The sequence below is a fragment of the Aplidium turbinatum genome, chromosome 6 (genome assembly GCF_918807975.1).
Source record: "Aplidium turbinatum chromosome 6, kaAplTurb1.1, whole genome shotgun sequence".
Taxonomy (NCBI): Eukaryota; Metazoa; Chordata; class Ascidiacea; order Aplousobranchia; family Polyclinidae; genus Aplidium; species Aplidium turbinatum.
The window spans coordinates 14,709,808-14,770,755 of record NC_137477.1 but is presented as its reverse complement, the minus strand read 5'-3'; the positions used below and the strand labels follow the sequence as shown (position 1 = coordinate 14,770,755).

Genomic DNA, 60,948 nt, shown 5'->3' with positions numbered 1-60,948 from the left:
TCTATCAGCTCACTATGTATTGAGTAATGATAGCCTACAAGTGTCCAGTATACAAAGAAGGGCATCATGCTATGTCATAATGATGTAACCTACTGTCAAGCCTTAAAGCAGCCTGCGGCCATGGCCGCTAAGTAGTGCTTGAATGACCGCCGGTGCTACCTCCTCAATCGGCCAAGCTTGGCCGCCGGTCTCTTCTAACCAATTATTTAATTTTGCAATAGAATGATCGTGGATTAACTGTCGAAAATATGTAGTATAAAAGAGTGACGCAAAATTAGGTCAGCGAGTCATAATCGCCACTGTTGCATTGTGCGGGGATATTTGTTATTGATTGAATATATCCATCTGCGATCACCAGCGCTGTAAGTCTTGTTTGTAATTTACGACGTTTATTTTAACAAAGTCTTAATCCAAAGTGCTAATTTACATCGGCTGGCAATATTGTCGTTTTTATGTCGATTCGATGTTGTCGGACATTGAATCGTTGTTAAAAAGGAGAACTAGGTTAGTTGACGTCCAAGGGGAAAACATTTTTTGATCATATTTTACAAAAATTATGCTTCTTTTAGTAATGTCCTTCACATCATTGAAATACTTATTTTATTACCTTGCCGTCATCGTCAACACAATCATGTCGAGCGTTGTTTTTCGTTGCTAAAAAGAATTCTAGGGGAGTGGCGAACTTCTTCAAAATCAGCCACAATGGAGACACTCGTGCGAGTGTCGTTAGATGGTCCCGCAGTACTGGATTACAATCCCGATAAAGCAGTTATTACGTGGTGCAACGATTCTATTGTAGGACGTCGCCCAGACTTCAACAACGCTAAGTGATCATTTTAGCATTGTTGCAAGTTTAATTCTATTTACTTGTGCTATCGTTATTTTTATTTTGTATTTTGGCCTCAAAGCACACAGATTTGGCCGCCGAGAAGGAGCTCCCGAAAAAAAACGAGTTTTAAGGCATGTAGGCTACTGTGTTGCAAAATTTTCTGCCGTAAATATTATTTTGAGGCAAAAATGAAAGATTATTATTAGGCTAAAAGCGAATAGCAGAAATTGTTATATTGCAAAATGTGCAGTTGCTTACATGACTTTAAAAGGGCACCATTGCCCTCTCTGCCCCTCCATCTGCAGAAAAATTGAGGGCAGGGGGGGCATCCGCCCCCCCGCTTCCAGCGCCCCTGGGCAGGGGAGTAGCCAGCACAAAATTTCGGTGTTGAAGAAGAGGTAGTTTCAGTTTGTTTTTATTTCTGACTCTCACAACGAAAAGCAGTATATGCCAAACATAGCAGAGATCTAGAAGAAGGTAAAAGTAAATATATAGTAGCCTACATGTCAGTGCGCCTGGCAGCAATGTTGATGAAGTTCTCAACGCATATCAAGGTACTATTTGGTTGCTTTTTAAGTTGCCACCTGTTTCCATATGAGATGAAATGTGGCCGCCGTCTTACAAAAGTTTGTACATCCCCTGAGCAACAGAAATAACTCAATATTGGCTATTAGTCTGAGCGTAAAACGTATTGACCTGGAATAAATTGCGACCTTAACAAATTAGGTATCGTTGGAAAGCTTAACTCCTCTAGATTAAAATTTTCACTCTCCTCCAATCAGAGGGTAGCCACTTTAACCAGTCGAAATTCTGCCACTGAAATTGACTAGAATGAAACCGCCAACCAATCATAAGCTACGGTTTATGTGACGTAAAAAATGGCGAAAGGAAGATGATAGAAAGCAAATTAAGTGATGGATTTTTTGTCAGCTGGTTGGCTTAGGGGTTAGGGCTAGAAAGTAGTCATTTCATTGACGCGTGTTCGATTCTCACCACTGCTATTGCTCTTTTTCTTCTGTAATTACCAAATAAAGTTCAAAACAAGCATTAACTCTCTGGATGAGTGCTAGAAGGGTCACAATTGGACGGTAGCCTCTTATAACATGTTCTGATTGGTTGGCGGTTGCATTGTAGTCAATTTCAGTGGCAGAATTTCGACTTGTTAAAGTGGCTACCCAATCAGAGACCCTTGGCAAAAAAAGTTATGGCCGTTTTTGAAGCAGCACCTTGCGCCGCTAGTGGCGAAACTGTATTTTTTTTTTGCACAAGTTTTTAGGCTCATTTTTAACTTTTTTCCATATGTGTATAAGAAAGAGACAACTCACATTTGATAAAATATTATTTACATTTAAATGACGTCACTCTGACGTCATCAAATTAAAATTGCTTACCTATTACTCTCAGCCCATTGATAATTGCAGATCCAATACATTTGTTCTAAAAAATCGTTTTTAGACATAACGGAGCTTCATATAATGATTCAAGGGGGCATTTTGACCCCAGGTCCGGTTTAATGACGAAACTAAACGCTACAAGTGGCGAGAGTATATTATGGGCATTATACAAAAAATGCGAAAATTTTTAAAACTTTACTTCAATAATTATGCCGTGGAGTGTTTTTGTTTTATTATCTTTATCCTGCATTGCGGGAAAGCGGACTTGAGCGCTTTGCATCGGTGTACGCCTTCCGACGTACACTTGACCCACGCTGCAGCCGACTGCAAGGTCTGTTTCCGGTTGTCTACTCTACTCATGACTTAAATTTGGTACTACTCGAAATCGATCACTGGGTAGAGGCAATTATCGTAAAGTTTCTTGCCCAGAGAAACAACAGCAAGTGCGGGTGGCTGGAGTCGAACATGCAGGCTCTCGACTGCGAGCCCAACGCGCTAACCACTCGGCCACTGCTGCCAGTGCCCAAGGCGTGTAACTATTGTTCTTGTCGACGGTGGAGTACAATATTGGAGTACAATATGAACGGAATAGAATATTTTTAATATCACTGGAGCACTTGTAAAATTTTGATTTTAATTTGTTGGCAGAACAGATCATTTATTGAAACATAATCAAAATGTCACAATCCTCAGGGCAGTCTTCTTGTACACAATTCTGAGATTGCAACAAGTTTCCCCACGACACTCTCCACATGCTGTTACGCACTTTAAGCCATGTTTTCTGCAGCTGCAAGACATTGTACCACATTGATTTTTTGTTCCTTCTTTGCATTTGCATCGTACAACGTTCAATAGCCATTCTGGTGGCGGATCTAAATTGGCCTTTATTGGCATAACTGCACCTGCTGCGTCAGCTTTCCATCCCCATTGTGCGAGATCCAAGATTTCAGTATCAAGATGCTTCCACTGACATACCTGAAGCAACAGTTTTATAAACTTAGATAAATCAAGTCTTGCTGCCATAAAATTTTTGATTTGTAGTACCGTACACCACATGTTTATGCTAGTCATATTATAACGCAAGTTGTTTTGCTATAACTTGCATCTTTTCCTTACAGCAGTTTAATAGCGCAATTTGCTGTAATATTTTGAAGTTACCGACAATAAACAATTCTTGAAAAATATCTTCAAGTGGTATAATCTATAGAGCAAAGACGCTTTTATACTAAATGATTACCGGTATTGTGTTACAATACCATTAGGCTACGCACTATTATTTCACCTGCAAATGAAGGAATGAAAACGAATTGCAGCTTCGGTGGGTGGCAATCTATCAGGATGAACAGTGGAAGCTGTTGCAACCATCTGCATGTACTAATTGTACTTGACGTACCGTAGTTGGCCAAGTGAATCGACAGGTTTTGCACTAAAGCTTAATGGATCAACAAAATATAGTATTACTATCTGTGAATCTCATTCAGACTGGTAGGCTACTCAGCAACATTTTCATTTCTTCTTATTTAATTAACTGTGCACCAATACAGTCCCAGTAACTAACCTTTTCAATAACAAATCTCTTCCAGCATCAGCTATTTGCTCACGTGTAGAATCTAATCTCCCAAATACATCAGCAGATTGTTGAAATTCTTCCTTCTTCAGGTAATTGAACATCTTTAGCTTTCCTAAGCAACAAGACAGATGACATAATTAATCATTGTCACCAAATAATGTGTGCATACACTCCATACATTGGCATTCCAAATAAAAGTATTACAATATTAAAATAATATTGAGTGGATTTGGTAATGACTGCCATCTGAATTCTTGCATATCTTTTAAAAGCTTATCAGAAAATGGTAAAAATGTACTTTCAGACAAGCATGGTAAGCAGTTCAGGAATATATAAAACACTGTAACAAACACTATATATAAAACACTGAAAGCAAGATTAAAATTTACTGCTACCAAAGCTGATTAATTATGTTGGTACCGGTACCTTATTGATATATTGCAGAAGTTGTATCACATCCACTCCAAGCATGAGCAAACAGCAAGTAATTTTTGACACACCTCATGCACCTTACAACTACTTTCGCTCTCTTCTTTTTCTTTTAGATATTGATAAAGATGACTGTCACCAATGTTTTGTGCATAGCTGATTAATGTTAATGTCTGATTAAATCCAAGATGTTAAATGAAAGAGAACTCAACTAAAAGAACAACAGAAAACTCAAAAATTTAACATAAGCTAGAGATGATAAGACATGCTGCATGTAAAGAACATTTAGACCTGTTTCCTTTAACTTTCATCATAGCCCAGCATACCGTACTGTACACAATTATAGGCCTAGTGCACCTGTGTATCGCCTGCTGCCCGGTACCGTATCTAACGTTTTGACTTCTGTTGCAAACCAAATTAAATGAATAACCTGACACAACTTACGGTACCGATAATGATGTTCTTGCAAATAGTTCCCAAAACAAATTAAACTACGGTAGGCTTGCCTGGTACGGTACTCAGTTCTGTGATATTTAGGCTAGTACTGCAGCCAGTGCAGAGTGGTAGATCAAGAATCTCTGCTGTCCCAAACCTACTCAGTACTGCCTAGTTACTTACAAACCTCATGGCTATTTTTTTTTTCTTTTTGCGCAACGCTCAGAGTTCGAGATGGATACCACTACATGGCTAATAAGCTGGCGAGTGCAGTGGTCACCGGAGCAACTTCGACTGCTAGAATTTTACTCGGCTTGCTGTTTCTGCTGAAAACATAGCTAGATTAGCTGCGCCACTAGAGGCGCAAGGTGTTGCTTAAAAAACGGCCACAACTTTTTCTGCCAAGAGTCCCTGGTTAGAGGAGAGTGATAATCCTAAACTAGAGGAATTAAGCTTTTCAACGATACCAAATTTGTTAAGGTCCCAATTTATTCCAGGCGGCCCTATATTTTCGCATTTTACGCTCAGACTATATTTCCTGTTTGCAGTTTCGCTTGGGCGATCAATGACGTCACCAATCATATGACTGATCTAATACAGTATATAAACACGTTTTCCAGAAATCAGAATCCAGACAACAAATTCAGTTTTCAGTTAATTCGCTTCAATAGTGAGTACTGAGTACTAGAAGTCCACTTGATCAGTTTGTTTGTATTTCTTAGTTCTTACCATCTCAACGAAAAACAATATAATAGGTCTTGAAAAAGATAGAAGCAACTATGTTTACATGGATTCAAGTTCTGCAAGTGCAACTGCTGAAGTCAGGCAGCAGGCCTTGTTGTTTAATATGAATGCAAACAAAAATATTTAGTTTCCGATGCTGAGTTCCTAATGTTGGTTTCATTTCAAATTACCCTAAGTTTCTTGGTGAATAATTTTGTTTACGATAAATTATTTAAAAAAAAAACATAAATACTCTTTCATTCTTTGCTAATAATGCACAAGTTCTACTTGGTTTGCTAGCAGCATGATACAGTTTTAGATAAAATATGATAATTGATTGGAAGAAACAGTTATATATGTTTGGGAGCTTCCTTTTAATGTTTGCATCTTCCACAAAATGTTGTTAGCCTACTATATCAGCATTAAAGTAGCACGCTACTTTTGTATCACCACTTACATTTTAGTATTGGCTGCAGTAGTGGCGCTACTTTTTTAAATATATATAACAGTAGTGGAGAGACACTAGATATCTTTTTGTCGCACTTCTACTACTTTCCTAAATAATGGGAGAAAAATTACTCATTTTTGGAGATTTTTTATGGAAACAATACATGAAAAAATTAACACAGAAAATCAACTATTGGGGGAAATATCAAGCCACAATGATATCAACAAGAGTGGCACCAACACCAGTCAGGATTTTGAGAATGATTTTTTTGGTGTGTTGGTGCCATCGCATGAAACTTTGACACAGAAAAAGTCAATGGTAAACACCTTTTTGTCAGACAAAAGCAAGTCCTTAAGCTTTCCTAGTCGTGCCATTAGTACTTTTATTGAAAGCACTTGTGATTATAGCAGCAGTCATGTCTAAAGTTAAGTCTAATAGCTGTATTGTTTTTTAATTAGATAGTATTTTTCTTTTAGTTGATGTAGTTAATTTTACTGGCCATTTTGTAACCACAATGAAGCTACAAATTGTTTTCTTCCTTGCTTGTTTTGCATTTGGAGCTGCAAGTGATGACTTCATCGGTCTTTTCAAAACATGGAAACAGTATTATGACAAAGAGTACAATGATTTGGTTAGTACGCTGGCAACTATCAGCGTTTGATTATATTGCTGTAATGGTGTGACTTTGTTTTATATACTAAAATTATTACTGATATTGGTACAAACTGTAAACATGTTTTTATCAGTTGTCATAAGCATACTATTGCTTATCATTGTGTGACTTTAGTATAACTTTGATTTTATAGAAAGAAGAGGAACATCGTTTTCAAACATGGATCCACAACTGGAAGACTGTCGAACAACATAATCTTGAATATTCAATGAAAATGCACTCTTATAATCTTGAAATGAATCACTATGCTGATCTGGTGAGTGCCTCGGCTGCACTTCATGAGAAAAAAAATGATGTTGGTCTTTTTTGAGATGTAATACTATCTTTAATTTATCGCATCTATTTTCTTTAAAGTTTTTTTTTGTTAGTTGCAAAGTAACTGATTAAATTTGATCAATATTTTCACAATTATTGTGTAGTAACAAAGGTTGCTTTGGATTTTTTCAAAATTGTTTGATTTGGTGAAAGTATTTATGTTGATGATTTTATCAGTGGCAACACCAAACAGTGGCTTATGCCTGACTAACTTTTATATGTTAAAGAACACCTCTGAATTTACGAGCGTGATGAATGGTTACCGTAATGACATGCGTGCACACAGGAGACCAGGTAACACATTTCAAAATGATCTTAACATGGAAGACCCAAACACGGTGGACTGGAGGAAGAGTGGTTTTGTAACTGGTGTCAAAAACCAGGTATTGTTGTTGTTGCCCCATTCTGCAAAGTTGTGAATGCTGTGTGTGGAATATATTTCTATTTGAATAAAAATACTGGCAAAGTTGCCTTTTGTGGATGTAAAAGCTTTGTTGTCAAGTTTCACTAATTTCCAAACCTAAGGCTGTTTTTATTTAGTGAAAGTTATAGTTGCTATGTTGCTTTTTAATTGCCAAAATAACAAGACAGTTACGACTCAATAAGTTTCACTAATTTGCTGCTTTTTGTTTAATTGAATCCAAAGTCAGTGTGGTTATATTAGTATTTCAAAGTAAATGTTTTCCACAGTCATTGAAACAAAGAAAAAAAGAGAGATAGGTTACTTGCAGTGTTTTAGCTGTTAGTTGCTTCTGACTGCTAATACCACGATTATTCATGACTCAGCAAAGATGGATTTGTTGCAACAACTTTGAAATGTTGCCTTTGCTGCATTCTGGCATTTTCTCAACTTATGTTTTGCCAACCTGTCTTGTGACTTGTTTTGCGAAAAGTTTGGGCTGAACTTTGAATATGTTGAAACAGTAACACACTTTTGTTTTTGTGGAACTGCTGGCACATTGGCGTCATCATGTTCCAGTACCTAGATGTATGGATCAAAACATTAAAACTTACGAAAAAATGTGTCGTGTGCAAGTTGGTAATTGCAGCTGTTAATCGGCAATTTCCGGTTTTCAAAATGTCATCGACCAATTTAACCAGGATTGTTGTTTCAGGGGCAGTGTGGTTCTTGTTGGGCATTCAGCGCCACTGGTTCATTAGAAGGACAACACAAAAAGAAAACAGGTATCTGTAAAACATAAACATTCTTGTTGCGATGAAAGTGAATTGCTTGCTGGTCGAATAGCCTGTTCTTTTTAAGAAAAGCAAATATTTGGAAACTCAATGGTGTCTTCCATTTTCGTTCAATCGTTCATTTTCTCTACACTTATGTAAAATAAAATTCCCATTGTAATATACAGCAGAGAACGTTTGTGACAAACGTATCGGTTTCGTCGCATCAAATAGTTCTCAGACGATTTGCAGTTGTTGATCAAACTTTACAGAACCGAGTAACAACACAATGTTTGATATTAATACAAAAACAAGAAATTAAATTTAACGTTATCGGCCTTCACGAAGCTGTAATTTAGAAAATATCGATTTTGGACAAGCTGAAAACAAGTTGGCTATCCTTCTGAGCCAGTGCCAGGCGTTGTTGGTTGACCCAGCATCGCCTGATCGGTGGCAAAGTTTGATTGTAACTTCTTTCAGGCAAGCTCGTGAGTTTGAGCGAGCAGAACCTGGTTGACTGCAGCACTCCGGAAGGTAACGAGGGATGTGATGGGGGTCTCATGGATCAAGCATTCAGATATATCAAACTTCAAGGAGGCATCGACACCGAACAATCCTACCCATATGAGGCAATGGTGAGTGGACATTGTTGTGATAGTAAATCTCATGCTTGTTCCAAGCACCAACGCCTCCAGCAATGGTAGACTGTAAATTCAGGCAATGTCTAGAAATGCTTCGTGAAAAGGTGTTTGCAAAGAAATGACTACATGCTTTTATTTTGTTTTTACCAGAATTTTTCAGTTAGTAAACACCGAACAATCCACAGAGCAAGGAACTTTAGCTTTTCAGACAATATTATTTACGCAATCATTTCAATTTTGTGTCATTATGACACTAATGACAGCATACAATACAATGGAATTACAGATAAAAAAGTAAAAAATACAACAATTTAAAGTTTTTCAACAATTTAAATTTAAAGTAACAACTTAAAGTTTTTTTCATGTGCACGGAGCGTCTACTAACGACACTATCGCTTAATAGGATGACAATTGTCGCTTTTCTCGAGCCAAAGTTGGTGCCGAAGACATCGGCTATACCGACATCCCACACGGGGATGAGAAAGCCCTGAAGAAGGCGGTCGCCACTGTTGGGCCGATCTCTGTCGCTATTGACGCCAGTCACGAATCTTTTCAGTTGTATTCTTCAGGTATAATGACATTTTTATGCACAGACACCATACAGTTTATTGATTACGTTATATCGCTGAGATCTAACTTCCGCCTCGCTTTATTGAGAAAATGCTTGTATAATGTTCTTTGAGAAAACTTTTGAATCTTGATCCTTGGCAGTTGTGTGGGCTATTTTTGTGGTGACTTTGACCACTAACGTAGACCGGACCCGGTCACAAAAGTAAGAAGCCTCAGTTTAATAAATTAAAACGATATTACATTAACTAAGTTTTGCTAAGTCATTCTTGCAGCGCGCTTGCCAGAAATTGAGCCATCGTCATCTGATCTATGTTTATCGATTATGCTATCATGCAACAGCACATGATTACCATTGTGCCAAATTATTATCAGCTCTGTATCACATGATTATCCTTGTGTCCAACACCTCACCATGTGACATTGCAGGTATTTATGATGAACCTAATTGCAGCCAGACCATGTTGGACCACGGCGTGCTTGTAGTTGGTTATGGCACGAAGGGCGGCCGGGATTACTGGCTGGTGAAAAACAGGTGACGTTCGTTTTGTAAGCATAAACATATTTCTAAGCTTTTAAATGATGTTATAATTTTGGTGGCGTTTATGCGTCGCTTTGACTGACATAACATCGTGCGTCTTTCTTCAGTTGGGGTGAACAGTGGGGAGAGAAGGGATACCTCAAGATGAGCAGGAACCGTGACAACCAATGCGGCATCGCCAGTCAGGCCAGCTTCCCAAACGTCTAACTCCTCGCCCATGTACAGCGATGCCCCACTTCATAGAAGAACGAATCTGCACAGTACATTTTTGTATAACTTTCACCATCGTTGACTAGCAGCATCGCATCCAGCTTGCTACTCCGCTTTTTACGCTTCCCTTCCGCCATCGTGCACCACATTGCGGTTTATTTTCTGCCTTTGTGCCGTTAGTGCGCTCGTGCTTATCCGATGAGTCACACGGTTTACCGGACGTGACGTGGATTTTAACGTGATGTTGACCTGCAGTTTTAGACTTCTATAAATTTTCTTTTATAGTGCACACAACATTTTTGATGTACTGAACTGTCTTCTGCTGCGACTCCCCAGCACATGAATGTATATAGATGTGATCACGTGTCTCTTTGTGGTGCGTAACTTCTACGTAACTTCCATCTTTGCAATAAAATAATCATTTATGTCTGACCTATGAAATGATGTGAAGTCTCGACATATTTGTACCAATGCCTTCATGGAACACTTAGCCTATCAAAATGATCTACAGTTTCAGCTGTAATAAACTTTGACACTGTCATCCAATAACGTCGGGTAACGTGATCAAACCTTAAAGGATTCTCACACGAGATCTGGTGTTTGCGACCGACTGAGCAAAGACTGTGTTTCAAAAAACATTGAAAACTTCGTTGTGATGAGCAAATTTCATTTGAGAAGCAACAAATATAAAAACGACAGTTCGTTAAAGCCGTAAAATTAGATCAAATTAATAAAAACACAAAAAATATGATGCGGAATTGAACCATTGCGAGTACCACAGCATGGTGTTAATACTAAATTTAAAGAGAATTATTAAACGAAGGTGGCAATATGTTTGCACGTTAAAACTACAATAATTGCGTTGCATGGTGAGAACCAAGGAAGATAGATGGAAACCTGATTTTTCATTCAAGGAACAAATAGCGATCAACAGAAACGATCCAAGAAGACTAATGGAAGACCGTCAAATGAGAAATACTTAATAAGGTGAAATTAAATGGTCAAAACTTGATGCATTCACTTTTAGGCTGATTGCAAGAATAAAGTTGAACAAGCAACATTTGTGTAAAAAAAGCGAGCGGTCGGCAGCGAAGAAAGTAATCAAACAGGTTGGCACGATATGATACGAAAGACAACACGATGAAGTGACACAATTTCATTCAACTGATCATCAAAGGGCAACATGCATTTGGCAGCCTTACTTATGGAATAGCCGTTAAAGCAACATAAGGTTAAAATAGAGCAAGGACGTCTATAAGTCGCTCATCGAACCACTTTTCATTATACTAAGTTGGAGATCAGCAGCTTGTGTTGGTTGGCAGCGACGTCTTTTTCTATCAAGCGATGAACGCTATTCCGCGACCTTGTGTGGTCACGCGCGAAATGATATTTTTAAGTCCCATGTGGTTTAGTTCCATCCCTTACTGTTTAAAGCACTCCACTAAGACTTGGAACTTGGCAACCCTGGTAATTGCACCCTGCCGAGATGATACGTATTAAACAGGGAAGTCATTTCTGGAAGTTCCAAACCTGGATTTTCAAATCTGGCCATACCTTAAAGCAAACGCCGCCGCCTTGGTTCGATCCCGGTCAAGCGCAGGTCATCAACACGAAAAAGGCACAGAAGTTGAATTTAAGAGAAGTGGACGACACAACCGCCTTAAGGACGTCAAAGAATCGAAACCTAAAAGCGATGGAATGCAACAGGTGGGTGCATTCCCAGCAAAGAAGAATTCAGTAACTGCCTATCCAGACTCAGTTCCAACGTCCAGTGGTTTCAATGAACAAAAGCTGACTTGCGATACTGAAATCCTAGCAAGCAACCTAGCTAGTACAAGAATACTACCGAGAAGGGCTCAGGATGTGCTGATATTACCCCACAAGAAAACGTGGTAGTGCTGATAGGTTAAAGGTGTTAAACATAAACAGACGTGTCAGTGCCCCCAAGATATAACTGATATAAAACTGGTCAATAAAATTAGAGTAATTTCCCTTTTGGCTAGTTTAAAACGTTTTGTTCTTCTTCGCACAGTTTCTGTTGTTGGTCTTTATCCTGCTCTGTGGGAGGAGTTCTCCTTTTGAAGAATCCACATTTCCACAAGATGAGAATGATGATGATGAGGAAGACCAGCCCGCCAGCGATGGCGACAGCGATGATCCACCAGTCCACAGAAGTAGAAGGTTGAACTGGGCGGTAGACGGCATACGTGCTCACCTGAGAATGGCACAAAGACAAGTCAGTCAGATTGCAATGCGGCAATGAAAGCGATTTGCAGCAAAAGAGTTTCCACGACAAACTGCACACTGTGCGTAGGTGATTACGAACAAGGATGAAAAATCCAAAAGTAAGTGGAGCGACGTTTACTAAAGCAGCGTATTATTGTGCAACATGTGCTTGTGTCATCAGTTTGCAAAAGTATACAGTGAGTAGATCGGTGGCATTAAACAGATATCTATTTTATTGCACCTTTTAAGGTAAACTACTCGGAAGACACCTACCTCAGAAACTTGCATAGGACCAGGTCCAGGGAAGATGCGATAAGGATATTCTTTTATTTGGAAGACCATGCTGGAAGTTATGATGGAGTCGTGGCTGCTGGAAAGGATTGGCTGGAGCTTGAGTTGTCCCTTTAACGTGATGAGAATGTCAGACTTTGGTTTCATCTCCAGAACAACGCAAGTCATCTCGTAGCAATATTCCGACTCAGTCATGCAACTCTGTAAAAGTATATGTAGTGAAAGGGAGCTTTCTATGTTTCAACGAAATTATGATGCAGCGATATTAAAAAGCAAAGCTACATCATGAGGTAACTATGTGATAGTACAGCTCCGACGTTGAACAGAAGTGAAAACCGAATCAAGGCGCACACGAGGCATCAACAACACATGCGTAGTGGAACAGAAAGCTCCTATTTCTAATCTTTTGGAGTCAAAACTCAGGCGAAAAGTGTAAAAGTCTGATCCCAGAGGTCTCCCCATCACTTTAAATAAAACCTGCATTGCACCGTTACGATTGCACCCCTGCTTTTAACTACTGCTTTCAAACCAAAAATCCAAAGGAAATAATCTATCTTCCAAAGCATATGACTCACTATCTACACCGAAATCAAACAAAGTCGCAGCTAACGCCACAACTCTTCCAGCACAAATGCTACAAGAACACCTCACCAAACAAAAAAAATTAGAAACACCCTTGAAACATGCGCTATCCCTTCTGCCCCAATCACTTCACTCCGTTTTATTGCAAAATTTGGAAAATAGTTTCATGACAGTTTCAAGCGGTAATCCACCTTGACCTCTGCTCTGACACCAGCTCTCTTCTTGCTACTTTACGTTGTGTGATAATGCCAACAGTCGTTCCACAAACGAATAGCCTGCGTGTTACAGGTTGAATTACGAATATAAATGGAAAATAAGACTTAAAATAGTTTAACTTCCTATAGTATTAAGACGTAAAAAGAGAGAGCTCACGTATGAATTTGGTGGCCCGACGGAATCTGTGGTACCAGCGCTAGCGTTTGATGGGGCCAGCTCGGTGATGGTTTTGACCAGACTGGCGTTGACAATGTGCGCGTAGTGGCAGGAAACAGGTCCACTGGTGACCACCTCGTCAAGCAGCAACAGAAATTCACCGTTTGGAAGCTTGAGCGGCCACAGCAGAGACACGGTGGCAGAAGACACAGTTGATGGACCGAGATTTGTTATCTGCAGAAATAAGATGTCATTATCATCGTTCAACCGAGGTTTTGACCTGTTAAAAGATTCCACCGAACTTCGCTAATCAAAGAGCTCTCTTGAGATTTATATAAAATGTTGGGATTCCATCGCCTTCACGTAAGTAAGTCACTGATAAAGCACTCACCTCATAAGTATGTGTCACTTTCTTGGAAGCCGTGCTGTTATGAGTTTGCTCAGACAACGTGTTCAATGGGAAGAATTCCGGCCTGGAATAGAACGTAGCACGTTAAACAGGTCAACCTACACTGACGGTCGACAACAGAACTTGATCTACTCACTGAGACACGTTGTAGGTCTGGATCTTTGCTTCCACAGCGACGTCGATGTTAATCGGCACCATCTGGGTGGAGAAAGAACGTTCGTTCTTGCACGTCGCTTGCGTCCTGTAAAATGTTTAATCTGATCAACACCGAAAATATGGGGGTGGAGATTATGTTAAAATTCTTCAAATTGCTGTCACCCGCATATAAAACTTTTTGCTCGGTAAAGAGATTTAGTAATGGTATGCCGCAGTGCCGCACTGCACCCGTTGCCTACATTCATACACCATACGCCCGTAAGTTTGACGCCCCGGTTCACCTGCTAGAGTTGTCCACCTCTGCGTGGGTTCCATATTTGAACTGAACCATCATAAGCACCACAGTGTGGCTTAGTTCTATCAACACCGCGTCTAGTTTTATCATCACAATTTGTAATATACGGCTCTAAACGTCACTCCCGGCAAGCACATAAAACCAGAGATGCTGCTTACTGGTAACATTGCACTGGTTGGGCCCAAAGTGTCTGCACTTTGTGACCCTGATGAGCAAAGAATCATCTTAACTCGATACCACACTGTTTCTCTTCACTGATATCAGTGAGTTTCGTGTAAAATTGTCCCGTAGAACTTACTCGAAGGTCAGCTGCTCCACGTCACCGAGCAAATCGTGGATGCCGAACTTGAGATCAATCTCGATGTGCTGGTCGTTCTTTAGGGGATTCCCCACCTCACAGCTCACTGTCCGATTCACGTCGATGCAGTTGGTGCTCTGTTGTAATAGAAGCGGCATGTTTGACCACTGCAGAGCATCGCAACTTACAGAGGATGTCCATCCGGTTAGCATAGTTGGATAAGCGCCCGAGTTTTGTAGACAAAAAAAACAACAGGAAAACGAAGCAACGCACTTCAAGCACGGCTTTCAATACTGCAGTGCCTAGTGGGTAGAATTATTAACTGACAACATTTTAACAAGCGCCAAAAGTTTCACTCTGACAGTCTCGGTAACCGGGCCTGCGTGGGTGGTTCAACCCTTCACTGGATGTAAAACTGCCAAGATGAAGCGTTCAAAGAGGTTTTTTCAATCCCAGGATAAAGATTCAAACAACCGAGGTTTCACATTAAAGAGCTGCACAAATGACCTAGGCAACAGTTGCACGCAAAAATGGTACTGAAAAGCTGGTATTATGGTGATGAACGAAACTGAAGATGTCAGCTGTTGTGATGCTTGACATTGTGAAAAGCAACCTTTGAATCAACTTACGCTTGCATCCAGAGGTCCGTTGAAGGACGCGTGTTCAGGGTAGGTGACCACGAGGAGGGTCTGGTAGGCGTTGTCCTTGCTGTTGGTGATCGATGATGAAATCACAATCTCGGTGTAAGCGCCGATCAGCGCCTTCTTCGGAGCTCTGTGTTGAAACAAGTATAGAGATTTTTGCAAATTGTCCCATCCTAGGTAGCGGCCATTTAAACTTTTGTCTTTCTACTATGACCTGGAAAGCCGAAATGATAGATATGCTGCTATCCAAAAATAGCAAATTTATATGATCGTCTAAAAATTTTGAGGAGATGATGTTGAAAGTTTTAGCCCAATGGTCTCATTCGCGTGCGTCACTGTGATTAACATGGCTGTCTCTTTGGAATCAGAATCACTGATTCATGTACATTTTAGTCAAGATCTTAAACGCAGCTCTGCCTCCATTACTCACTCTTTATCTAGAATTAGAAAGTTAGGCAAGTTTGTTAAATTGCAGGAAAGGGTAAGCAACCGGCACTTGATAGCTCGAGAAAAATCGACAGCAAATAGTTTCTCAATAAACGATCTCTTGGTGCTTTCAGACGGGTAAAGTCCGGTTCTAGGAAGATGTCCCAGATAGCACATCTGGCGTTTTTTTACATTGATTAAACGCCTGTAAAAGTCTTGTAGTTTCTAAGCTTTGTAGTTTAAACCTTTTTTTTTCGATGACACTTTGCAACTTACGCTGCTGAGGTAATACCAAGTCCCGGGATACAAACGTCATCAGCCCCGCAGTCCTTGTACATCTCCGCTTGTGTAGTAGAGGAGGTGCCAGCCAGCATATCTAGGATAGGCTCTACAGGCACGTGGCTCTCATAAAGCCGGTAAGATATAGTCACCGACACGGGGGAGAGCTTGTCTTTCATGTCTTTCTGTAATTATCAAATAGTAGTGATACTTGTGGTTGCTTGCCACTAAACACAAAGCAAGCATGTCTAGGTCCATGCGCATAGCTGACCGGCTCTGCTGTTATGTATGCAGAACTCGATTTACATTTCTAAATCGAGTATACTATGGCATGCACAATTGCACATACGCAATCGCCGCCACGCTCAAGCGCATATCGCTTCAGATTTCATGCACGGCAAACTGAGCTTCAGGGTCCAACCATATTCCATGTAATTAGTATTACCAGCAATGGTGAAATCATCACACAGACGATGTATCTACAAAATTTCGCTTTTACAATGCGTTACCTACAATCCAAGTTTCATGATTGCCAAGGGGGCTATCTGCAACATACAGTACATGGAGACGTCTAACAAGGCTTATCTGGAAAAGCTTCACGACCACTCATAGGTACGTTATAAAATAGAAATAAGGAAAATCAGAATTGAAGCGTGAAATGACAGAACAGCACCTCCTTGTGATTACCAAAATATTGGCAACAAAATAGCAGGCAGCGCACCTTCATATACACCGTCTCGTTGACACATTGCGTCACTGAAGCCATCAACGTCATGTTCCTAGCGGAGGAATCCAGCAGAGTTGATCGTTTTTCGCCTTCCGGTTTGCTCGAATCGACATCGTATGAGTAAGAGATTTCTGAAATTCAACCACTCGATCAGCAATTCCCTTTTCAAACTGCCACTTGAGATTTGTTTGCACAAATGAGCATGCATCTAGACTAAAGCGACCGTGGTCTTGGGTTCAATGGAGCATCATTGACACACAACCAGAACCAGTAGCTACCTTCCAACATAAGAAACGAAACGGCTTCGGAACTTTCATGCGATAGTTGGACTTTAGATTGATGCTATGTTTGTAACAGGATGCGTTAGGTTTAAATAAAATGTCATGTTCATCAAAAACACGACACAAACTTCAATAACCCTCTTGTTTTTACTTTGGTGACAATCTATCGGTGCTACAAAATTGTACTAGTACCAGGTTTTCTGATACGCTGTCATCGTTTTTGTGTTGCTCTGCCACTGTGGATTCTCATTTAAAGTACTGTACATCCAATATTAAGGTGTCCCACTTTTAGGCGACTTTTCAGGAAAATTAGGTTCGGATCAAATTCTAACTGGATTTTCGTCACTGATTTCAAAAATGACGTTATTTTTTCGTTATGGCGTCATCTTGATGCGCCAGCTAGCGGATTTTTGTTTTTTTGGCCTTATCACGAATATGGTAAGAGCTAGAGAGTTGGAACTTGCGCCAAAATGACCGGAAGAGACGATTTCCTATTTGTTGTCAATACAATATGAAACGCTAACTGCAACAGAAAAGAAGTTATTTTGAAAAAAACACGTTTTTGCTCATTTTTGGACAAAAAAAAATGGGAAACACGACAATTTTGCTTGGGTTTTGCTCAGGGATATCTATAACTATAGTAGTTATAGATATCCCTGGTTTTGCTACAGTGATGCTTTTATTTCGATTTTAAGCTGCGCCACCTTGTTTAAAAATTAAGTACAGTGGTAGTAGCTTAACAATAGAATATAGTGACGCGTTTATTTCGATTGTTATGTCATAAACTGTAGATCCTAAAATAAAAATGATGCATTGTTGCATCATTTTTGTTTGGGATATTTTGCACACAAGATTCATAAATTTTGTCTGGCAAGCATTACGAAATACAGTTTTAGCAGTAAATCTAAGAGCGATGGTAACCCTTAAACTTAAGTAATCTGAAAATCCGACAAGATTGCGACAAAAGGCGTGTCCCATGCGCGTTGGATAACAACAGCGAGTGGTTACTTAAGAATGATTGGATATTGTGTTGAGCCTCATGGTATCTCTAAACGTCAACGTATGGTTTCTTTCATTGTGTTTATTTGCCAGCATTTTTAGTCATCCATCTAAAACCTTCTGCTGCTGAAGGGCCCTCAATTGTACTGTTTACAAGAGATTAATTACTTGCATACAAATATGTCGATGAACCAGTATTTAACGCTGTTCTGAAACATTTCGTTAAACATGCATCCCAATGGTTGAGCTCTAAAAACGTTGCTTTAAGTTCCCACGCTGAAGCTCCGTCTTTTGCTGCTGATGCGGTAAGACAGAAAAGTTTTCCAAGAAACGTTGATATCGAGCAGACGCTTTTGAAGCGTGGCAACTTAAGTGATTTTTTCTCCGAAGAAAGTAAGAAGGCTCCATGCATAGCATGTTTTTTATCTCCATCGTGTTTCGGCATACAAAGCGCTTCATTGGCAGACTGAAAGGCGTTGTGAACGGCTTGATTCGAGATGACCAAGATGATTTGGCCAAAACAGACTTGCGCATTTGTGCTGCTTTGCACAGTATGGTGTGATAAATAATCCCATTGAACTGTGTTGTGTTGTTGAATGGTGGTTTTGTTTGATAGATCTTAGAACTAAATGATCAAATGATCACCTAGTATTAGTAATTGCAACATGCATGTAAAAATCAGTCCTGAGGTAATCAATTGTAAATACAATATGCTAGACAACTACCACTGTACTTAATTGTTAAACAATGTGGCGCAGCACAGCAACTTAACGATCGAAATAAAAGCGTCACTGTAGCAAAATTGCCGTGTTTCTCATTTTTTTGTCCAAAAATGAGCAAAAACATGTTTTTTTCAAAATAACTCTTTTTCTGTTGCAGTTATATAATATATATGCAGTTATTTGTTAGCGTTTCATATTGTATTGACAACAAATAAGAAATCGTCTCTTCCGGTCATTTTGGCGCATGTCTCAATTCTCTAGCTCTTATAACAAAAATCCGCTAGCTGGCACATCAAGATGACGTCATAATGAAAAAATAACGTCATTTTTGAAATCAGTGACGAAAATCCAGTCAGGATTTGACCCAAACCTAATTTTCCTGAAAATTCGCCTAAGAGTGGGACACCCTAATACCAATGTTTTAAACTTCAGTAAAACTCAAGAGAAGTTCATACTAATAGAGGGAGGGAGGTTTTTGCCGGTGTATGAGAAGCAGGAATCGACACGGAAGCAGGCGGACGCAGAAGGAGAGGTGCAAGTCAATGCCTCCGGATCAACCTTGTTCGGTTTGATTTTGCTTGAAACAACAAGTTCCACCACTGGTCGCGATCTGTAATGTTAAAAGTGGTGAAAAATCGGCCAGTACAGTGAGTTGATGACAATAAAAAGCCAATAATTTCATTTCAAAGAAAGGCTAATTCAACAAAAAACCATATTATGGTGATATGGTAATCTGCACGCAAGACATAATATTTTTAAACAAAAACATCTCTCTAAGCTAGCTCCGACTCCACCAGGAGTATCAAAAACATGAAGCCACAAATAACCCACCTGATAAGCACAACTTGGTCTGAAAGATAAGCCCCCAGCACTGCGTCAGGATAACCGTTGTTGTCTACATCCTTTCCCCCTCTCATGGAGTAACCAAGCCCCCTGATGTTTTCCAGGTTTTCAAAGTTAGGGGACTTCTGTAAGTTGTACCCATGTATAACTTGCGAAGGTTTCTCGTGCAGGCCTTCCTTCCCCCCGTTGAAGACGTATACTGCTCCAGTCATGGTGCCGGAGTCGCTCTCATCGTTGTTTGTTTCGTATGGAGCCGACACAAGAATATCTGGAAAGATATTTTGCAGTCACTACTTTTGCATAGATTGGGACCAAACAGGTTGTCTTAAAATAAAACTTTTAACTTGTATATCACACGCCTACAAAACCAGGCGAAGTTGAGTCGCCTCTATTGTAAGTATTTTGATGCTTTCCAAAACTATTCGGAGGATTCTCATCAAAGTAGAGAGGCATACTGTAAATCATGGTAATTATCGGTAAAGATTGATCACCGATGCTGCAAAACAAAACCTCAAACTCCAGCCACTGGCCAGAATTACCTTGGAAGCCGTCCCCATTCACGTCACCAAGGGGCGCTATAGTGTTCCCGAATCGACCCATGGATGAAAAGCCCTCAAGTATTGTTGGCTGAGAAAACACTAGGTGGCGCTTTGGATTCTTGCTTTCCAAGCCTAAAAATAGATAATGACATTACAAATTTTTGCGCAGAATCGCTTTTATCTGAATTTTTATTACGTTTGCTTTGGTTGCCTCTTGCACTTGACTCATCCCGTGGTAGGAAATGTCATGCACAGATTGAACCAGAGCCTTAATGACTAACTTTTGTTGCACTATGGGTAAACACAGAAGAATTGCCTTCAGTTATAGTGAGGAGCACATGGTTAAAAATCTATACCTCACATTTTGGTTATGCAGAAAATGTTATCAATTTAATGGTATTGATTAAGTTGTAAATATAACATTAAATTACAGTTCAATGACATTTCAGAGATGCTGCCTAACGTTACCACTGCGTTGGTAGTAGACGTAGACTCTTCCGATCTCAGCTTGCTTGTACACTACGTCAGAGTAAAGAGGTGATCCCACAATGACGTCATCCAGGTTGTCCCCATTGAGGTCGACCACGGCCAAGCCTTGCCCGAACGACTCCCCGATCTGTGATAAAACAACATTAAATCGACGTAAATTTTCGACAACTCGGAATGAGTGGTGTGGGCGAACAACTAAACACAGACCGACTGAAGTTATTCATCTATTGTGGCAAGTGTGACGCAAGAATCGATTGTTGCGTTGCGATTAAGGCGTAAATTTTTACATTGTTACGTAACGTTCGTGACAAAAGCAACAACAATGTTGTTTTCTTACACTTTCCTTTTAACAAAGATTATTCACGCTGTTTCGAAGGAATTTTTATTTTCTTTCTATAAAGTACTTTTACGTATACCCGACAATAACAGACGATTTAGATGGCGAATTCAGTGATGTTTCATCGCACGGCTCATGCTTCCTGCGGAATGACTTTTAAGTAACATTGCCCAGTGACTAGGGTTAATACTGCTCTTTTAATTGTACAGAACGAATATTATTATTATTAAATGAGCCTGGTTACAGGATAAAAGTGAAAAGAAAACCGGTATTACCTTTCCTCAGAGATCTATACCCTACTGGGCCTACTCAACAACAAACGAATTTCAATTCAAATATTTCTCTTTGCTAATTCTCTCATTATTCGTACGAACCTCTGTTTTAGCTAGGGGTCGTGAAGTTCTGCTTTTTATCACCCTTGAGATAGCGACAGTGATGACCTGAACTAGTTATCAGGACATGCATCGAGCATAAGATAAAATTATGCTACGGTGGCTCAACTGTTTGATTTTTACATTGTTAGCATTAAGTACAACACTCAAAACTCTACGTAACGACAACGATAGTGCGCAGGACAGGAAGTAATTGACCAATCAGGAAATCATAGAACGACAATGCGGATGACGCAATCCTGCATTAATCCCAGTCAATGGCATGTTCTCAATGAGACAACTGGCAGGGAAGAAACGAACGGAGCGATGAGCTTCAAGCTCAATTTAACTTGACAATCATTCAACAGAATACCATGTCCTATTTAATCATTATGTCAGTCTTCATGCTGTCGCTTACAACACGCAACCAAAAATGCTTTACCAAACGTAGCAATCAGACAGACAATCAGACATGCATTGTATAGGTTAATAACCTGCTCTCCTGTGAAGTTAGCAAGTGGAGCTTCCAGATCTTCGTCGTACACAACGACGGCTCCAAGTAGATCGAAGCCCATCCTACGAGGAGCACTGGTCACCAGTAGTGCGAGGTTACTAGCTGTCCTCCCTGTTGCTACTGAGTAACCTACAAATACAAAAACCAGTCAATAACTCAAGTCAATGAAAGTGCTACTGCTATCCTACAAGCACAACCCCGTCCTCCAAACACAAAATAATAATATTTTATGTATTAATCTGATTAATTTACATGTATATTAAACATGAAAAGAACTTTGTTTTATTTTGTGTTTCGAGGAAAAACAAAGTTTTTAAAACGAACTGCAAAAAACCACACCCTAAACAAGCAATAGCAATTTTCAATACCTTAACTGAACAGTCAAACCAACGTCAAAATACACAAATGTGACTGCCATACATATATTTCCACATGGATTGCAGTCAAGAATCAATAAATTATACTTTATTTTTTCCTTGGAGTTCTTATTTTTCGGATCTGTGTTTCTCGCAAATAATTGGATTATGGCGACCTATGGATTGGATTGTAAAATCGGTCTTTTGAAAACAAATATCAAAACAGTTACAACATGAGTTCTGTCTCACCCATGTAATTGGAGTCATAGGTTTGTCGCAGATAGTCAACAAGCTGCCAACCGTCGGGCAGAACCGGGTGAAACTCGCCCGTATGGATAGGAAGGTCGCTGATGTTCTGGTCGAAGTTTTGCCCGATCACCATGATAGAACCTTGGCTGTAGTATGAGCCAACGGCACCAAGCAAGATCTTGTTGTTGTCCTAGATATATCAGTAAGTGCATCAGCAGATCACCCGAGATGACACAAAAGATTGGGCATTTGGGTATATAATTCTTATGATGATAAATCAAATCGCGTCAAGTGTTTAAGGAGTTATGACTTCATCCAGTACAGTACGATGTACATCAAGTTTTCCGCAAAAATCGTTGTTTGTCGAAATTGTCTCCGTTAACTATAATTAGAGCTTGGTCGGCCGATATCAGGACTAGCCGATATATTGTATCGGCTGTTTTTTGCCGATAAACATTGGCCGGCAAAAGCACACTCAAAACCAGTCATACATGCCTTTAGAAGAAACACAAGTTGCTCAAACCGTGGGTATGCTTTTGAATGTCTTGTTTTGTGCACGTGGAAGGGCGCTCTTCTAGCTGCCTATTTAATTGGTGCTGCTTGGTTGTGCTTCTGTTTATCAGGCCAGTGGCGGTGACACAGGTCTTTGTGCGAATCCTAGCAGAAACTCCTGTCGTGTTGGACTGATTTACGATGACAAAAGATGTTCTCTTTGGCATGAATGCTGAGAAACTGGGTTTTTTGAACTACAATTTGAAACTATTGAACTTTGATTATTGAATTGAACACAAAACAGTATTGCATTTGGTTGTTTCTTTTTTGTTTTTTTTGTGATTAGTGTTAAGAATGATTTTTCCATTACAGCAACCAATGCATAAACCTTCTTGGACTGGTTTGTTGCTTAATAACTTTGTTGGTAACAAATTTTTCGTAGTTGATATATATCGGTATCGGCCTAAAAATTTCATAAGTATCGGTATCGGCATCAGCCTAAAAAAGTGATATCGGTCGAGCTCTATAATAATTACGTATCACAAAGAATCTACAATAATTTAATAATACCGATTTAATTGGTGACAATGCCTCAATTTATCTAAACTCAATGAAAAAATGACAAACATGACAAAATCAACACGTGCCTCACGCTAGTAAGCTACTAGGCTAATGCAGAGGAGAACAAACAATGCTCACCTTGGTAAAGGCCGCGCTGAAACCAGCCTGACAAAAAGTATGCTTGTCTCCATAATGGTCCTGGCCGATACTGCTTTTACAGGGGAGATAACGATAAATGGTCGGTTCGTTCACAGTGAAGTCTTCAGTGAAATAACAAATCCCGATCAGGTCATAGATGACTGCCGTAGGCGTGGTGGTAGTGTGGGAAAACTGGGGGGCACACGACTGGAAAACACATGCTTGTCAGAGGTAACCAGTAACAGCTTTACAAGATGTTAAGGAATACTGTAAAAGCTTGTTTCTACTCTCAAATGCAAAAATGGTTTAATCCTAAGTTTAAATATTATATACAAGTTATTTCTTCAGACAGGCAAGGCACAACAATATATATATACATTATACAACAGGGTTGAGCATTATAAGAATATATTTGCATATTCACAAATAATTTAAGTCGAACCTTTCGGCTTAACTTCAGGCAACTAATCCTGTGACTGCCATTATGCACACTGCCATCAAAAAATACCAGCAGTCGACATCCCACAATATCAATTCGCAATGCTGATATGATGCAAAGAACATCCAACAACAAGAATGTGAAAGCATATCACCAATCAAAGGAACGAAACTGGTGCATAGATAACAAATTCTTAAACTACCTGCTCTGGCAGCTCAATGAGAGACACAAACTCGTGAAAATGAACAATATTGAGAGTTGGCAACACAGATTGTTAAGTATATATACGACATTAATGGACAAGGTTCTATTCATCAGACCTAAAGTAATGTACTATTGTTGTACTTTTAAAATCACTGTAGCCAGAGGGAGAGGGCTTTTGCTTGTTGAACCGTTGTTGCCTGTTAACCAGTGATTTTCAACCCCTGGGATGCTACACACTTGTGAGGATGAAAAAATTGTAATGCGGTTGATAAACATGGTGCAGATGAGGCGTATGAAAATTGTCCATGATTTTTATTATCTGTTTTGTGCAATAATTCAAATAATAATCCGTATGGAAAGCAACAGTCATGTGTCTGATTCCAGCATGCCAATTCAAGTTTTACTCTTCCAAGAATATGATTGGCTTCATTATACCCCAGGAGTTGAACCAATGCTGTATAAGTGTTTTTATAGCGGTTCTAATGTGTTTGTCAGTTGGCCTATCTTGACAATGCATTGGACACTACTGTAATACCAAGTGAAACAAAACATGAACACTTTGAACACTGTTGAAACGAAATGTTGCAAATCATTCATTTCCTGGAAAGCTCATGGAAAATCATGTCTTCTCAATGGTATTGGCAGTTAGCAACTGTTTCTTCATGTGTTTGAATGGACTCATCTTCAAATCCTTCTTGAGAACTGTGAACATGGTTTAATAGGCCATGTTCGCCTCTTTTGCCAGTTTTTGAATTGGATCTCTTGTAACGTTAATTATTGATGACACTATATGCATTAGCATATTGTCCTGTTCCTTGTATGCATAAATACTCAAGTCTTAGTGTCAACCCACAAGCAGCCATTACAACTTACCAGTGCTTGTTTACCCTCTCCAATAGTGACAGTTGAACCCAGCATCCCGTTCCGTGTATCACTTGTTGCTGAAATAAACAAGTGATTTTATGGACTATATAGATACATAATATATAATATATGCTGTAAATATAGTCAAAGTGTAAGGTTAATAGATTAGTTTCATAGTCCATGCACCAATACACATGAAACCTTCGTATGGTATCCCGTTCAAGCCAATCAATCTCTCTCTATGAGCAAAACCTATACAAACTGATACCTTTCAAATGCAGCTAGCTAAAAATTTTAAAACCATCCTAAATTGGCAACCTTTGTTGGAACCAGGGTTGGAAAAAATCATGATTTTTTTAAAAAAATCAAAAAAATCGGATTTTTTTGATTTAAATCGGATTTTTTTGATTTAAATCAGATTTTTTTGATTTTTTTTAGATAAAAAAGCGTCGAGTCTACTTGGGGGAAGAGATCATTTTAGTAAGATAGCAGAATCATTTTTAACCCCTTGATTGATTGAAAGGCTTTGCTTTGCAAGTGTTTAATCATTTTTATTATCATATTGTAGGCTAGCCTGTCTATTGCACATATTTTTAAGTAGGTGTGATATGTTGCTTTATACACATCACAATTGTGCATATCGAGATTGAGGTGAGTCTCAGACTGTCATCTCACTACACTAAGATCTTTCCTTACGTTTGAGCGCAAAACTCCCATCGTGACGTCACATTGCATGACAACATCTGTGTTGAATAAAAAGGAAAAATTCGCGCTAAAGTTTATGGCTCTACAAAATATCAATAGCTGTGGAATGGTAACATGTTTTTGAAAAAAGAAAGAAACACATTTTGCAAAATACTTCTATGATCTAAAAAGTACCAATCTTTTAAAACGGTTTTTAACCTGGACAGGCATTTTAAAAAAGGTCTAATAAAAATTAATCTGTGCCGTGTCTTTTAGCTCAAACTCTCACATTTGAAAACCCTGAGCCTCAATGCAGAATAGTGCAGCTTACCCTCTTTTGTATTAAAATGCTGAAACAATTTTTTGTCTGAGTTGAAATGCACAACTGAAACTCCGTATTATACTTAATTATCAGTATCTTAAATCACAGCTATACTTTGAGCTATTACATTGCTGCAACTTCAGACCAAGGCTCATCCTTTCTCATAAATGACAAGAGCAGTCACCCTGGCCATGTGCAATTATTCCCACCTACTAACGTTATTGTCCTTAACATCACAGATATATTATGATAGTACCATCCTTACTAAGTCACAGATCATTTTTCTGAATCGTTGATTGTATTTTTTTTTACCTAAAAAGCTCTAGCCTAATATACTATGTTGGAGCTGGTATACAAGTCCCAAGTGTGAACTGCCAAGTAAACTAAGTTGCCTTTCAAAACATGCATAGCCTATAGCCTTATGTATTTAAATATAACTTTTTACAAAGAAGCAGTAAAACGTTTGTTGATGTATTTATTTTTATTTTAGCAAATAAAAAATCATTTGATTTTTTCAATTGATTTTTTTGATTTTTATTGTTTGATTTAAATTACGATTTAAATCAATGATTTAAATCATTTGATTTAAATCAGCCAACCCTGGTTGGAACAGCAATTAGTTCCAAGTTAGCATTATTTCCAGAGAACAGTGATTTAGGTACAAACAACAAAGGAAAAGTGAAACAACAAACGTAATTATTGCATGTAAATTTACCAAAATTCTGGGCAAAATGTTCAATTGTCATTGGACGACAATGATTTTTGTATGGCATGCCGATGGTCTATAAAGCCTCAATTGATAATGATTTAAAATATTCAAAATTAATCTGAATTTCATCTACACTGTGCGTGCAGGTCAAACTTTGTGCAAAACTAGTAGTCCTTGCATGGACACATTTGGTTAAATTAACAATTGAACATCTGAAACACAAAATATTTGAAGAATGCTTGTTCAAGAAAAACCTAAAACTGCAAAACATTTTGCTTGACACAACTAACCGATGGGGATGGTCACAACGTCACAAATGGTGTGAAAAGCTGAGATGTTGTACTGACACTTGTAGACTTCCCCTTCCTTGAACCTTGCATTAGGAGCCCCGACCAAAATCCTAAAAACACAAGTCAAATGCCAAGCATCAAACGCTGACCAGTTATTAACAAAGAACTGGGATAATTGAAAAACAATATCAACCTACATAATACGGGTCTGCTACTATTCGGCGAGTGCCCTATTCGGCGAGAGCCTTTTTCGGCGATTTTTCAATTTTTTTTTTCAATTATCGGGTACCGTAGCCTAATTATCATTGCTGCTTTTACATCGATTTAACGACGCTAAATGTTCAAATAACCCCCTAACTCCAACCCTAACCTCTAACCCCAACCATGACCATACTAGTAGAGAGGGTCTGCTACTATTCGGCGAGTCCGATTCGGCGAGTCCGATTCGACTAGTCCGATTCGGCGAGTTCCCTATTTGGCGAGAGCCCTTTTCGGCGAGTGCCCTATTCGGCGAGTTTTTGAAATTTTTGAAAGGAAATTATCGGGTACCGTAGCTTAATTATAATTGCCGTTTTTACATCGTTTTAACGTCGCTAAACGTTGAAATCGTGGAGAAAGGAATAAAAAGAAAATTTTTGAACTATTAAATTAAAATTCGTCATGTCAGTTCAGTTGTTTTTATTTCTGACCATCATATGAAAAACAATACACGTCAACATAGCAAAGGTAGAAGCGACAAAACGCGAACGTTAAAACGTGCTTGAATTCGTCATGTCAGTTCAGTTGTTTTTCTTTCTGATCATGATATCAAAAACAATACACGTCAACATAGCAAAAGTGTAGAAAAAGGTAGAAGCGACAAAACGAGAACGTTAAAACGTGCTTGTGACCGAAGTAAGTTATTGAGTTGAAAGAAAATTTGGTACGGTCGCAACACTTTCAGAAAAATTTAAGATATGAAGGGAAAATAAAACAAAGAAAATGTTCCAAAAAAAAAATAGATCATGTTTATGTCTATAAGTTAGTACTTTTGAATAGTTAAAATGATTAGTTTGGACCAACAAATGTGTGGCCTACAGCTTGGATTGAAAGGAAATTATCGGGTACCGTAGCCTAGTTATCCCGACCAGCAAAAATTTGTTCCAAGAACACAGTTCATTTTTACATTGTAGTAACAGAATGAAATAGCTAAACAAATGTGTGGCCTATCGTGTTAACGTCGCTAAACGTTGAAATCGTGTAGAAAAGGGAGCTTTTGCTGACTAGGATACTTTGAAACTGAGAAACATTCACAGAAGCCCTACGATTTGTTCCAAGAACCCATTTAGCATAACATTTCATTTGTACATTGATTCAACGTCTGAATACATTATCTTAAAAATGCAACGTATCGTAGGGCTTCTGTGAATGTTTCTCAGTTTCAACGTATCCTAGTCAGCAAAAGCACCTTTTTCTACACGATTTCAACGTTTAGCGACGTTAAAACGATAGGCCACACATTTGGTTAGCCTTTTCATTCTGTTACTACAATGTAAAAATGAACTGTTAGGCTAACTGGGTTCTTGGAACAAATTTTTGCTGGTCGGGATAACTAGGCTACGGTAGCCTACCCGATAATTTCCTTTCAATCTAAGCTGTAGGAGTGTAGGTCACACATTTGTTGATCCAAACTAATCATTTTAACCATAGGCGCCTAAGCCGTGGGGGCCAGGCCCCCACGCATATTTCCGCGTGGGAGCAACTTTTTATGCGGCATTGATACATAAAACAATAGATGAACTAGCGATCGGCAGCAGAAAAACATTTTTAAATGCAAACCGCAACAGCTTCGCAGTAAATAATCCCTAGAACGAGTAGCGATGCTACAATCCCACCCCAGACAAAAAAATCTGTCATTTTTACATTGATTTAACGTCTGCAGACGTTAAATCAATGTAAAAATGACAGATTTTGCTGCCTGTGACATAGCAAAAATCTACCATTTTGCGTCGATTCAATGTCATCAGATGTTGAATGCACCCAAAAACAACATAATTTGCTACGTTGACGCAGCGTGCGTTTAACTTAATGCGCTTGCAAACAGCCTCGCTGTCGCTTTCGAAAGTCGAAACCTCTGCAGAGAATTGTCGCGGCAGTGAATCGGTTGCTGTGAAAATGAACTTGAAGTCTCGGCCCGAGGTTACCACTAACCAACGTAACAAGGGCTGGTACAAACCTTACTGCCCACAGTCGCACAAGCGGCATAATCAACACAACAACGGACTCGCGCAAACTGCATGGCGCACACACGACCGTTGCCATAGAAACCCGATCAAAGGCGGGGAATATGCGCATCTTTTGTTTCATCTGCAACACGAAAACGGGCGTATTACAGCGAATTGAAACTTGAAAGCTGGTCAGCCATAAGTTGCGATATTGTAGTGAAAAGGGAGCAATGTCAAGTCGAAAACTTAATCAAACGTCTCTCTGTAACTATTTTTCAAGGGCTGTTTATGGATGTCAGCAACTTTTAAATTTATTAAAGGTGACGTGCTGTTGAATTGATGTAAACATGAATGATTTTGCTTTCAACAGGTATATTTTCAAGCATATGATCAAGTTAGTATTTTCATTCCATTTACAGTATATCTTTTAGTAAACCTTTTCGTCTCTTGTTTCATGCTAATAAATCTAGTTCGTTGCTAAACTTTATGTTGTGCTTAGCTTAAAGAGTCGCAGTCCATCAACCGCTAGCCAACGCAGACGCATAGCATGTGTTTTGGTCGAGCTTTGTTTATAATCATTAACGGTAGGTCGAACGTAGCGATAACTCCGAGTGTGGCAATAAAAGCAATCCTAGTGTGACGACATAATTCCGTCATCCATCTGCGTGACATTTCGCTGAAATTACCTTGCTGCTGATGAAACACGCTTTCGCCCCCACGGCCAAAAAAATAGTTAGGCGCCTATGATTTTAACTATTTAAAAGTACTAACTTATAGACATAAACATTATTTTTTTTGTAACATTTTCTTCGTTTTATTTTTCCTTCATATCTTAAATTTTTCTGAAGGTGATGCAACCTTGCCAAATTTCTTTCAACTCAGTAACTTACTTCGGTCACAAGCACGTTTTAACGTTCGCGTTTTGTCGCTTCTACCTTTTTCTACACCTTTGCTATGTTGACGTGAATTGTTTTTGATATCATGATCAGAAATAAAAACAACTGAACTGACATGACGAATTCAAGCACGTTTTAACGCTCGCGTTTTGTCGCTTCTACCTTTGCTATGTTGACGTGTATTGTTTTTGATATGATGGTCAAAAATAAAAATAACTGAACTGACATGACGAATTCAAGCACGTTTTAACGCTCGCGTTTTGTCGCTTCTACCTTTGCTATGTTGACGTGTATTGTTTTTGATATGATGGTCAAAAATAAAAACAACTGAACTGACATGACGAATTTTAATTTAATAGTTCAAACATTTTCTTTTTATTCCTTTCTGCACGATTTCAACGTTTAGCGACGTTAAAACGATGTAAAAACGGCAATTGTAATTAGGCTACGGTACCCGATAATTTCCTTTTAAAAATTTCAAAAACTCGCCGAATAGGGCACTCGCCGAAAAAGGCTCTCGCCGAATAGGGAACTCGCCGAATCGGACTAGTCGAATCGGACTCGCCGGATCGGACTCGCCGAAACGGGCCATTCCGTAGTAGAGATGACCGGCTATGTCACATTTTGAAGCCTTAAAATACCGGGCCGACTGTTTCATAGCAGTTCGGCAGACAAAACACATTACTTTTGCCTTGAGAGTATGTAGACATGAATCGCGGGTTTGTGGACGTTGACTCAATGTAAAGAAAGTTTGTAAATTGAGAGCTGAAACATTGCGCAGCTGGACATTTTGCTTGATGGGAGTGAACCATGAAGTTAACTCATACGCAGTTAGTCACAGCATAGGCAAGTCTAGCAGCTAGAGTGAAAAGGAAAACAATATAGTCGCACAATATGTGCACTTGTGCAGTTAGTTTTCATGTGATATTCTCAAGCAACATAGCACAGAAAAGTAATGCACGGAACCGAAATTATGTAGCTGATTACTGAGCAAATCAAGCTTCTGATATGCAATGGCTACCGACCTAGTTGTATCTTCACTTCAGCATACTTTTTAATTGCTACTGTAGCCTACTTTAACTTTGTAGTCAGTTGACGAAAGGAAAGCAGGTTAACTTCATGTTCGCAAAACTAAACTAGATAAACTAATCGTTTTCTGTCAGCAAAATATTGTAACTCTTTGATCAATGTATGAATCGTGATGCAAGTCTTGGCATGTAGGATAGCCTATACAATTATACATGATCACGAATCGGTCATGATCTGTAGTTCACATGTTCAAGTAGATGATGGACTTGTTCTTTCATTGCATTTTATAGAAATTAAGTGACAAAATGTCTTAACAAATGCGTTGCATTTAGTTGCAAATCAGGCTACTTTACTTCTGCTACCAATATTTCTAAGTTTGCTTTTCCTCTGGATATTGTGTAGTGTTGCTGCTGCAATGGATAAAATTTGTTAACCGATCTAACTGGGAGCCTACAAAAAAGTCTGTTTTGTGTATGAAACATTTTGAAGAGAAATTTGTAAGTTATGGTAAAAGAAATAATCTCAAGTGGCATCTAAATCCAGTTCCGACAGTTCACTCAATTCAAGCATTAAAACGCCATCACTCCATCAGCTTTACCAACTCCAGCACCACCTCCACGAAAAGCACCCAAAATTCGTATAAAACAACTTGATGAACTGGTAGACTTCTCGTAGAAAAACAGAATATCTTATTTTCAGTGACATAACTGAGACACACTGCCCAGATGGTTTCCAGTACTGTCGGGAATAAACCTTTTTGATTTTTTACAACATTATTTCTGACAAGTTGTCTGGCTTTCCCCAGGTTGCTGAAGCTGTTAGTAGATCGAAATTTGCATGTGCAAAAAGATTTGTTGAAAAGGGATATTCATTTTTGGAAAGAGGATCTAGCTGCAAGTGATCCATGCATTTCAAGCTTTGAAAAGTTTCAGGAAGATGTGGATGAAGTTACCATAGAAATGTTTGACGTCCCTGGACGCAACATTATCTTCTAAAAGTGCAAAAGTTGGCTTTACAATAGCCGGTTATATTGCAAAAAACTTGTTAAATGCTCCAAATGTGCAATGTGCAAAAGTTTACTTACAGCTGATTCTGCAGCTAAAGCTCCTTTGTACTTTCAGCTTTTGTCAAGGGGGGCATCAATGTGCCTTCTCAGCCACTTTCTGATTTTGTTTATAGTGCTTTTGCTGCTTTAGATGTTGTTGAAGAAAAGGTACGCAGTTACGTGGATTGCCTTGTCGAAAAACTATGCAGTAGCCTATGTTTTCAAAAAATATCTTTTCTCTGGTGTAAAGTTTACATGTGAACTTTGCATCGAAAATCGTTGTTAATAATTAATATTTATTATAATAATTACCAAAAGATTATAAATGAGTCAAAAAGAAAGGATAACATTGTAGCATTTAAGAAAAGGCAAAAGTAGTTTAAGATTCTATTGTAGTTATGGGATGTCTTTTTTTCGTCACCATGATCACTATCGTCTTTGTAGTCCCCCCCCCCCACTTCATTGAATAAAACATATACGGCATCATTATTTTCGCATGTCCTTACACTATTTCTGTTGTAAAAAAAATAGTCTGTGCTGTTTGCTATTGTTTATTTTGAGATGTTTGTTCACTTACAAATTATTAATTTGCACCATTTATTATGTAGTTTGGTAATGCAATATGTCTAAATATGTAAGGTTAGGCACCTGTTAAATGCATTAAAAACGCCTAACAAGTCTGAAAAATATCTCCTTTGTTGTACCCCATGCCAGTAAGAGCAGTTTCTTTGTTAGTCCAAATTTCAAGTATTTTTCTATCGGCCCGTTGTAAAAAGGCCTTCGTATGTGACATAGCCGGCCATATTCTACTAGGTGGCCATGCCCCAACCCATAAAACGTCAATGATAATTAGGCTACGGTACCCAATAATTTAAAAAAAAAATTCAAAAAATTGCCGAATAGGGAACTCGCTGAAAAAGGCTCTTGCCGAATAGGGCTCTCACCGAATTGGACTAGCCGAATTGGACTCGCCGAAACGAGCCATTCCGACATAATACGTATGTTCAATAAATAGACCTACATGCATTTGGTAAAATCACTATTGATATTGGCATATAACCAATATTTGTGCTGGTGTCTATGTTGTTAGTAAACTATGAATCTTTTGCATGCTGTGTAGTTTTGCTGTTATAGTATTACTGTATTGCGCAACAAAGCATACCAAAAAAAAGACCAGCAGATAAAACTGGTGCCATGTAAACATTCATGAAAGTTGATGAAGCTAACATTATCAATAAACCTTTAATTGCCATATACAGACGAAATCGGTTAATCGAATCACCTATTTGATGACGTTTTGATACGATTATACGATTGATTCGTTTAACCAATTTACTAAAAAAAAGGTTTATTGTGAATGGGCGTAATTGTTGGGAAGATTAGGCTGCAACGCACATTACAACTGTGCTGATTAGGCTGCAACGCACATTACAACTGATGCTTCATACAACTGTTTACAATTCTGGTCAAACTTTAAAGAGTTTACTAGTTCTGTGTTACATAACATTATGCTGTATGTTCCAGCCAGCAAAACTGGTCCTTTTTACATTGATTTATTATCTGCAGACGTTGAAACAATGTAAAAAAGACCAGCTTTGCTGACTTGGCTGAGCAGGAATGATCAAAGCATTTTTCTGCAAACTGAAGCAATCGGACTTTTTTTAATCTCACCGATCTCTGTGACGTCACAACGCAAACTTTGACGTTGACGTTTTTGATTCAAGCGTGCTATTTTTAGCTCGTACCAGCTGTGTAGTTTAGAATATGGAACGTGGCCTACGAAAATAGTGGTATGGTAGAAAAACACGGCTCACACTCATTGTTTTGAAATCGCAAAGTTTTTTTTTCAAGTCTTTTGCGGTGTCTGGTAAAATAATTAATTTGCAATGTTCTTCGACTGAACGAAACTGCACAAATGAAATTATGCACTGCATTTCACAACAGTAGGCTACTTTTTTCAGCAATTTAAAAAAAATTCTCCAAAGTTTTCTGGTAAAAACTTTTGGACATGCTTTCCAACACTTCCCTCTTAAGACAAAATAATTTGTCCATGTCCATTCCTTGGAAGGCCAGTCGTGACATCAAAAGCATTTAAACTTCTTTAGTGTGATTATTCCTTTTGTGTGCTCTTTTGTTACAATGAAGCCCAGCTGTGCAAAATTGGTTCTTTGTAGCGCGATGTCTAGAACATAAGATTATGGCCTGGGATTACAGACACTTGTCTTTGTTTTGAGCGGAATGGCCCGATTCGGTGAGTCCGATCCCTTAACGGGGGATTTTTTCAATTTTTTTTTAAATTATCGGGTACCGTGGCCTAATTATCATTGCCGTTTTAAGGTTAGGGGTTAGGAGTTAGGGGTTAGAGGTTAGGAACTCACCGAATCGGACTCACCGAATCGGACTCACCGAATCGAACTCACCGAATAGTAGCAGACCCGTTTAGAGCGCATGCGTCTGTCTCACCTTTGCTTCATTTCGCCTTTGAACATTGCAGACAATAATGCGAAGCAAAAAAGAGACAATGTCTTTTCGCTAACGGATATAATTATACGATTAAATGAATGAATCAAAAGTGAGAAAAACTAACTGGTAAAGGTGATCAGGTACTATGACACTTCCTTAAATGGGCGATCAACCTAACGCAGAAAGCAATCATTAAGAAAATAAATCAATAGTTTTTTTTCAATCCAGTTGTGCTGATGAATCCTATAGGAAGAAAACCGGTTCCACAACATAAATTATATTATATTAAAAAAAATTTTGAAATACTATTGCGAGTGTTAACCTGGTCAAATGGTTTAAGGTTTAGACTTGAAAAAAAACTATTGATTTATTTTTTTAAATGAATGAAGTATGCAAACTGGAAGCAAATCCTGATGCTTTTATCCGACTTATTCTTTTAAGCGGTATGCGCTTAACCGATGTTTTTACTTAACATTAGATTGGATTTGGTTTGGGATTTCAGGTTTTGATTCAAATAAACGATTGATACGTTTAAGCAGTATACTATTAACCGATTTCGTCTGTAGTTTGTAAAAGTCCTATGTACAAGTGAGTAGCTTGTGACATTTCTTCAACGATATTTTCAAAACATTTCCTGTTTTAAAAATTTAAAGCTGAAAACAAGTACCGTACTTTTTATTGTTCTTGAGACCCAAATATATGAAAGATATATATGTTTCATGCACTCTGTGACAGGTACAGAGTCTGCTACTGGGCAACGTCTGTTGCATTCACACATAATTTGCTTAAATAGTGTGAGACTGGAAACTACAGAGAATTGATATACTGTATTTTCTTGAATAGAAACTGCCCTTGAATAGAAACCACACAATTTGATTAAAAATAAACAATAAAAGCCGCCCTCACATGATAGCCACAGAAGACAATAATAAAATCTAGAAAGTGACTACATTTACGTTGCCGTAAATACAGCCATTAATGTTATGATTTTCCAAACTTCATTTAAGCAAATAAAGATTCACAACCATAGAACCATAACCTATGTTCTGCTAAATAGCTACAGAAATGTCATGTACAAGACTTTTACTATTTGGAACCTGTCTCCAAAACTCAATTGTAGAGTGGCATTCTCAAAAAATTTTAGAGCTATGTGTTCTTACATTTCAATGTTTCATTTCTATAGTAGACGTGTAACTTGTGACAAACTGGACAGCCATATAACTGACCATGTTAACCTTTATTGGATTTACAAGGATATTAAATATGGATTTAGCTCCTGCAAATCTGACTTGGACATTTGAAACTCCTCTAATAAGCTTAGTCCTTGTAACTTATTTTGGTATTCAATCAATTTGTGCTCTGAACTTACCTTTTCAGGAAAGCATTATTTGTTCTCATTCTGACATTGCCAAAATGACACGTTCAGGATATTTTTGACATAATCATCATCATCATCATAATGTATTTTTGAAAAAATTTAACTTGTTTTGAAAATAAAAAACCGCTTGAGTGTGTCTGGTACAAACTTTTGAGTTTCACCTTTCTCAATTTGGAATATTACTATTCAGTTAGAAGAGCCACAAAAAAATTGTTGGCGAGCCGCAGTTTGCCCACCATTGGTCTATATTTTCATTACCCCGGGTTGGTAATGTTTGCTTTAAAATTAAATATGCTGTGATGGTAAAAAAGTGCACACTATCTTTGGTCTCATCATACAAAACAAGCATATTAGTCTAAAATAAAACTTAAATATGAAAACTTACCATGCATCATTTGCATCTGCATAGTAATCAACAGCATAACCAAAGTATGCGTTTCTTCGAGGGCTAGTAAAGAATATTGGAAATTCTGCATCCAAATTAAATGCAACTAAAATTTTTAAATTGTCCAGTGATACAAGCAAGCATAATAAACATTTTAACAAACTATAATAATATTGCATTATGCTAGTAAATGCACCTGCAATTAATAGCAAGATGTATAATCTAGACCAGGAAATTTTGGCACAGCTGTATGATAGTATATACGGTAGTATATACAATATACATATACAATGTACAGCTATGCCAAAAGACAACCTTGTACAGTATACTGATTTATTCCCTTCATCGTCATCATGCTAAACCTAATATTGTGAACAATGTGCCATTTTGCAATAAATCATGTAACTTCCTGTTTTACAACAAGTTGAACTTTAGAATTCAATAATGAAGATAACTTGCTGCTTCACAATGGTTTTTGTCAATACACACATGCTGGATCTGTTGCTGGCAACTGACTGCAAGGCATGTAACAAGAACAACATATCAACAGTTTCTACAGTGCATAGCCTACCATATGCCTTAAAACACATGAGTCTTTCAGTATTTGTCAGGATTAGAAATTCTTTACCAAAGTCAGAAATGTAGCATAGTTGTTTTGTTTTTTTTCTTTTAATCTGTCATCTATGGCAGGGGTCGGCAAACTTTCTGTACTACTGGGCCAAATCTACAAACTTCCGGTAACGTGCGGGGCTGCGGGCCGCATAAATTTCAACCTATAAACAATCGCCACATTATCCTTAAAATCATGGCGCACCTGCAACTCCTATTCCTGTGTCTATTGCACAATGAGACATGTTTGTTGCCGTTTTATATTTGTTATCAAACACGTATTAAAACGCAATGCATTGTTTTTATTTACTTATCATTTATCAATGTGAAGGATGATGTTGTTTCTGGATGCAACCTAGTTCGTACCACAAACAGTTCGGACCGTCAGTTCGTACCTTGAAAGAGAGAAAAAATTAAAAAAAGCCTAAGTTGCTGATTGCAGTTTCCGCAATCATTTTAAAATTTTCCCCCTGAAAAGATCGAGAGAAAAAATAGCTCAAAACCGAAGTCCGCTGATCGCAGTTTCCGCTAACTCTAACCATAGAGTAATCTATGCTCTAACCCTAACCCTCGCTGATCGCAGTTTCCACAAACATTTTTTCCACAGTTTCCGTTAACCCTTACCCTAATTCTAACCATAGAGTAATCTATGCTCTAACCCTAACCCTCGCTGATCACAGTTTCCGCAAATATTTTTCCGTAGTTTCCGCTAACCTTTGCCCTAACCATAGAGTAGCCTAATCTATGCTCTAACCCTCGCTGGTCGCAGTTTCCGCAAACATTTTTCTGCAGTTTCCGCTAACCGCTGCTTCCGCTTACCCTAACTCTAACTATAGAGTAATTTATCATATGCTCTAACCCTAACCCTCGCTGATCGCAGTTTCCGCAAACATTTTTCCGCAGTTTCCTCTAACCGCAGTTTCCGCTAACCCTTACCCTCGAGTTTGTTTCAAATTGTTTGGGGAAACTCCAATCAGCGACTTTGGCTTTGTGCTATTAAACTGCAATCAGCAACTTTGGCTTTTTTTAATTTTTTCTCTCCATCTTTTCAGGGTACGAACTGACTGTACAAATGGTTCAAGGTACAAACTAGGTTGCACCCGTTGTTTCTGTGTCATGGCCAAGGTGTTTAAATCAACTGGTAACTTTGTGGATGATATTTGCAGGATGCAACCTAGTTCGTACCCTGAACAGTTTGTACCCTCAGTTCGTACCCTGAAAAGATCAAGAGAAAAAATTTAAAAAAGCGGAAGTCGCTGATCGCAGTTTCCGCAAACATTTTAAAATTTTCCCCCTGAAAAGATCGAGGGAAAGATAGCACAAAGTCGAAGTCGCTGATTGCAGTTTCCGCTAACCCTAACCGTAACCCTATCCTAACGCTAACCCTCGCTCATTGCAGTTTCCGCAAACATTTTTCCGCAGTTTCCGCTAACCCTAACCATAGACTAATCTATGCTCTAACCCTAATCCTCGCTGATCGCAGTTTCCGCAAACATTGTTTTGCAATTTCTGCTAACCTTTACCTTAACCATAAAGTAATCTATGCTCTAACCCTAACCCTCACTGATCGCAGTTTCCGCAAACATTTTTTCGTAGTTTCGCAGTTTCCGGTAACCTTTACCCTTACCATAGAGTAATCTATGCTCTAACCCTCGCTGATCGCAGTTTCCGCAAATATTTTTCCGCTGTTTCATTTTTCCGCAGTTTCCGCTAACCCTAACCCTCGAGTTTGTTTGCGGAAGCTCCGATCAACGAGTTCGGCTTTGTGCTACCGTATTAAACTGCAATCAGCGACTTCGGCTTTTTTTAATTTTTTCTCTCGATTTTTTCAGGGTACGAACTGAGGGTATGAACTGTTCAGGGTACGAACTAGGTTGCACCCATATTTGCAATACGTCATTCAAATCACGATCTGACAGGCGAGTGCGAAGTTTATTCTTTGCGTAATTCATTGTTGAAAAAAGCTGCTCACAGCAATATGTGCTTCCGAACATGCACATTTCACGTTTTGCATTGTCATACAGATGAGGATAGGTGGATTTCTGGACATACGGTATTCTTTATAAAAGTTGGCAATTGGAACTGAATCGTATTTGGCCTTCAATATGTTGCATGATTGAAGTTCAATTATTTCCATTTGCATCTCATGTGGCACAGTATTGACATCCATTAAAAACCATAATTTTGAGAGATTTTGTAGCATACATGGGAGTTACCGAGTAATGTCGGGACACATATTAATGGTATGTTGTGCGCAATACAGTACTGGTAGGCCTACAGTGTGTACGCTAGCTAGTCTATGAACTTGATTGATACCGGTAACTAATCAGGCTAAACTTTAAGAAACTTTTAAAGTACCGGAACTCTGAGCCTAACATAGGCTTAACTGTATTTATTGATGCATATACTGCAATATTAGATCCTTTCATGCACGTCTTAAACCATTAAGGTTTTGCCACCTTTTCCTTTTGTTGGTTTTGTATTAGAGATGTACCGATATATCGGTATCGGTGATATCGGCCAGTTTTTGAGTATCGGTATCGGCATCGGTATCGGCAAAATTTGGCCGATACTGTGGCCGATACTAAACATGTAAAAAAAGGCGTTTGCTGCGGATTTTCTGCAGAAGCAAAGATATAAATTTTTTAAAGTAGTAACTAACGTCACATTGATGTAGAAAAATAACAACCTGTTCAAATTTTTGATACCTCACACTCCCATGACTTCATGCGCGCACCTTTTGGCATTGTTTGCTTACAGTGATTCTTTCACTTAAACAAAACGTTTTGTTTCAGCAGTTTTGCGTTGTTCGATTCTTAAGTTGTGAAGGAGACTCAATTTCTTCAATATTTATCATTTGTGTTTCTTTTTTACTCTCAGCAGAGGATAAAACCAGGCCAATACTACCCAGGTTGCAGAAATGTATAATTTTGCATCGTTTTTGCGTTGCTGGGCGTTTGAGGGAGCCATGTGGCTTGGTTGTTTTTGGTGGGCTGGTTCTGTCAGTTAGTGATTTGGTTTCCACCTTTCGTTGTGGTGGACTCGCCGGGCTTGGGCAATGTCATGGCGGAGTGGGTGGGCTCGGGGTGGGGGCGGTGGGATTGCGGGTCCTCGCTGGGCTGATCAATAAATGGTCTTGTTGCGCTTGGGCTGTCGGCGCGGGGCTGAGCACTCACTGGTGCAGCGAGCTGTTGCGGTTTGCTGGCCACAACAGTGTGGCTTCCACGCTAGCCATTTACACTATCCAATCAACTACAGACGAAATCGGTTAATCGAATCACCTATTTGCCAGACGTTTTGATACGATTATACGATTGATTCGTTTAACCAATTTACTAAAAAAAGGTTTATTGTGAATGGGCGTAATTGTTGAGAAGATGTCTGTGCTGACTAGGCTGCAACGCACATTACAACTGATACTTTCTACAACTGTTTACAATTCTGGTTAAACTTTAAAGAGTTTCCTAGTTCTGTGTTACATACCACTACGCTGTATGTCTCAGCCAGCAAAACTGGTCCTTTTTACATTGATTTATTGTCTGCAGACGTTGAAACAATGTAAAAAAGATCAGCTTTGCTGACTTGGCTGAGCAGGTATGATCAAAGCATTTTTCTGCAAACTGCAGCAATCGGACTGCAAATCGGCAATCTTTCATATCACCGATCTCTGTGACGTCACAACGCGAACTTTGACGTTGAAGTTTTTGATTCAAGCGGGCTATTTTTAGCTCCCTACCAGCTATGTAGTTTTGAGTGTGGAACGTGGCCTACGAAAATAGTGGTATGACAGAAAAACACGGCGCACACTCATTGTTTGTTTTGGAATCGCAAAGGTTTTTTTTTCAAGTCTTTTGCGCTGTCTGGTAAAATAATTAATTTGCAATGTTCTTCAACTGAACGAAACTGCACAAATGAAATTACGCACTGCATTTCACAACAGTAGGCTACTTTGTTTCAGCATTTTAAAAAAAAATTCTCCAAAGTTTTCTGGTTTAAACTTTTAGACATGCTTTCGAACACTTCTCTCTCAAGCCGAAATAATTTGTCCATGTCCTTTCCTTGGAAGGCCAGTCGCCGGCAGATGACATCAAAAGCATTTAAACTTCTTTATTGGGAAGTGTGATTATTCCTTTTGTGTGCTCTTCTGTTTTAATGAAGCCCAGCTGTGCGAAAATTGGTTCTTTGTAGTGCGATGTCTAGCACATGAGATTATGGCCTGGGATTACAGACACTTGTCTTTGTTTTGATCGCATGCGTCTGTCTCGCCTTTGAACATTGCAGACAATTATGCGAAGCAAAAAAGAGACATTCTCTTTTCGCTAACGGGTACAATTATACGATCAAATGAATGAAGTAGGCAAACTAGAAGCAAATCCTGATGCTTTTATCCGACTTATTCTTTTAAGCGGTATACGCTTAACCAATGTTTTTACTTAACATTAGATTGGATTTGGTTTGGGATTTCAGGTTTTGATTCAAATAAACGATTGATACGTTTAAGCAGTATACTATTAACCGATTTCGTCTGTATATGTTTCTCAGCAGCCGTTTTGTAGCAAGAATTGACATCGACAAGAATTGAAGTGGCTGGTGTGGAAGCTGCACCGTTGTGATTGGCGAGTCGCTGTGCTGGTGAGTGCTCGGCCTTGTGCTGGTGGTCGGGGGGAGCGCTCCTTTCTTTGCGGTGGGGTTGTCGTCTTAGGCGCAGTGGGACCATTTTGATTGGTTTGGTGGGGATTCGTGGTCCCATTGCTTTCATTTTGAGCCTGCTTATTCTGCCATGACATTGTTTGGGCTTGATGGGTTTGTTGCGGCGAGGGGTGGAAGTTAGATCGTGGACTGGTGGTGCCGGCTTACTGGGGTCGGCCGGGTTGCATGGGTTTTTCGGACGTTTGGCAACGTGGGGGCGATGCAGAGTTGTACATTTTTGCTGCCTGGGTGGTCTTGGCCTGGCAAAAGCTTTTCACCCAAACGACAAGCGCCCTTAGGTTGCACATTACTTGTCGAATAATTTTTGTACGACTACACAAATCACTTGGTTTACATTTTACATCTTATCAATTATGATAGCCTATTTGGAGAGTTTGCGCAAACACTTTATTAATTTTCAAGAAACCCCAATTATGATGTAATGTTTCTTCCCTTATACCCCAGTCCTCAATTACGGTGGCCTTTCATTACAAAAACCTACTATTATGACACAACAATGCGGTTGAGATTGGATTCTTGAATCTTCAATAAATTATGCCAATTGAAAGCTTTTTTTAATAGTTTTACGCAAATAAGGTAAAACTTAGCATTTGATATAATTCCTTGCAAATACCAAAATTGCTTCTTTTTGTAACACCAAAGTATCGGCCAAAATATCGGTATCAGTATCGGTATCGGCCTAAAAAAGTGATATCGGTATCGGGATCGGTATCGGCCAAAATATTGGTATCGGTACATCTCTAGTTTTGTTACTGTATTTCTTTTTTACAATATCATTTCGTTTGCATTCTGACAAAGAAAAATGAATTGAATTGACTAGTAGAAACCAAAAACTCCTTTCCCACTGATATGTGCGAAGCGAAGGTCAGTTCGTAGCTGCATATGAGGAAGACAATTTATGATTAACGAGTGCTGAGTAGAGTAGCCTAATCTGTGAAGTCTCAGGTCAGCCAGTGCTACATACCGCACAAGATAAAGAACAAGACTATGAGTGGGTAGGTGGCATAAAACAAACAAGTGAAAGTTGAAAACACTCCCACTTTGTCAAGTTGCCAGACAAATATTTCACAAAGGTCAAATCTTATCCAAAAATGGGCAGAGGAAGAGAAGTAATAATAATGCTTTATTTTGCGCAATGTAAAACTTTATTATTATAGAAATTTTGAAAATCTTAAATCATTTTTACTGTGTTTAAAATAATAGGTATTTATTTTCTGCGAATCATTTTCAGCGTGTTCTGTTGATTTATTTACCAAAACGTGAGAAATAGATGAAGTCACTCTGAATTAAAAACAAACAAGTGTAAGGACTAGAGCCAAATTTCCAATTCCATCTTTTATTTTTGATAACTCCACAACGATTTTATCAAACAGTTTGAAAGACTAGTTTTGGTTAAAAAATAAAAGTGTGGTATTTTAGACTTCTTTTTTGACAGGAGAGATATTCTATTTTTTGACATATTCTATTATACGGCAGTGACGTGGAACCCTGGTTCGATTTTAGAAACAATTCACTCGTGTGTTCATGACACATCGTGGCTCTAATTATATCATTGAAAGCTTACGTCAGAAATGAGCAACCAAAAGAAAACAGATTGGAAAGAAGTCACTTAGGAAGAAGCTTCTTAAAACTCGAAGTTAAGTGAAACATTGAGTAAACTGTTCTTTTTGCAAGCACACATTTCACAAGAGAACTTTGGCGTAGCGTCTAAGAGGAACTGGGAGAGGCAGAGGTCCCTTGGTAAAAGCTTTAAAATGGTAATAGATTTAGAAGGGGTGAGGAAAAAACTAATAGGCCTATGGTTTCCAAAAAAGAAAATAAAAAGTTAAACCAATAGCCTACCGTACCGTACTTAAAAAATTGGTCTTTTATTTTATCGTTTTCGTTTACCACACGAAAACCAACATAGTAAAATTGTAGACTACATGTGAGCTTTTCCTGACTTTCTAGTTCTTGTGTTTTCGTTTGTAGCCTACCGGTATATGTTTTTCCATCTTCCACCAACCAATCACCATAGGATTACGCTTGAAGCGGTGGTCCGTGCTTCTTCAACCAGTTAATGTGTTGTTATCAGAGATGTACGTATAGGCTAGGCTACGCCGCAAATTCTACGCCGCATACTTGCGGCGTAGACTTTTTGTTTACGCTAACGCTTGCGGCCACATTTTTTGGATAGTTTGCGCTTGAGGCTACGCCGTAAAGTTTTTGCGGTTTTTTAGCGCATTGCGTCAATGCATACTTTTTAATGTCTTTTTTTCGCTACAATTAATAACACGCCAATACCTTCCAGCGCTGCAGTTGAAGAATGTTTTCAATGGGCAAAGACATATTGGATCCAAAACACAGCAAAAAGTAAGATGAACACTTTCAGATGCTTGTGTTTCTTCGTGGAAATTCAAAATAAAACTTGTTTGTTTCGAGTGGTTTATGATGATGCTCGCCCTTCGTTTCCTAAGATGGCCAATGAGACTGAGATCAAGCTTCTTTTTTCTTTTTTTAGTGTTGACTTTGGTCTGCGATGTTCTCGTTTTCTGACAGCAGATAGCCTACGGTGTTTCTCAGCAGATTCTGCGCCTTTATAAATAAGACTGCGCCATGTTGGTCGTTCTGCGGCTAAGTCTTCCCACGAATCTACGTCGATGGCGAATTCTTTCATGGAAGCTTTTAAAGTGTCCTTAAAGCGTTTTCTTTGACCACCTACATGACGTTTGCCGTTAGTCAGTTCTCCGTAGAGCAGTTGTTTAGGAATGCGATGGTTCGGCATCCGGTGGACATGGCCAGCCCATCTTATTTGTGCCTTTTTTACGAGGGTAAGAGTGCTGGGCATGTTTGCTTTACTGAGAACTTCGGTGTCTGGGACTTTGTCCTGCCATCGAATCTTGAGGAGCTTTCGGAGGCAGGAGAGGTGGAAGTGGTTCACCTGCCTTTCGTGTCTCCAATAAAGAGTCGAGGCCTCACATGCATACAGAAGGGTCGTCAGAATAACTGCTTTGTAAACTTTTAGCTTTGTGGGCAGCTTGATTCCCCGCCTCTCCCATACGTTAGACCTCAATCTACCGAAAGCGATAGATGCTTTGGCGATTCTGTTGTTGATTTCCAGGTCAATGGTGGCTGTGTTAGAGAGAGTAGGCTACTACCGAGATACTTGAAACTTTGACATGCATGTAGTTTCTGGTCGTTTACAGTGATGAGTGGTTTGCTATAGGATTTTCCAGGGGCTTTTTGATACATTGCCTCTGTTTTTTTAGTGCTGATTGTTAGTCCAAAATTATCGCAAGCAGAGGAGAACTTATTCATTTGTTGTTGGATTTCGCTTTTGGAACAGGCGTTCAGGGCACAGTCATCCGCGTACAGAAGTTCTTGACAGTTTCGGTAACTTTAGTGATTGCTTTGAAGCGTCTCAGGTTAAAAAGTTTTCCGTCACAATGATAGCGAATTGGAATACCATTGCAGTTTTCATCTCTGAAAGCATCTGTTAGCATTGCTGAAAACATCATGCTAAATAAGGTAGGTGCCAGGACACAGCCCTGTTTAACGTCGTTTGTAACTGGGAAGGCTTCAGAGAATTCATTGTCATCAGCAACGTAGGCCATCATTCCATCATGAAATTGTCTTACGATGGAGATGTATGTGCTTGGGCATCCGTATTTGTGCATGATCTTCCACACCCTTCCCTGCTCACTGTAACAAAAGCTTTTGTCAAATCGACAAAGACAGTGTAAAGGTCTTGGTGTTGCTCCATGCACTTTTCTTGAAGCTGTCTGGCCGCAAAGATAATATCTACAGTTCCTTGGCCCTGGCGAAATCCACACTGGCTTTCAGGGAGGAGGCCTTGCTCGAGATGGTTCAAGAGGCGGTTCAGCAAGACACGAGCGAGAATTTTTCCAGCAATTGACAGGAGGGAGATTCCTCGATGGCTGTCGCACAATTGGGGATTTCCCTTGCGTTTGTAAATGTGCACTATAGATGCATCTTTGAAGTCCTGGGGAAGTAGCCTACACCTGTAACCCACATTGACTGGAATAATTCAGTAAGACTGTCAACAAGGCCCTTGCCACCTGATTTGTAGATCTCTGCTGGTATAGAGTCAGGTCCAGGGGCTTTTCCCAAGGGTAAGAGGTCGATGGCTTTCTGAACTTCATCAACTGTTGGGAGGGCGTCGAGTTCACGATTGGTGGTTACCTGAGGGAGGCGATCAATGGCTTCGTCGTTTATCTCTGAAGGCCGGTTGAGAACGTCATGGAAGTGTTCGGCCCACCTTTGTAAGATTTGGCTCTTGGTAGTGAGCAGAGTTGATCTATCGATGTTAAAGAGAGGGCGTGGTTTAGAGGTGGACGGACCATACACAGTTTTTAAGGCGGTGTAAAAGCGCTTAGTGTCGTGCCTATCTGCATAGCTTTGGATCTCATCAGCTTTAGCACTGAGCCAAGAGTCTTGCATGTTTCGCAACTTGGCTTGAATCTTGCTGCGTATATTGGTAAAGGCAGTTTTCTTGGAAACATCCACGCTGGTGATCTCTAAGTAGAAGTCGCTTGGCTTCCAGCATTTCCATGATCTCTGCATCGTTTTCATCAAACCAGTCTTGATGGTTTCTGACTGCGGGGCCTAGTACCTCAGATGCGGTGGAGTGTAGGCTACTGTGTCTCGTAGAGTGGTCCATTGACTTTCAATGTTGTTATCACTACTGGTTGTGGTTGAGAGATTGTTTCTCAGGGCACATTGAAACTCCTTCACAGTGTTTATACCGTGTGAATGTTTGGCACCTAGCAAAGAAAATTAGTTTACGCTAGTGTATGCGCTGACGCCGCCAACTTTTTTTACAAGTTACGTTGACGCATACGGCGTATGGTTTTTCGAACGTTTGCGTTAACGCTGACGGCGTCATTATTTTTTGTATGCGCGTACATCACTGGTTGTATCAATGTCCTGGACTGCATCGTCTATCAATACCCCCTGTCAACGCTACTGCCCAGGGCCCCAGAGGCTCAAACGACGGCTATATAGGCTAGCCTGTAGCCTTATGTTTTTTTAAGAACTGCCGTATCTTTAATTTTATTCTGATTTTAAATTTTTCTATATTTTTTTAAGCTGTTGCGACCGTGCCATAAACTGAACCCTTTATTGGCACTTCAACACTCATAGAAAAAGACTTGCAAAATTTCATTTTTTGAAAGCCTACAATAGTATTGACGTAGGCTACCCCTAAACACATTTCACTAACAAAATTTGTGATGACATCATTGTGTTTAGCAGTCACGTAAAGGATCCATATGGATCCTGTTGCCCACAAAGGTAATACCGGTACCGTAGCTTATTTAATTTGTTTGTTTGCTTTGGCGTTGATTTTCTTTTGTAGGAAATACAAAGCTGATTGTTAGGTCTATCTACGATAAAGCATACAATTATATTGTTAGTATTTTTAGATTTTAGCTACCGGTATCTGTTTTTATTTTATGTTCCACTGTTTACCTCTGTGCTTTTTGACCACCTTGGCCGAAGAATCCGTATGGATACCTCGTGGTAGCAAAACTTAGTTCAAGCGGTAAATTGTATTTTTTTGAAAGTGCAAAAGAGACAAAAAAAATTTAGGCTTAATGCTTTTTTAACTTACTTTCTCTCAGGTTTTTTGGCCTATCTTGCCCTTTATGATGAGCTATAACCCATCAAGAGTGTTCCTCTCAAGACCCTCCTCCTCACCCCCCCCCCCCCCCCCCCTTGGATACAGCCCATGTGCTGAATCCATACAGCTCCCAAAGCCCATAAAGGGAAGTTATTTCGGTCTCAAGCACGTATTAACGTTCGTGTTTTGTTGCTTCTACTGTTTTCTACACCTCTGCTATGTTGACGTGTGCGGGTTTCGGTGTGAAGGTGAGAAATAAAAATAACTGAACTGAACCCCGCGCTTATTAAAACCTTGGTCTACTCATACTCTACTGTAAATGTAACGCGTGATGGAATGTTTGGATGCTCCATGAATGGCGCATTTTCTCCTTTCTTCGCTCATTTCTTAAATCTACTCAACAGAAGTAATACAGATAATTATACGGTGCCCTGCGTGCCCTACTTTCACCTTGGTCCCTAACTGACAATTTAAAAACAGGAATAAGCCTATGCGTTTCTTTGACAAACGGAGCAAAAGAAATGGATAGCACAAACGCAATCACAGGTAATCACAGCACGATTTGTTGTAATAAATGTGAACTTATGTTCAACCAAACAAATGAGTTCATTAACTACAGAATACCTAACAAAGTAACAATACCGGTAGCAATATCAAATCATTTTTTGCAAACTCAAAAGTATGAACACAACGATAGTTAGCTCTTTTTTCTGTGGTTTTGACTGTAATAAATCCAATAGTTGGCCTACTAGAGATTCTTTCAGATAAATAATTAATAAAACAATAGTTTGTTAGGTTGTAACTATTAAATAATTCTATGTGTTTATTTCAAATTTTAGCAGAGTCCTACCACATATTGTAGGCTACGAGCACAAGGATTAGCCTAATTTTTAGAATAGGCAACTAATGGCATTACATTTATTACAATATAACTATTTGCTCAAAACGTGAACAAACCAAACACACAAAACTGCATATTGTATCGACCCGACCATTGATATGATAAATTTAAGAATTCCCCTGAAGTAACTTCTGCAGTGTAGTTGCACGCCAGTGATGCTTTTGTATAGCAATACTAGACATGTGAAAACAGATATCTTTTAAAGAAGTTAGCTATACGTTCGAGGTTGAAAGCTATTTGAATTTTAAGTAGATCAGCAGAGTTAAAGTGTTTTGTGCACCACTTTGCCCTGGAGAAAAGTTCTCCAAAAATCGGTTGAAGATCTTGATTAGAAGACCACTGACAATAAAGGTTATTGTACACATTTTTGAAGCTAAAATAAAAAATCTCTGAGCAGCGAAGGAATATTGAGTCCAGTAGGTCGGGTTCTTGTGCAAAACTGTTATGTTTTCAATTTTTTATTGGAGTTTCCAATCTCATAGTAACGGGTACTCCCGATCCCACTGAGAACTCTTTCACACGCGATGCTACGTCGGACATCTGTGACGCGTGTAGAGCTGCAAGTAATTGTTCTAATTTTGCTTCGTTGTTGCTATAGCGAAGCCAGAGATGAAGCATGAGTGAGCAATGTTCTTTCTCGTCACCATAATTACGCGACTTAACGTAATTGATGAGCTTGTTTAATGGTGACGTCACAGGTGATTGCTGATCTGTGTGGGAAGACAACATGGAGTCGTCTCTTTTTGAAGATGATTGATGATCTTTCGGGTAAAGTGTGAAAAACCAGGAACTGGGCCACGGTAGATTTTTGCAAAGAGTTGTCCAGTCACGTGATTGTAACGCATCAACAATCACAGCAATTGCATGGCGAAGGTCTGCAACAAGCAGGTGACGTTATCATTGTTATGACAACCAGTAGCGGATTCGGGGAACACTTGGTTTCGTGCTCCCAATTAAAATCGAAAACATAGATTTTGCTTGCGATAACACTGTTTTAACGTAGCCGTTGCAGGTGACATAGTGCAGCAGTAAAGTTAAAGGGTAGGAATATGTTGAGACCCTTCTCAAAAACTGAAGAAATGCAATATTAGGCCTACTATCTGCAAGCACGGCTCATGCCAGTGTTGTCATTTTTTTGGGGGGGTTCAAGCGTCGCAGACCCCCCATTACCCCTTACCTTTGAAGGGGTGAAGTTTCAAGTCATAGTTAACATCAGAAAGATTGGAGAACTATTTGTTGTTTTATAAAAAAAACATCATGATTTTCTGGAAATGCTATTTTGCATTCATCAAATGCTGGCATTTGCACAACAATCTAACCTCTTACTTTATTAAGTTAAGAATCGACTTTGCTTCTGGAAATGCAGTTGATTTTCGTTTTGACAATAAAAGCAAGCGATGAAAAAACCTACTTCACTAACTCGAATTTCACTTAAAGTTAAGATAATGACAGTTAAGTATTGTAGCCTAAACGTCAAACTTAAATATATTTCGACATACTTTTTTCTATAAAACTGCTCGGAGAGTGTCTTTGGCCAATTATGGATAGGCTATAGACTAATATAAAATAAAATGTTACTTACTGTCAACACGAGACCTCAGAATAAAAGTTTTTTCGCGAACCGTTGGAAACGGGACTCGAACTCCAGCCCTTCCCAGCTTGTTTCGCAAAATTTCTGGATCAGTCTTTTCTTGGTATCTGCGATAGAGTCGAGCATAAAAGCAGCTGTGACACATCGAATGAAAATAACAATGTGTGTTTTTATATAGCGCTGTAGTATCCATCGCAGATGCGCGTTGCTCCAGAGCGCTTTGCAAAGCAGACGATGTCAGTGCAGTCGCATGATAAATGTTATTACCAGAGCTTGATGGCCGACTAGCTGGTAACTTTGCTAGATGTTTTGGTGTTCCTTAGTTCGATTTGGTAATCCTTGGGTTATGGCTATTTTATAAACTATAAAATAGTACTAATTGTTGTTTTCATTGCTTAAATCGATTGAAATAAGTCAATCAATTCAAACATTTAGTTTTTTTAGTTGCTGAAAGTTCTTGGCGGTTCTCAAGCGACAAAACATGAAATTGGAGTCGAGCAACAACAAAAATCTAACAATAAAGCTTTGAGCAATATTGAGTTTATTCAAGGAAAATAAATGCCTGAACATTATTTCGGACCCTATGGTTTTAAAGTTGCACAGCGCTTTCATAAGCATTTCAGCTTTCATTTCCAAACATCTTGCAAACCTCCGCTTCCAAGCTTCTCTATCTTTGAAGAGCTTTATCAACTTGTCCCTGATGGAGGATGAAAACTCTTCGTTTATTCTCAGCTTCTCGCAAAGCGCATTCTGATCAGTTTCCATAGAGCGGATACGAGACTCCATGTACTCATAACTAGAGGGAAAAAAAGTCGAAAGGTAGCCCAGAATTAGTATCCAATCATAGTCCACACTAAGGTTGTTTTTCTACATTTTAACAAATGTACTTCAGACAAATTAGACTTTATTCGACCTGTATTGAACAAGATCTTCAAGTTCAATATCTCATTATTTCTAAAGAAAATATTCCCATTGTGTTCTATACAAAACCACACAGCTATAGGCCAGGACTAAAACGTTAAATAAAGATTTCGGAAGCCCTTCTAGAAGAATCAAGCTTCAAAACTTGATATTGTGTTGGTCATAATGATGTTACTGCTTGACAACATGCTTGGTTACAGACATACTTCCTTTCTCGTGTTTCAATTTTCCTCTCCAAAATGCTAATCCTTTTTCGGATTGCAACGTGGCGCGCCCTTAAATGATCTACAGAATCAGTGTCGCTTTTTAGTTTAATCTCAAGAGTCAGCCTGTGGTCCTCGCATTTTCTCAAATCCTAAAGAATAAAACGATGACTGATTACTTAAAGCTCTACTCTACATAAACCAGTGAGGAACTTCAAGCCAAGGACAGCAACATAAATGTAGTTTTGCCTGCACATTACAAACGCATCTAATGTTTTATAACGCTAAATGTCGCCCTTATATCATTCAATCTCAGCTCACAGCTTTTTTTACCATTGGGTGAATAAGTTTTACACGTAGAAAAGAATTTTTCTGGTTGACCTAGAATAAACGTTGATGTAGGCTACATTATACATAGGCAGAGATGGGCGTGATCTTGATCTTGAAGATCACAAGTGATCTTGAAGATCAAGATCGTGATCTTGATTTTGATCTTGAAGATCACTTTTTTTTGGTGATCTTGATCTTGATCTAAGATCACTTTTTTGTGTGTGATCTTGATCTTGCAGAACAATAAGATCAAGATCACTTTAAAATTGAATTTTATTTCCTAGATAGGGGCATTTTTTTAGAACTCGTACTGTACAAAGTGGTTAGTGGCAACTACTAACATTAAGCCACTGTTAATATGATATGCGCCCAACAAAAGACGATTTAAAGTCTCCATCTAATCTGGTCAGTGTTGCCATTTCAAAATTGAAAAAGTTTTTTGTGTTGGTCATAATAAACAAGTCAATTTCCGTGTAGGCTACTGTTGACGTTGGCGTATACCGTGTACCGTTTATGTTCACGTATAATAAAAAATGATTTAACTTTGTTCACAATTTCCATGTGTGAATTTTAAAGAAATGTTTGCTTTCTTTGACCCAATTTTAGATGTTTCAAAACTCTAGAATGGCCGTGTTAAAAATCTGGATTCTACCCGACTTTGGTCATGTAAAGTGGTTTATTGCAGCAAGTCAACCAGACCAAGACTTGTTTAGGGTCTGAGTATGGAGCGGTTTGTCGGACCGCAAACCTCTGAACTTTTTTGATAGCGGACAACAGTATCAAAGTTGCCAGATGGATAAATGGTGCAATAAACATTGACATAATACAGTGAAAGTTAAAACTACTTAGTAACACGAATAAAAACTCCCACATGAACTAGACAAAAATTTGGTAAAAAATGGTGCAGTTTAAAGTTTATTTTTATTTATTTATTATAAATAAAAAGTATAAAACTAATGGCAAATTTTGCGACTTTTTCAGAACTACTGTAATTAATCTCGGCCTTGGGTGTGACGTTGCGATTCTACGCAAACTACGTCAACAATTGATAGGCCTAATAGCAACAGTCACTAACTTATTACAATTCTTAGGCCAGCGATCAAGTAGCTAAAGTAAAAGTTAGCAAGACCAACTATATACCTTTACCCAGGTTGCTTATAGTAATTATTTTTTGCAACATCATTGATCAAAAACTTCATTTTTTTCAAGTACACAAAAAAGTGATCTTGAAAGTGATCTTGATCTTCAAGATCACGATCTTGATCTTGATCTTCAAGATCACATAGTTTGGTGATCTTGATCTTGATCTTCAAGATCACCTATTCTTGGTGATCTTGATCTTGATCTTCAAGATCACCAATACTGGTGATCTTGCCCATCTCTGTACATAGGCTACCAACACATCTTATAACAATAAACCCCGTTTATATACTAAAATAATCAAGTGGTAAACCGCTAAAAACATATCTGCCGACAGTATAATTTCAACGATACCAGTATTTCACATTGGTTTGGTTTTGAATCGTTATCCTCGGACTGATAAAGCCTTGATTGGTTATTCCTGGTAGGTTCATATACATGTAAAGGCTCTTGACGCAGGGCGGTTACCCAGATTGGCAGAGTGAAGTTTTCCGATTGTTGAAGTGTTGTTGCCGGGGAATTATTCCATTCAGTAGGTGCCGCTGAATGGAGAGCAGTCCTGAAATGCGTTGCTCAAGCGTAGGCTACACCCCGAGAGTCAGCGCCGCGTGATCTTGAGCCGGGCGCGTAACCACTGAGCTTACGGGGCGGACAACCATATTGTCAAAAACTGGAGAAATCTCTCAGTAGCTACACACTGATATCACAAACCTCTCTAAAAATTTCCAGATCTTGACGTAGGATTTCTAACCTCGATTGGTTACTCTGCAATCTACAACTGAAGAGTTCGTGTTCCGTGGTTAGCTGACGATGTTCCTGTCGAACCTAAAATGCACAGCAAAAGTAACATTAAATATTTATCGTATATTATCATATGTTCAGTGCAACAAGTGCCAGTTATCTTTCGGATGAGGTTGAACAAGCATCAAGTCTTTAAAAAACATTTTCTTTTTGCACTATAAGTAGTAACCTGTATATAAGTAGTAATCTGTGGACAGTGCTATGTAGCCTAAGTGGCGTTATTTTGTCACTTGTTAGTTTTAATGGCAGCGAGCCAGCGATGTCGAAAATACTTTTTCGTGGCATTGATTTCTTTAGGCCACCTATTTGATATTAGATTTTTTAACGAATCACTTTAATCAAACAATTGAGGATATTTTCTGCGCATTATAAAAATCCACAACTCATAAAGCCATAAAGTATTAGGCGCAAAGTTAAGATTTACTTTGAAGCAGTTGGCAATCGGATGTAGCCTAACGCAGTAACAATGTAGTTTCACTAGTTTGTAAAACTAATTTTTTTTCGTGATGAAACATAATTAACATATCACCAGCTCGCCACAAGTCACGACGCAAGAGGGAGTTAAAGATCTGCTTATGAGGTGAGATTAGAGATTTGTTGCTCTCGAGTGGCATCCACTGCAGTCCAAGAAAATATCAACATACCTAGGGTGATAAACAGCTAGACTAGATCCTCGGCCTCTCCATAGGCACACACAAAAATGATGTGACAATAAATTCATAGATTTGAAGAGTGGCTATTTTACCTCTTTCCACATTTTTTCCGTCTTCAAATATCTTCGGTGTACTCGATTGTGTCCGCACTTTGCTTTCTCCGTAAACAACTCGTCTAACTTCAACCACGTAGTGGTGCAAGTAAGCAAACGTTCGAACTTTTGTAAAATATCAGGAATAACTCGCACGTACTCAAATGTTGCGCAATCGATTTCTTGAAAAATCTACAACAAATGTTTTCTTGATGTGATATGTTTTTCAGGAAATGTTCTTCTTGAAGAATTTTTGCTTTTGAATATTTTTTTTTTGTAAATACAGAGAGAGATTGTCCACCTGGTCTTTGATAAATAAAATGATTTGCGTATTGAGCTGGATATCATTATTAACATCAAGTAGTAGTAACCTAGTATGGTCACCAAAAAGTTTTTTTGTTTACCCAAAATAAATTGAGCTAGTTTTTTTTTGTTTTTTTTTAATTTTTTTAAACTTTTTTCCAGAAACCAGCTTTGCTAGGACAAGTAATGTTTGAGCTTCTTCGTTTTTTTGGTAAAATGTAAAAGCCTAGTTACAACTGATTGTATTTAAAACTAACCTGCTCAGATTTTCCTTCTTGTGAAAACATGCGCTCGTACACGCCATCTGGCGGTGGCCATAACAGGACTCGAATTTGTTTCATTGTTTCATCGACAATAAATTCATTCTCCCGCGGGCCATGCATTGGGGGACTTTTCAATGCTGCTCCTTGATGGGTCTTCGAAAAGCGACTGAAACATAACAAACATGATTACAAAGAATTCCAATTTTCTTCTTGGCAAGCCATTGACAATTGACGTTGTTTTGTCGCATCCACGCGGCTTGGGAAGCTGTGCACATCAATGACACAAAATATTTCTTTATCAGAGATTAAAGCAGTTTGAAGAATCAATTGTAAACCAGCAGCTTTAACACCGAAAAAAAAAACACTTTATTGCGTAATCTTATGGCGCAATCGCAACCATGTCAACGCGCTCACCAATTTGCAACAAACCACATTTCGGAACACTGGTCATCCAGTCTTCGCGTTAGCTTTTTAATTTAAAATATAAATCGAACAACAGAAATAAATCTAGCAGAGTTTCACAAATTCCCTGTAACTGCGTCCTTGGAAATGGTGTAAATTGAATGGAAGCTCAGTCATCTACTTTTAGATAATTGTTGAAAAATAAAACCCTGTGTCTAACGGTTTGTAAGCATGCGGAAGATGTCTACCGTTGGTTGAAATTACGTTGAAATAACATAACGTTTGATGATTACCCAAGTGGAGGGAAATGGCTCGACTTGCAGAAAGCTTTAAGCGGAACAACAACTTTTTGGGAAAAACTAAGGAACATTTCCTGCAGCTTGATAGTCTCTCGTTCCACTTTTTCCACGTAGCGATGCAGCGACTCGTGAAGATCAGACGCGTGTTCTTCAGCAGAAGGAGGGTTGTTAGGCAACATATGAAAAGGAGGTATCACTTTAAGCAATGGGGATCCGACTCGCGGGCTTCCTCTTGATAATGTGGAACTTTTTGTAAAGGCTAGATTAAGAGCAGGATACCGGACTCCTGCACAAGATGGGGGTCGCGGTTTTGTAAACTCGGTGCAAGTTGGGACAGCGACGGGTGGTAGCATCCGCAAGTCACACTTCTGTTTTTTCTCAGAAGGTGATGACTTGTGTTCTCTCCACACATTTGAATGCTCAGTTGAAGTTCCACCAGCTATGGAGGCATTCACACGCGACTGGTGGCGGGAAAGCAAGATATTAAGTCCTTCAATGGTGGTCACCCTGTCAGTTTTGGTGTGTCGACAAATAGGCTTGAGGATTTTCTCAACGAAGCGTTTGATTTCAAAAACACTTCCAACAGATGCGTTAATCTGAAACAAACACATCCAGTGATCCTAATAACTCCGGTGCATTTTTTAAAACTTCAGGAAAACAAATACAGCATACACAAATGACAAACTGACGAAAATAAAAGCATTTTTATCAAAGCTAAACTTTACTTATTAACGTTGAACCAAATAAACTGCATAGAATCAGTATCACTTCCTCTGGTCAAGCTGTATTCTCACCTCAAGGCCGGCACGAATTACAGTGCTCCGGACCAGACTGTCAACACTGTACGATCACTCCCGAGGTAACAATTTAGTTTGAGGAGTTTTGATAAATAAATTAATAATAAAATACTATGCTCAATACTTACCTCATTATGCTGTCGCTTAAGTGATTCGATGACTGCTTTCACTGACCGATAAACTTCGAACAACGAGATGTTTTCGCCTTTGTCCATTGCATGAAAAAATTTTCTAGGCAACATAAATTGTTATAACTTATGGCGTTTCAAGAACTGCAATTCGTGAATTGATTAGAAATACCATTTAATGTACTGTAGAAAAATGCATGTAGAAAAATTTCCTTTATAACCTGGCAGCTTCACTGTTAAGTTAATCCCAACATCGTTTAGTTAGTACTTAGGCATCTAATTAACTTCAATAAGCAACAATAAACAGTTAGAAGGCGCCAGATGCAGTTTGTAGGTCATATTCACAGACATGGAGATTTGGAAAAATTAGCACTATTGGGGATGATACAGGGAAAAGAAGCAGAGGTCGACAAAGATTAACTTATTTAAACAGCTTGAATCAATTGGACACAAACACAACACTACAGTCAAAACGAATGATTTTATACAAATGGCAAATGACAGAGAAGTTAGAAGACCATGATCGCCAACGTCTGTATCAGATCAGGCACATAATCATCATCACCAAAACAAGTATTTAATGCATCACAAGACAATCTAATGACCGATACACTATTTTTGTTCATCAATGCCAGCAGTGTTTTGACGGTGTTCACAGTTTTGATGAGAAAAAAAACAACACTTTAGCAACGAAGGCAAATAGCTGATAAACAACGCAATGGAAAAGTCGTCAAGTGGGAGTCAGACTGTGGTGTTTCCGATGTAGGCTTTTAAAAAAAATGTACGTTTTCCACAAAAACAAAATTTTATAATCTCAAAATACTATCTCGTATTTTTCATTACAGATAAGCTTGCTTTGACCTGGTCAATGGTCGTTAGTGCACTCAGTTTATTAGGAGAGTTTTACATGAAACCTTCAAACCCACCAAGTTTTTTTCAAGTAAATTTTGAGCATTTATCATACAGTACGCTATGCCTTTCCTGCTATCTGCTAATGCATTTTCTGTCGTGATAGGTGAAATTTGCCTATGTTTAAAAACCCATTTTCAATAAACATTCTTATTCTGCCAGAAATAGTTCTTCATCGAAGTTTTGCTTGTTTCAGACTATTGACTAAGAACAACTTTTTGTAACAATAAGGATGTTTTCGAAACAATTTCGTAACCTGTTTAGTGTTTACAATTTGGGTAGAGAGGTAACTCTTTTAAACCATAAACAGACATAACCCAGCAACAACACTACATTTAACATTATAAAAACAAAAGCTTTTTGTTTTTATAATGTTAAATGTAGTGTTGTTGTTGAGTTATGTCTGTTTATGTTTAGTGTTTACTGCATTGCATTCGCATACATATTCAGTTATTTACAAACTTCCTAAATAAAACAAGCAATGCTGTTTGAACTAAACCAAATCAAAAGAGCAAGCTAAAATCTGAAACCCATAACGATGTGCCTCACCACAGAATGGATGAGTGCGACGGTTTCAACAAATCAAGTAAAGTTTGACCTCATTGCCATTACCATTTTAAGAAGAACTTTCTAACATACAGTGGACACGTCCAATACGAGTACGGAGTTATAAAGACAGAACGATCCACGTCACAACAAATTACTTTTACCGAGAATGTCATTAAATCGTCACCGGACGATGCAGAAATGTGGCGTCTAAACAAAGAGGCTTGTTTGGAGTGGATTTTCGACAAAGCTTCTGCAACACGCATCACGTGCGGTTCCCAGTGCAACCATCAGGAATGACGTCATACGACAAGGATAACTTTTCTTTTTGTTTTCATTGTTATTTTCAATTTTAGCGTAATTATTATTTTGCCATGACATAGAAAAAAGTGGAAGCCACAAAAGGAAAACTTTTAAGCGTGTTCGAGAGCGAAATAACATGCAAAAAAAAAAAATTGGCAGGATTGCAACACTTCAAAACATTTAAATGCAAAGAAAATGAGGATAACTTCAGAAGCACGGTCCAGAACTTAGTAATTCAGAAATCTTCTTTGAAATTGAAAAAGCTTATTGGGAGCTGGCCTCTAACCGCCCTCAATTCACTATGATTGTAATTCCAATCCAGCCAGTTTTAAACTTCCTGGCTCAGATCACCTAACTTAAATGAAACTATTGGAAGCGCTTCTTCTTCGTGTGTTACAAGGCCGTATCCCAAAGCATCATGCAACCATATGTCACGAGCTACGCTTTCCTGTATCGTTGCGAGTTGCGACCATCTGTGCGGATTCTCATGAGAACGTTCACTAATCCTGCGAGGCCCGATGTAAGGCTGGGAAATGTGTTTTATAAAATCATCCAAGCGTGAAGAATAATTACGACGTCAATCACATTCGGTGACAAGTGCTGCCTAAGAATGGATTTACAAGGATAGAGCGCCTCATCTGAAGTCACCTTTCTTAGAAAAAAGAAAAATTACAATTAGCTTCAACAGCAGGGCTTTTTCTCATCAAAATACAATCACGCATTGATAAAGCTTGAGAGGACTGGGGTTTGAGTGACACTGTAAGTTTAAAAAATGTTGAATTGAATTGTAATTTTAGCCCTTGCTTTAACGACTTTGAATCCCAAATGCACATGATTTTGTAAAAATAAATAATGCAACGAAAACTCCCTCGTTTCATTTAGAATCGGAATTAGATCGTAGTTAACTTGTAGGATATCGATATTCTTTGCATCAAGGAGGTAACAGCGGAGAGTGGAAAGGTTTTCTTCAAATTAAACACAAGCAATCAATTTAATTATAACCTGAACCAAATTATATTCTTCCAGAGTTAAAATATTGCAAGCCTAAACCTTTACAAACTTGTAAAGTAGGTGGCGAAAAAAGAGTTTATTGCGTCCAGAACTACCGAATTGCAAATTTGTCGTGTCAGCGTCCCACCAAAATCAATTCACTGACTTGTTGTTAGACAATTATTTACATCTCATATACGTCAGCTACCTGGATAGCTCTTAGTGGACAAGGTTTGTAGTAATAACTTTTGTATTTTGATCTGCAATAGATAGGCCTAGCCTAGATGACCGACAACAAAATAATCAGTTTGAAGGACATTTTATTCAAATGAAATCAACAAAGCAAACAAATTCAAACGTTGTCGGCCTAGCATTGTGCCCTTGTCCAGAAACTAACCAATTACAACTGAGGAAAAGCTAACAACAATAAATTGTGACATTCAAGCACTGGCCAAACCCCTAACCTTCTAAGCCGAGTGAAGTTTGCATAAAAGCTATTGAGACTGCTCTACTTGCCAGCATGTGGTTGCAGAGCAGGTCGAGTGATGGCACACATAAGTGGAGCGATAACGATGACATTTGTTATCAGCGATCACAAGTTAGTGATAGAAACGATGTTACAAAACAAGAATCAAACCCAATCACAAGACTCAAATAAGATGCCTTCCGCATATCACTGCTTGTTGAGACGGGGTTGGGTCTGTTTTTGTCTGCAGGCTTCTTTAATTTTGGTCTCGAATTTTTTAAATGTATCTAACCAAAAGTCGATGATGCAGTTAACAATACAATTTTTTTGTAGCTTTTAATATGATGTTCAATGGCGCTACTTGTATGATGCCTAATTCTGTAATTCAAATGTTCTAAATTGAAACGTGTAGGCTAACAGACACAGGCCACTGTACCAATGTAGGCTAGAGACCAGTGTTTCTTAAACTTTAAGTAATTTTGGTCTGCTGCCCCCTTACAGAAATCTTGACATTGTCATCGCCCTTTCAACCAGATTGTCCTAAACTCGCACTCTCAAAAGCCCCAGCGCTTGAAATCTCCACGCCCGTTTTCCCGACATGCTGTAGCTATCTGTAAATTCAACTTCCACATTTCCGAAATTTAAAACAGTAAATGGGGAGACGTTGCGAGACCAACCCAATTCACAGTCCTTTCCAATACCAACACTCCACCCGGAGCAGAATTACCTCGGAAGGAATGGGTGAAGCTCAATCACCTGCAGACTGGGGTGGGCCGTTTCAACAGCAACATGTTCCAATGGGGCCTCGCCGATTTACCATCTTGTGCGTATGGTCTAGATTCTCAGCCTGCATACACCACATTATCTACCATTGTCCAGTATATCGACCCCAGGACAGATATGTGGACCTCACAACGCTCGATGAACCCACAATCCATTGGCTGCTGGGCCTGGGTGTAACAACGTGATCTGTGGCGGCCTCAAACGCAAGAAGAAGAAGAATGCAAATAAAGTAACAGACCTAAAGTTAAACAAGTAGACTGATCGTAGTAAATCGTGTTTCTTTAGTGAAATGAATGAACTGGGTGATCTTCAACGAGTTTTTAAATATTTAGAGACGTTTTGATTTGGTACAATCGCAAATCCCTCCATTTGCTGATGGGAATAGCAATTTCTTGTTTTAATAACAACAACGTCACGGCCGAAAGGCCTTTTCTATGAAAGAATCCATCAGAATCCATGTTCTTACTTCGTTCCATACGAGCGGGCATTTAACAAATTTCGCTATCATTCTAACTTTTGCAAACTTTGCTATCATTCTATCGCCCCCTTGTCGTTCCGGGGTTTTCGCCTCCTATCGTATCTCTTTTACCCCGATTAATGTATTCTAAAACTTTATGGAAAATACGTTTGGATTAACCATAAGTATAAAACAAACTGCACTTTAGTTTGTTCATCTCATCAACTGGGTAGCCTACGATTCTGGTTACGTTTCAAACTTGTGCATGATTGATA

At 38.9% G+C, this 60,948-nt stretch overlaps 4 protein-coding genes across 4 annotated transcripts; 1 reads left to right on the top strand and 3 right to left on the bottom strand.

Moving 5' to 3' along the window:
- Positions 1-6,287: 6,287 nt before the first annotated feature.
- Positions 6,288-10,380, top strand: LOC145772331 (procathepsin L-like). Its single transcript, XM_082584205.1, has 8 exons — positions 6,288-6,459; positions 6,635-6,757; positions 7,044-7,199; positions 7,932-8,001; positions 8,470-8,624; positions 9,034-9,199; positions 9,627-9,732; positions 9,846-10,380. Exons 1-8 carry the CDS (start codon positions 6,343-6,345, stop codon positions 9,943-9,945), a joined length of 993 nt encoding a protein of 330 aa, XP_082440331.1. The 5' UTR covers positions 6,288-6,342; the 3' UTR covers positions 9,946-10,380.
- A 161-nt stretch (positions 10,381-10,541) lies between these two features.
- Positions 10,542-36,637, bottom strand: LOC145772330 (integrin alpha-8-like). The gene is made up of 19 exons (XM_082584204.1): positions 36,457-36,637; positions 27,057-27,166; positions 25,061-25,128; positions 23,545-23,751; positions 22,354-22,543; positions 21,729-21,877; positions 20,506-20,653; positions 20,038-20,169; positions 19,487-19,766; positions 19,111-19,265; positions 16,648-16,784; positions 15,924-16,111; positions 15,207-15,351; positions 14,578-14,714; positions 13,965-14,069; positions 13,811-13,892; positions 13,420-13,653; positions 12,448-12,666; positions 10,542-12,163 (listed from the first exon to the last, which is right to left on the bottom strand). The coding sequence occupies exons 1-19, from the start codon at positions 36,633-36,635 to the stop codon at positions 11,948-11,950; spliced, it is 3,081 nt and encodes a 1,026-aa protein (XP_082440330.1). The 5' UTR covers positions 36,636-36,637; the 3' UTR covers positions 10,542-11,947.
- An 8,467-nt stretch (positions 36,638-45,104) lies between these two features.
- LOC145772435 (uncharacterized) lies at positions 45,105-46,338 on the bottom strand. Its single transcript, XM_082584313.1, has 2 exons — positions 45,788-46,338; positions 45,105-45,456 (listed from the first exon to the last, which is right to left on the bottom strand). Exons 1-2 carry the CDS (start codon positions 46,336-46,338, stop codon positions 45,105-45,107), a joined length of 903 nt encoding a protein of 300 aa, XP_082440439.1.
- A 1,613-nt stretch (positions 46,339-47,951) lies between these two features.
- LOC145772190 (uncharacterized) lies at positions 47,952-56,361 on the bottom strand. Its single transcript, XM_082584037.1, has 9 exons — positions 56,220-56,361; positions 55,289-55,890; positions 54,588-54,759; positions 54,028-54,219; positions 53,193-53,306; positions 51,015-51,163; positions 50,537-50,683; positions 49,879-49,994; positions 47,952-49,171 (listed from the first exon to the last, which is right to left on the bottom strand). Exons 1-9 carry the CDS (start codon positions 56,331-56,333, stop codon positions 48,747-48,749), a joined length of 2,031 nt encoding a protein of 676 aa, XP_082440163.1. The 5' UTR covers positions 56,334-56,361; the 3' UTR covers positions 47,952-48,746.
- Between the last annotated feature and the right edge of the window lie 4,587 nt (positions 56,362-60,948).

Coding starts and splice junctions, on each gene's coding strand:
- LOC145772331 (XM_082584205.1), top strand. CDS start 6,343: ATGAAGCTACAAATTGTTTTCTTCCTTGCTTGTTTTGCATTTGGAGCT. Junction 6,460..6,634: donor ACAAAGAGTACAATGATTTG/GTTAGTACGCTG, acceptor TTGATTTTATAG/AAAGAAGAGGAACATCGTTT. Junction 7,200..7,931: donor TAACTGGTGTCAAAAACCAG/GTATTGTTGTTG, acceptor TTGTTGTTTCAG/GGGCAGTGTGGTTCTTGTTG.
- LOC145772330 (XM_082584204.1), bottom strand. CDS start 36,635: ATGCAATATTATTATAGTTTGTTAAAATGTTTATTATGCTTGCTTGTA. Junction 22,544..23,544: donor TCAGCGCGGCCTTTACCAAG/GTGAGCATTGTT, acceptor TGATATATCTAG/GACAACAACAAGATCTTGCT. Junction 13,654..13,810: donor AAGTGACACATACTTATGAG/GTGAGTGCTTTA, acceptor TTATTTCTGCAG/ATAACAAATCTCGGTCCATC.
- LOC145772435 (XM_082584313.1), bottom strand. CDS start 46,338: ATGCAGAGATCATGGAAATGCTGGAAGCCAAGCGACTTCTACTTAGAG. Junction 45,457..45,787: donor ACTGAATTATTCCAGTCAAT/GTGGGTTACAGG, acceptor CTTTTGTTACAG/TGAGCAGGGAAGGGTGTGGA.
- LOC145772190 (XM_082584037.1), bottom strand. CDS start 56,333: ATGTTGCCTAGAAAATTTTTTCATGCAATGGACAAAGGCGAAAACATC. Junction 54,760..55,288: donor AGCCATTTCCCTCCACTTGG/GTAATCATCAAA, acceptor GTTATGTTTCAG/TCGCTTTTCGAAGACCCATC. Junction 51,164..53,192: donor ATCTGGAAATTTTTAGAGAG/GTTTGTGATATC, acceptor TTTATTCTTTAG/GATTTGAGAAAATGCGAGGA.